The sequence below is a fragment of the Rana temporaria genome, chromosome 3 (assembly GCF_905171775.1).
Source record: "Rana temporaria chromosome 3, aRanTem1.1, whole genome shotgun sequence".
Classification (NCBI taxonomy): Eukaryota; Metazoa; Chordata; class Amphibia; order Anura; family Ranidae; genus Rana; species Rana temporaria.
In genome coordinates this window covers 447,407,948-447,476,507 of record NC_053491.1, presented here as the reverse complement: position 1 = coordinate 447,476,507, position 68,560 = coordinate 447,407,948, and the positions used below count along the sequence as shown (strand labels likewise).

Here is a 68,560-nt window from a genome sequence, read left to right as displayed (position 1 = left end):
TTAAAAAAACTCTGTGTGCAGCAGCCACCCAAATACTTACCTGACCCCTATCTCGATCTAGCAATGTGCACAAGAGCAGCAGCCCTCCTGGGTCTCTTCCTTCTCATTGGCTGAGACAGAAGTGGGAGCCATTGGCTACTGTCAATCACAGCCAGTGAGCCAATGAGGAGAGAGCGGGGTGAGGCCAAACCATGCTCTGTTTGTGAATGGACACTCTGAGCAGGGGCTCAGAAGCAAGCTGCTTGGTATGGGGGCACTTGGCAGGAGGGAGGGGCCAGGAGCACCAGCGGGGGACCTGAGAAAAGGAGGATCGGGGCTGCTTTGTGCAAAACCACTACACAGAGCAGGGAAGTATGACATGTTTTTTTTTTTTTTTAAAGAAAATATCTGCCTTTTAAAGCGGAGCTCCATCCGCTTGTTTGCTTCCTCCTCCCCTCCGCTGCCATATTTGGCACTTTTTGGGGGGGGGTGCAGGTACCCACATCCAGGATACCTTGACGTGGCAAAGTTTCCCAGAAGTTTAGCCCCTCTTCTCTTTCCCCGCCGCCAGGCCATTCACAAAGCGCAGTGGGCTTCCCGTATGCGCAGTAGGGAAACGGCTGTGAAGCCGCAAGGCTTCACTGCCGGTTTCCCTTACAAGGAATGGCAGTGGCGGCACCCGAGAGCCGATTGAAAAACTGTCTGGGGTGGAGGAGGAGTCATATTCAACTTGACTTGTTCTGTAATGTTAAAAATGTTTTGTGGCTTCTCTGAACTACTTCTTCATATAAATGCAGGATGTGATCCTGACACTCATTGGCAGGGCTGCTGATAAGCCAGTACAACCAGCCCTGTTGTACCGGGCCCGGTCAGTAGGTGGGGCCCATGCAGCTTCAGAGGAAATTCAGTGGAGAAAAAAAACAGCTAACTAATTTACACACCCCGCTCACAGGGCCGCTGATAAGGGGTAGGTCACCATGGCGACTTACGCAACATCCGGTGCCTACTCCCCCCCCCCGCCTTCTGGGAGACACACAGGTCCCAGAAGACAGCAGGGACCAGTTGGATTGCGCAGTGCAAATCGCGCATGTGCAGTAGGGAACCAGGAAGTGAAGCCGCAAAGCTTCACTTCCGGATTCCCTTACCGAAGATGGCGGCGGCAGTACCCGAGAGCCGAGGGACAGATCGGCTTCCGACATCGCGGGCGCCCTAGACGGGTAAGTGTCCTTATTTTAAAAGTCAGCAGCTGCAGTATTTGTAGCTGCTGACTTTTGATTTAAAAGAAATTAGCGGGACTCCGCTTTAATACAATTTTAGATTTTAGATTCATCAGGAAGCTTGTAAGCTATATTGTATTTGCTAATAATGGGCCAGATTCAAGAAGCAATTGCGCCCGTGTAACCATAGGTTACACGGCGCAATTGCTTACTTGCTCGGGCGTAGCAAATGCTCCTGATTCAGGAACATCGCTACGCCGACTGCAGCCTAAAATCTGCGCGGCATAAGGCTCTTATGCCACGCAGATTTTAGGCTGCATTCTAGCGAAACCCACTAGGGGGCGCTCCGATTGTGATCTGTGTATAGTATGCAAATTGCATACTAACACCGATTCACAAACTTGCGCGGGCCCTGCGTACGTAATTTGCGTATGTCGGGTTTCGCGTAACGTTACACATCCTAATAGCAGGCGCAGCCAATGCTATAGGATGGCCACGTTCCCGCGTCGCGACGTTCAAATTTTACGTCGTTTGCGTAAGTGGATCGTGAATGGCGTCCAGCGCCATTCACGATCCACTTACGCAAACGACGTCCTTGCGACGTCATTTGCCACAATGCACGTCGGGAAAGTTTCCCGACGGAGCATGTGCTCTACGCTCGGCGCGGGAGCGCGCCTAATTTAAATGATTCCCGCCCCCGGCGGGATCATTTACATTAGGCGCCCTTACGCCGGGCAAGTTAACACAGCGCCCCTGCAATTTACGGAGCTTCTGCTCCGTGAATCGCGGGCAGCGCAGAAAATTTGCGCGGGCGCAGGGCAAAAACTCTGCCCTGTGCCTGCGTAAGAAAGGCGCAGATTCTTACTGAATCTGGGCCATTGATTTTATTGTATTTTTAGCGGAAAAAATATTTTAATATTTTCTGGGGGGGGGGGGGGGCCCTGTCATAGAGGCTGTATGGGGGCCCCCGTAATTTCTAACAGCAGCCCTGCTCATTGGACATAAAGAGGTGGCTTGGAGAAACAAAACATCAACATTACAGGACAAGTCAAATTAAATGTGACTACTACTAGATATACCATGACCTGGATCAAGGAGAACCTTCACAGACACCGCAAGGACAATCTCGGGCTCGGGAGTGACTGAACGTTTTCTGCGATCTTTCACTTTTCTTTTTTTTTTTCAGAGAAACATTTTAAGTACATCAATGCTATCTGTTCCCTTTGTGTATATGTATTGAAATAGTCACAGTAATTCAGGAGATCAAAGGCACCCTCATTTATAATGTATAGGGGGAACTGGAAAGGGGGATTTTTATGGTGCCACAAATATAACAGTTTTATAAAAAAAAAATGGTATACTTTATTGATAGGATAATATAAAAAAAGGGTGAAAATGAGTTGACTTTCATAAAGACAAATGTATAAAATTATCCCACCTCGATAAAAACAATATACTGTATATAAAGCTATATAAATGTCTGTTGGCTCAACATGTTTCGATAAAATCTTCTTCAGGAGCTGTAGGGCATATATTGGCTACAAGGAAATGCAAAAAAACAAAATATAAGATATCAACACCAACAACGATTTATTACATATCATAACAATTTTAGGAAGAAATTGGATATTTACACAATGAATCATAAATAAGGGATACAACATCCTAATCGATAAGCTATGGCAATAAAGGAACTTGAATAAGGTAATGTGCAATAATGATGGAACTCACCTATCATGTATATCGGGGTTCGACAAAATCCGGGCGCCAGGTCGCAATTGCGACTAAAATTAGCGCCCTGGGGAAGGAAGCATAGGCCTGCAGAAGGCCGCAAAGCTCCGGCCTCAATTACCGGCCGGCCCGACACGATCACGTGGTGGGGGCGCACAGAAACACAGGGTACCCCATCCTGTGTCTCTGTGCGCCGCATGATCGCGTCGGCCCGTGCCGGCAATTGAGGCCGCCGCTTTGCGGCCTTTGGCAGGCCTATGCTTCCTTCTGTGATCTGGCGCTATCTTGTAGTGACCATTGGTATTAGGGTTGTCCCGATACCACTTTTTTAGGACCGAGTACAAGTACCGATGCTTTTTTTTTATGTACTCGCCGATACCGAATACCGATACTTTTTTAAAATGTGTCCCCAAATGCAGCCATGTCTCCCCACAAATGCAGCCATGTCTCCCCACAAATGCAGCCATGTCCCCCCACAAATGCAGCCATGTCCCCCCACAAATGCAGCCATGTCCCCCACATATGCAGCCATGTCCCCCCCATATGCAGCCATGTCCCCCCACAAATGCAGCCATGTCCCCAAACATATGCAGCCATGTCCCCCACATATATGCAGCCATGTCCCCCCACATAAATGCAGCCATGTCCCCCCACATATATGCAGCCATGTCCCCCCCCATATATGCAGCCATGTCCCCCCATATATCCAGCCATGTCCCCCCATATATGCAGCCATGTCCCCCCATATATGCAGCCATGTCCCCCCATATATGCAGCCATGTCCCCCATATATCCAGCCATGTCCCTCATATATGCAGCCATGTCCCCCACATATATCCAGCCATGTCCCCCCACATATGCAGCCATGTCCCCCCATATGCAGCCATGTCCCCCCACAAATGCAGCCATGTCCCCCCCATATGCAGCCATGTCCCCAAACATATGCAGCCATGTCCCCCACATATATGCAGCCATGTCCCCCCACATATATGCAGCCATGTCCCCCCACATATATGCAGCCATGTCCCCCCACATATATGCAGCCATGTCCCCCCCCATATATGCAGCCATGTCCCCCCCCATATATGCAGCCATGTCCCCCCATATATCCAGCCATGTCCCCCCATATATGCAGCCATGTCCCCCCATATATGCAGCCATGTCCCCCATATATCCAGCCATGTCCCCCCACATATATCCAGCCATGTCCCCCCACATATGCAGCCATGTCCCCCATACTGTCAGCACATGATAGGGGAATCATGAAGATTTTGCACTGCCTATGGTTTGTTAGTGGGGACCTTACATTTGGACACAATTTTGTTCTGAAAGTAAGAGAATACAACTTAGAAACATAACAAACAGCCATCCATGAAAAGTAAGACTCTTGTAAAAGGTGAGCTTAGGATTGCCACAAATGTATATTTGCAACTGCTCTGGTCTAAAGAAAACTGACATACCTGATCATGATGCCGATGCCGCCGCGTTAATCATTGTGCGGCTTTCGTTTCAATAGCTGTTTTCCCTGCCACGCCGTGTAAAGGACACTCCCCCTTGCTCGGGATTGGACAGATCCGTCCAAGGGGCAGTGTCTATACACGGCGCGGCGGGCAAAACAGCTATTCAAACTAAAGGTGCCTGTAATGTTCGCCGCACGGTGCTTAACGATATACGGCGGCGGAGACGGCAAGTATTCTATTTAGGTATCGGGGGTATTTGCGGGAGTACGAGTACTCCCGCAAATACTCGGTATCGGTCCCGATACCGATACTGGTATCGGTATCGGGACAACCCTAATTGGTATGACAGACAAGACAACCAGCAATGCTAATGGAGCTTCCCCTGTGTTTTCACTGCCATCTCCTTCCCTCTAATTAGAACCCCCAAACATTATATATATTTTTTATTCTAACACCCTAGAGAATAAAATGGCGGCCGTTGCAATACTTTCTGTCACGCTGTATTTGCGCAGCGGTCTTACAAGCGCACTTTTTTGGGAAAAAAATACATTTTTTTTAATTAAAAAATAAGACAACAGTGAAGTTAGGCCAATTTTTTTTTTATATTGTGAAAGATATAGTTATGCCGAGTAAATTGATACCCAACATGTCATGCTTCAAAATTGCGTCCACTCGTGGAATGGCGACAATCTTTTACCCCTTAAAATCTCCATAGGCGACATTTAAAAAATTCTACAGGTTGCACCTTTAGAGTTACAGAGGAGGTCTAGAATTATTGCTCTCGCTCTACCAATCGCGGCGATACCTCACATGTGTAGTTTGAACACCGTTTACATATGCGGGCGCTACTCGCGTATGCGTTCACTTCTGCACGCGAGCTTGGCGGGACGGGGCGCGTTTCTGGCTCCTAACTTTTTTAGCTGGCTCCTAGATTCCAAGCAAATTTCTCAAACCCTGATGTATATGATAAACAGATTGATCAATCTGTTTATCATATACATGATAGGCGTTGTCTCCTCCCATAGGACAGGCGCTCCTATTGGAGAGCCGATGCATGAATGCCCGGTCCACGCCTCTGCACCTCTGATGCCAGCCACTCCTCGGACGTTTAGATAGAGTAAGGGCCTGTGGACCGACTGGCAGACAGCAGCGGGGGGAAATGGGGGGTTTCGTTGTTTTCCGCCCCCCCAAACAAAAATCCATCAGCCACCACTGGATACATTCCCTTTATATCAGACAGGGATGGAATAGAGTTGCTTAGTTTAAAGCAGAGCTCCTCATCACTGTTTTAAAAATAGTGAATAGTGTAGGAAATTTCAAGACAAATGGGTAGATTCAGAAAGAGTTAGGCCGGCTTATCAGTAGATAAGCCGACCTAACTCAGAATCTACACCGACTTATGTTTAAGTGTATTCTCAAACAGAGATACGCTTAAACATATCTAAGATACGACGGCTTGCGCCGTCCTATCTTAGGTTGCAATATTGAGGCTGGCCGCTAGGTGGCGCTTCCATTGCGGTCGGTGTAGAATATGTAAATGAGGAGATACGCCGATTCACGGACGTACGCCCGGCCGCCGCAGTACATTTATACCGTTTCCGTAAGGCATTATCAGGCCTAAAGTTATTCCATCTAATAGATGGAATAGTAATGTTAAAGTATGGCCGCCGTTCCCGCTTCGAAATTCAAAATTTTTACGTCGTTTGCGTAAGTCGTCCGTGAATAGGGATTTACGACGTTTGCGTCCACGTCAAAATCAATAGGCCCATGCGGCGTACTTAGCCGCAATGCACACTGGGAAATGTAGGCGCCCGGCGCATGCGCAGCTTAAAGAAAACGTAAGGTCAAGCACCATTAACATAAAACACGCCCCCTTAGACACATTTGAATTAGGCGCCCTTACGCCTGCCCGCCGTAACTTAGCTAGGCTACGCCGCCGTAACTTAGCAGGCAAGTACTTTGAGAATCAAGTACTTGCCTAGCTAACTTACGGCGGCGTAGCCTAAACATGCTAAGCTACGCCGCCGCAAGTATACACCACTCTACCTGAATCTACCTAAAAATATAGTTTTCTGCACTACTTGCTTCAATGTAATGCTCTCTCCAACCTGCAGTACTTCTTTCCCACCACTGGATGTCCTCAGTCTTCTGGGTTGAACGATGGCATTTGTCTTTCAGCCTGGGTTCACACTGCTGCGGTCAGTGTTAAAGCGAGGTTCCACCCGCAATTTATTTTTTATTTTTTTAAAGTCAGCAGCTACAAACACTGTAGCTGCTGACTTTTAATAAGGACACTAACCTGTCCTAGGCGCTTGCGAATTTGCCCCCCCGAGGCCGATGGCTTGATCCCGGCAGCTCCCCGTGCCACCATCCTTACTGAGGGAAACAGGCAGTGAAGCCGTTCGGCTTCACTGCCCAATTCCAGCCGCGCTGCCATTTGTGAATGGGCGGCTGCTCTCTGGGATACACACAGTTCCCAGAAGGCAGCGCGCCCCATTCACCAGAAGACACCACAGGAGGACGGAGGAAGAAGGAAGAAGATCCACCGCGGATAAGGAAGAGAAAGATTTCGGGTGAGTATAAAAAAATAAAAATAATGGTCCGGGTCTTAAGTGGTTAATGCCCTGTAGACACGATTGGTTTTTCCGAACGGGATAAACTCAGACAGAATTTTCCGTTGGAATTCCGTTCAAGCTGTCTTGCATAGGGGGCTGCTGGGCAGTAGGCTAAGGGCTCTCAGGGGGCCAGCGGGAGCTGTACGAGGTTGAGGGGTAGTGTGGGCCACTATGGGAGGTTAGGGAATCTGCAGCTGGTTGGAGGCCCAGAAGGAGAGAGGCCCCAGAAGGAGAGAGGCCCATGGCCTAGTTGTTGAGAAGCACTGCTGTAGCTGATGTTTGCATGTACAACCTCACACACTGTACCAGATAATGTATCCGTATGGTCATGTATATGCATTGTACCCTGTTCTGTTTAGAAAACCAAGAAGGCCTCTTGCACACTAGGGCCCGGATTCAAGTAGATTTGCGCATTTTTTACGGAGGCGCAGGGCCAAGTTTTTGCCCTGCGCCCCCGCAAATTTACTGCGCTGCCCTTGATTCACGGAGCAGTAGCTCCGTAAATTGCGTGGGCGCGCCGGCAAAATGCCCGGCGTAAGCGCGCGCAATTTAAATGATCCCGTAGGGGGCGGGAATCATTTAAATTAGGCGCGTTCCCGCGCCGAGCGTAGAGCGCATGCTCCGTCGGGAAACTTTCCCGACGTGCATTGCGGCAAATGACGTCGCAAGGACGTCATTTGCTTCAAAGTGAACGTGAATGGCGTCCAGCGCCATTCACGATTCACTTACGCAAACTACGTAAATTTCTAATTTCGCGACGCGGGAACGACGGGTATACGTAACATTGGCTGCCCCTGCTAAACGCCGTACGGAAACAACGTAAATTGCGTACGCAGGGCTCGCGCAACGTTGTGAATCGGCGTTAGTATGCAATTTGCATACTATACGCTGAGCACAACGGGAACGCCACCTAGCGGCCATCGCAAGAATGCAGCCTAAGATATGCGGAGCATTCGTTACGCCGGGGCAAGTAAGCAATTGCGCTGTGTAACTTATGGTTACACAGGCGCAATTGCTTCTTGAATCCAGGCCTAGATGTTTAGCCTGTGTGCATCCAATCCCTGTGTTTTAGTGCATCTGGGAGGCGCAGGTACAGCGTCCAGCCCGGAATGAAACTGACACAGCCACCCCCCAAGCCAAACTAATGCCCCCAAAAAAGGTTGCCCCACCACCGCTTTACTCACTGACAGTACTTGTCTTGGCCGGGAATGCCCGGAGAAGCACAGTCCCCGCCCCCTGCTTGTGATTGGAGAAATCATAAATCCTGCCTCTTGTGTCCAATCACTGTGCTGTGATTCGTTACACCACAAGCTGTTTTTTGGGAAGGGGGGTGTCCCTGAATGGTAGTTTGGAAATGTGGTCACCCTATCAGGGACATATGCCCGGAACACATGTATTCTTTGGCTCCTGAGCATTATAGGCTAGATATTGTAAGCTTGAACTCCAGTCTAAGGTAAAAAGTATTTTTTAAGGGTCTTCTGGTCCATCTGATGGAATCATGGTTCACTCTCCAATCCCGTGGCATTGAGTGGCAAAGTTGCGACCCGCCTGTAAATTTACAGTTTGTAATAATCGGTCAATTTACAAACTGTCCATAAATGTCTATTACGGGCAGCGGCTGCCCATAAAAAAAAAAAAAAAAAAAAAATGTGGCTGTGGGCCGGCTCCAGAACTGTGCATGAGCGGGCCAGGTTCAGGCTGGCTTATAGTGATGTCATGGAACCGCTGGGCACCCTTTATGAATTACAGGACTGGAGGGGGAGCAGGGACTTGGGAGTGCCACCGGGCCTGTCACTGGAGGAGAAGAGCTGGTGATGAGGATCAAAGCAGAAGAACCTCCCGGAAGACCGTGTCTGACTGCCCTGTACCCGAGTGAGTTATAGAAGAGGTCAGTGACAGCTCCAGCCAGGACACACAAAGTGTGGGGGGGGGGGGGGGTAACTGATGTAAAAATCTGGCTCAGTCAGTAAATTGTCATGTCAGTAAATTTTACTTCACAAGGTTGCTGGTGGGCGATCCGAAATGGTGCCCACAGAATGACATGGGAGCATTGCATACACTACAGTGGTTCCACTCAGGACAGCCTGGATTCAGAGCAAGTTAAAGGGGTTGTAAAGGTACAATTTTTTCCCTAAATAGCTTCCTTTACCTTAGTGCAGTCCTCCTTCACTTACCTCATCCTTCCATTTTGCTTTTAAATGTCCTCATTTCTTCTGAGAAATCCTCACTTCCTGTTCTTCTGTCTGTAACTCCACACCGTAATGTGAGGCTTTCTCCCTGGTGTGGAGTGTCGTACTCGCCCTCCTCTCTTGGACTACAGGAGAGTCAGGACGCCCACTAACACACAGCTCCTTTCTCTATCTGCAACGTAGAGAGCGTGCTGACTCTCCTGTAGTCCAAGGGAGGGGCCGAGCATTACTCCACACCAGGGAGAAAGTGTGGAGCTCTGTAATAATGGGGGATAGCTTGTGGTTGTGGGGGGCTCTGCAATAATGGGGGATGGCTTGTGGGGGGCTCTGTAATAATGGGGGATGGCTTGTGGGGGGCCCTTTACTAATTGGGGGGCTCTCTAATAATAGGGGGTGCTTTATTGGGGGGGGGGGGCGGTCTGTACTAATGGAGGCGGGAAGTTTGCTCACCACACAGGCCGGACACACGCCCGCAAAGCTGCCACCACGACATACAAGGCTTCAGAAATAGGTAAGGGGGACCTGTTTTAAAGTTTCCTGTTTAACCACTTGCTTACTGGGCACATAAACCCCCTTCGTGCCCAGGTGAAATTTCGGTTTCTGGCACTGCGTCGCTTTAACTGACAATTGCGCGGTCGTGCGACCTGGCTCCCAAACAAAATTGACATCCTTTTTTTCCCCACAAATAGAGCTTTCTTTTGGTGGTATTTGATCACCTCTGCGGTTTTTATTTTTTGCGCTATAAACAAAAAAAGAGCGACAATTTTGAAAAAAAATATATATATTTTTTACTTGTTGCTATAATAAATATCCCATTTTTTAAAAAAAAAAAAAAACTATTTTTTTTCTCAGTTAAGGCTGATACGTATTTTTCTACGTATTTTTGTAAAAAATAAAAAAAATCGCAATAAGCGACTGGTTTGCGCAAAAGTTATAGCGCCTACAAAATAGGGGACAAGAAGGGAGGGGGGGAGTCATAAGAGGGCCAATGAGAGCTGCAGAGCTGGAGGTGTGCCTCTATTTGTCTGTGTAAATCCAGGAAGTGAACAGGCAGCAGCTTCAGCTGCCCACAGTTAAAATGGCTGCAGCCAGACTCGGTGGAGGGAGATTTCTGCAGCATATTTGGCAAGTACAGAATCACAGTATATATAAAATAATATGCAAAGTGGTTGGAGGGATGCTTCAGGATGACAAAGATGTTTTTATTACAAACTATGTGAGCAGACTGCAGTTATTTTTTAAGATTTTCTTTTACTTTCAGCGATATCGGCAAAAGGGACAAACGGCATACCTCCCAACTTTTTGAGATAGGAATGAGGGACACCTATCAGCAAAAGTATGCAGGCATATGACACACCCCTTTCCACGCCCCTTAAAGGAGAAGTGTACAAAATAAAGATTAGTTAAACCCACAAGTGTGTTTTTTTTTTTATTATTACTAATATTCCTTTATATTGGCTTTTGACATTTATAAATGTAGCAATTTAGAAATCAGATGAAAGGTTTAGCACTGGTAAACGCTTTTTGAAAGATAAAAAGTACATTTTATATACATCTATATGGATCAGACCAAAATGGGGGACAAATGAGGAGGAACGAGGGACAGCTGGGAGCCATGCAAATAGAGAGGGTGACTCTGCCTAAGGCTGGGTTCACACTACGGTTTTCCCGTCCGTCAGCCGCATACGATTTATATGAAAAACCGTATGCGGCTGAAACGGACGGGAACGTATGGAACCGCACATATGTGCGTTTTCCATTGACATTAATGTTAAAGGAAAACGTATGCGGTTGCCATACTGTTTTAAAAACGACCGCAAAACCGTGGTTGAACACGGTTTTGCGTACGTTTAAAAAACGTTTTGCCAGCAAATCGTACGCACCCGGATGCATCTGAGTGCATACGATTTGCAATGCATTGTCTATCTATACGTTTTCCCGTCCGTGCCCGTACGTTTTCAATACTGAAATCGTATGCGGCTGACGGACGGGAAAACCGTAGTGTGAACCCAGCCTAACAGGGACACAGACAGCAATAAAAACTGACAGGTGTTCTAATCCCTCTCCACTCTATCCAAAAATATTAAAAAGTTTTGCCCCTAGTGGGCGGCTCGATGCAGCTCAGTGGCGGTGTGTCCATAGAGGGTGCAGGAGCGCCGCCACCTCTCTCCTGCACCTGACAATCAACAATAGATAGATTCATGCATTGCCCCCTATTCAGGTGTCCGGCCCCTTGTCTGGTGCCGGGCATCTGAATTACAGCGGCGGGGGTGTATTTGGAAGTGCCTGATTAGAGCCATGGGCTCTAATAGGCTTCCAAATTGTTAAACAGCAGGCACACTGCTGTGCGCTCGCTGTTTATACAGTGCTGTGTTAGGAAATCAAATAAATTGCTTCCCTAACAATGACCCGCCTCTCAGCCAATCAGGTGCACTGGGCCTGGTTACCTGTCATCTGATTGGCTGAAGCATCAGGTTCTGTGATCGAACGCCTATAAGGCGTCCAATCATAGCAGAAGAGGATGGGAGAAGACATCAAGGACTCGGAGGGAGTATGGAGGACAGCACTGACCCGAGACAGGTAAGTGTCAGGCAGGGGGGGCACACTGGCAGCATCATGCGTTTGTAGGCACAGTGGTGGCAATTTAAAGGGTACAGTGGCTGCGTTTGATGGCACAGTGGCTCTGTTTGATGGGCGCAGTGGCTGCGTTTAAAGGGCACATTGGTGGCAATTTATAGGTACAGTGGCTATATTTGATGGGCACCGTGGCTGCATTTGATGGGCACCGTGGCTCCATTTGATGGGCACCGTGGCTCCATTTCTTCTGAGCAGGGCCCTCTTAATCCTCTTGTATTTTATTGTAACTGTATCGTCTCCCTTTTATATTGTAAATCGCTGCGTAAACTGTTGGCGCTATAATAATCCTGGCACCCCAATCCTTTCTTGCAGAAGAGACATAGGGGGTTGTTTACTAAAACTGGAGAACGCAAAATCTGGTGCAGCTCTGCATAGAAACCAATCAGCTTTTTGCCAGTTTTTTTTTTTTGGTAAAGTTTAATTGAACGAGCTGAAATTAGAAGCCGATTGGCTACCATGCACAACTTCACCACATTCTGAGTGCACCAGTATTGGTAAATCTCCCCGCGTGTAGAAGTCTAGATATTAAGGAGCAGATGCAAAGCATTCATGGAATCCTGGAAGTTGTCGAAAGAGACGGCCAGAACTCAGTACAGGCAGTGCCGAGCCCAACCTCCCTGGGGCCCTAAGTGAGAAGGGGGGGGGGGCTGCGAGAAGCAGGGGGGGGGCTGCGAGAAGCAGGGGGGGGGCTGCCAAAAATGATGTGTCATATTAAAGTTGGAGAAGCAGGGGGGGGGGGGGTGGCCTGCTGACAGTGACATGTCACATTAAAGATTAGGGGGGGGGGGGTGGTGTTCTGCTGTCTGAGCGAGAGCAATAATTCTAGCCCTCTATCTCAAACCATGCAACCTGTAGAATATTTTTAAATGTTGCCTATGGAGATTTTAAAGGGTAAAAGTCCACGAGCGGACAGTTTTGAAGCGTGACATGTTGGGTATCAATTCAGAAAGTATTGCAACGACTGCCATTTTATTCTCTAGGGTGTTAGAATAAAAAATATATATATAACGTTTGGGTTTCTAACTCCACCACAAGAGGGCACCAAATTACAGAAGGAGCCATAGGACAGCAGAAGGCCTCAATTACCGGCCAGTGCGGCCCGACGCGATCGCAAGGGGGGGGGGGGGGGGATGTGCGCACGGAGACAGGGTTCCCCCAGCTGTGCTGCCCCAGGTCTCCAATTCTTTTTGCAATTGCGACCTGGTGCCTGGGGGTTTGTCGAGCTCTGCAATAAACGACCGCAGCACTGTGGAGCGCAGTGGTAGTTCATTGATTCTTCTTGTCAGATTGTATTTGCTTACATGTACGGGCACACAGATACACTGGCAGATCTGCTGGAGACCTGCATGGTATCAGTGATCTGCTGATCGCTGCTGCAATGCTTTACAGGTTCTAAAAAAATAAAATAAAAAAATAAATAAAAAACACACATTAATAAATGCACATTTTTTTACCTGCAAAAAAATGCATTTATAACTTAAAATGTATATTTTAAGTCTCAGGGTTAGTTTTTAGCAACATAAGACTAGGAGCCCTCTAGTACATGCAGTCAGGTCAGTATACTTTCACTGCAATACTTACCCTCTTCTCTGGCATCTTGCAGCACCACTTCACTTCCAAGTTGAATAAAAGGGCATCACCAGTGATCCATTGGCACTGCTGAACTCCCCCTTACTTTATAGTCAAATATTCCCAATACACTACTGTATATAGTTTGCATAAAACACATTGCTGCTTCTGTGTTCTATGCATGCAGGTCAGTAGGTTGCTTGGCAGGATTTAAAATTGATGGCTCATCTCTGAACAGAGCACAACATTTCCACTAACCTCTGCTGACTGGATCATCTATATGCAGAAAAGACTTACTGTCACCAAACAGCCGATTCTCCATTTACTCAAATATGTTGTAGTAAAATGCAAGAAATAAAAAAAAAAAAAAAAAAAAAAAAAAAAGAAGAAGGAGCGCCAAGCTGGCTATAGTGTAGTTATCAAGTTTATTGTAGAGCTGTTTAAAAAAAGAAAAAAGAAAAAAAGAAGGTTGTGCTCACTCACCACTGCCAGGTCCTGGCAATGTGAGCACATCTGGTGGTGTATTTTGTATAGCAGATACATTGGGAGCTGCGCACTGGTCTTCCATTTTGATTTAAGAAACACGCTTTTGTCCATTTCAGGCTGTCACGGACACACCCCCCCCCAGGACTAATGTCATCACACAGCCTGATCTCACAGTCAGGGCCGCCATCAGGGGGGTACAGGCAGTACAGCTGTAAGGGGCCTGGAGGTCCCCGGATGGCAACCCCCCCTTTTTTTTTTTTTTTTTATTAAAAAAAAAAAAAAAAAAAGTTTAATATATTTTTATTTTTTATTAAAGGGCCAATTTTTTTTTTTTTTTTAGGGGTTTGGTATATATATATATATTATAAAAAAAGAACTAAAAAGTTTAGAATATATATATATATATATATAATATCTTTAGTTCTTTTTTATAATATATATATTTTTTTAAAGGGCTCAAAGGTCCCCTGGGGCCCCCTTTTTTTTTATAAATGTTTATTTTTGTTTAGGGTCGGAAACTTTTTTTTTTTTATAAATGTTTATTTTTTTATTAAAGGGCCCAGAGGTTTTTTTTTTTTTTTTTTATTAAAGGGGCCAGAGGTCCCCAAGGCCCCGGATGGCTACCCCCCTTTTTTTATATTTCTCTTTACTTCTTCTTTTTTTGTAAAGGCCCCCCCGCTTCTCAATTTCCCGAACCCCCCCCCCCCCCCGCTTGTCAATTTCAGGCGGTAAGGGGCCCCATAATTCCTGATGGCGGCCCTGCTCACAGTGTTAACACTTCTAAAAAATGGTTCTCACACATCACATTAAAAGTGCAGATTGAGAGCTGATCAGCAGACCTTTTTCGATCATGTCTCTTCGACAGAAGCCGGTCCGGCTGCCATACACAAACCCGAACGTGTGTGTACTAGGCTTTAGTACGGTCCTATGTGTCATTGAAGAATGGATATACAGTTGTGTTCAAAATTATTCAACCCCCCAATGCTTTAAAGGGTTTTAGGGAATTTAGTGTACATTTGTAATTGTATTCAGAATGAAATCCTACAAGGACTTCTTAAAGAACCATATGCAACTAAAATGACATCAATCGGTTTTGTAATACAGTAGTAAATGTTTCTTTTGTGAATTCTTCATTTACACAATTATTCAACCCCTTAAAGACTACCACTCTGAAGAACAGAGGTTCATTGAAGTGTATTCAATCAGGTATTGAAAACACCTGTGGATGTCAGGGAGCAGCAATAAAGCCTAATAAGCACCAATTAGGCAGCTTTAAAATGACTGATACTCAGCTCCTTCTAGACATTTACTGGTGTGGTTACAAACATGGTGAGGTCAAGAGAATGGTCCAGGAAGACAAGAGAAGAGGTGATTACTCTTCACAGGAAGGGCAATGGCTATAAGAAGATTGCAAAGATGTTAAACATACCAAAAGACACCATAGGAATCATCATTCGCAAATTCAAGGCAAAGGGCACTGTTTGAAACGCTACCTGGTCGTGGCAGAAAGAAGATGCTGACTTCGACTGCTGTGCGCTACCTGAAGTGTAGAGTGGAGAAAAGTCCCCGTGTGACTGCTGAGGAACTAAGAAAAGATTTGTCAGATGTGGGTACTGAAGTTTCTGCTCAGACAATACGGCGCACACTGCGTAATGAAGGCCTCCATGCCAGAACTCCCAGGCGCACCCCCTTGCTGTCTCCAAAGAATAAGAAGAGTCGACTGCAGTATGCCAAAAGTCATGTGGACAAACCACAGAAGTTTTGGGATTGTGTTCTGTGGACTGATGAAACTGTTTGGGCCCATGGATCAACGCTATGTTTGGAGGAGGAAGAACAAGGCCTATGATGAAAGGAACACCTTGCCCACTGTGAAGCATGGCGGGGGGTCAATCATGCTTTGGGGCTGTTTTGCTTCTGCAGGTACAGGGAAGCTTCAGCGTGTGCAAGGTACCATGAATTCTCTTCAGTACCAGGAGATATTGGATGACAATGTGATGCAGTCCGTCACAAACCTGAGGCTTGGGAGACGTTGGACCTTTCAACAGGACAATGATCCCAAGCATACCTCCAAGTCCACTAGAGCATGGTTGCAGATTAAAGGCTGGAACATTTTGGAGTGGCCATCGCAGTCACCAGACTTAAATCCGATTGAGAACCTCTGGTGGGACTTAAAGAAAGCAGTTGCAGTGCGCAAGCCTAAGAATGTGACTGAACTGGAGGCTTTTGCCCATGACGAATGGGTGAAGATACCCGTAGATCGCTGCAAGACACTTGTGTCAAGCTATGCTTCACGTTTAAAAGCTGTTATAACTGTAAAAGGATGTTGTACTAAGTACTAAGATTGAATGTCACTTGGGGGTTGAATAAAACTGATAATGATGTGAGCACAGAAAAGACATTTGTGGTTATTTCATTATAAATGTTATGTTATATTTGTCTGACCTACACGTGCCTCTTTGATTTAATTGTAAGCAGGATGACTGAATGATCAAAATCAATGTCAAACTGGCCAAAACAATCAATTTCAGTGGGGGTTGAATAATTTTGAATACAACTGTAGGAAAGGAGGACACCACTTATGGGATTGGCCTCAATGCTCCTAAAATTAAGGTATGTTGCCAATTGTTTAAAGACTGAGTGGGGTACAGGTGTGGATAGGTTGCTTTCTGCCCAGCCTCAGTATTCAAAATGTTGCAAATATAAAACACTAGAAAATGTACCTCCAGTTCCATTCGGAATGATTGGAGTCCTTTCTGCACTAATAGAATTTCGTCCACAGCTCCTAGACCCATGCAGATATCCGCTACATGCCTCATCTAAAGCTCTGCGATGTAAACTGACCACGGTATCATGGATCAGCAGCCATGATTACCGTGGTCAGCACACAGAGGGACACAGGAATAGACAGGAACAACCAGGTTTTTTACAGTTTAGAAAGGGGCAGATTAGACAGCACTGTGCAGTTTAATCTGCTATAAGGGAACATGGGGCCAAATCTTCAAAGGAGATACGCAGGCGGAACTGCTGTTCAGCCTGCGTATCCCTGTGGCTATCTTTGGAAACGATCCTCAGAAGGATTTTTCCAAAGATAGTCAGAAGATCCGACATCTGTAATAGACTTACACTGTCGGATCTTAGGATGCAGTACCGCATCCGCCGCTGGGGGCATTTCGAGTCGAAATGCCGCTTTGCGTATGCAAATGAGGACTTAAGCAGATCCACAAAGCTTTTAAAGCTTTGTGTTTTCTGCGTAAGTTACGATTTGCACGCGTAAAATTAGGGCTGGTTTTACAATGTGTAAAGTTAGTACACCATGTAAAACCAGACCTTTTTTTCGATCGCCGCGTTTTTTTTTTATTTTAAATTTTTTTTTCCGGCGCGTATTTTTTTTTTTCCCCCCCGACGCAACTTTATTGTCCTGTCGCGATCCACAAAGCCCGGCGTAAAGTACGTTCGCGCGATGCACATCAAGAAAAATGACGTCACACGCATGCGCCGAACGTCCGGCGCGGTAGCGCGCCTCATTTGAATAGGAATCGCCCCCTCGAGCAGACGACCGCCTTGCGACGGAGGCACTTAGGTTACACGGCGTGTAATTTCTAGGTAAGTGCTTTGTGGATCAGGCACTTAGGTAGAAATTTAACGCCTGTGTAACTTAACTGCTGAAAGTTAAGTTAGGCAGCTTTTTTGAGAATTTGGCCCCTGATCTTTATTTACATTTTTTTTTAAGGGTTATAATAAAAGCAAATAAAGCCACTGTTTAAAATGGAAGTGCCCATCACAACCAAATGTATCTTTGCTTTCTACAGCCTACACTAAGCAGATAGTAAATTATCTCCCCAGCCAAAAGGCACTTGATTTAGAGGTTCTTCATACTTTTTTTTTATTTTTTTAGATCAGGCGCCCCCAAGTCCTTTTCATAGACACAAGGCCATACAGCAGTAGTTGTCAACTTAAGGGGTTGTAAAGGTTCGTGTTTTTCAACTTAATGCATCCTATACCCCCCCCCCCCCCCCCCCCGAGTCATACACTCAGCAGCTATGGACGCCAAGTGTATGACTCGGGAGCGCGCCCACAAGGAAACCCCCCCGGCAGAGCTCTTCTCCAAGGGGGTTATCTAATGCGGAGAGGAGCCACATGATCTGCCTAGGGACCCCATAGAGGATGTTCGGGGCCACTCTGTGTAAAAGAATAAATAAAAAAGGAACCTTTAGTATCACTTTAAGATGTATAGGGGACCAGGTTGGGTTTCGGGGTCATATAGTAATAGAGCTGGCCACACATTACGACAAAAGACTGCGTTGTGGATTTTGTTGATCTGAAAAATAGTAAATTTATTTAAAAAATGTTTTTACAAATATCCATTTAACCATAAAAATGTTTCTTCTTCTCATAATGGTTCCAGCACTTCACACTAAGCCCGACTCATACTCCTGGTGACCACGTTGAAGCATCTTTTCCAGGGACACTGAGGAACTTGAAACAAGTTGGCGTGAAATGACTGGTTGTGACTATTCATGCAGGTAGTGTTTATAGGTGGAGGTAGGGGGCGTCATTCCAGTAGTGAAAGATAATAATGCTCCGCTACAAAGTATTAATGGAATGGCAGGATACGGGAGGAGGGGAAAGACATCCATCTCGATGACAATATGCACACATCTGTCCATCAGAGGCGTAACTGTACATTGCTGAAAAAGACAAGCTGGGTTGGTGCTACCTTCCCTCTATGCCGCCATCCTAACAGTAATGTAAAATCCATTTAAATGGAACATTTCAAGGTCAGAGCTACTTCAGGAAAGCTTCCCCCCCCCACAAAATGGAACATTCCAGTCAGGTGTTCTTATACCTGCCAGGTGCGCATTGCGCAGACTGGAGAAAAGCGACTGACTGTAGCGTAATGGGCTGTTAGGTAAGGCGTGGCACTGCCTGGCAAGGGGAGGTCACCACTTCTTCTTGTGCTCATCCATGGACACTCCGCCAGGCCCCAGCGCCACGACCAGCAGCAGCCCACCCGTTACGGAGAGGGTTTGGAAGAAGTCGTACTTCAGGAAGTCGTGGAGTGGACGGTAAGATGGCACCGTCCAGAAAGCATTCTGGAGGACGTTGATGACCATGAGCCAAAGGACCAGTGTCAAGGCTGCCAGCTTGGTCTTATAGCCAATCGCAACCAAGATGATAAGGGTCAAGCCGAAGATATTTTGGAAAATCTGGAAGGAACAAATAAAAATAAGGAGATTAGTAAAACCTTAACCTACAATCTGTAGATTATCACTAGTGTGCACAATTCCCCATACTTTGGATTGGTTCCTCTACTGCATACATTTGACAGCTACCAGCGACATTGGGCATGGCTTCTAGCTGGCAAATGGGGCTGGCACTGACCGTTCCGGGTCCAGCTCAGGTTGGGAACCAGTCAGTGACTGCTGATCATGTGATCACGATGTCAGCAATGCCAGGTGCCGGTAGCATTATATATAGTTTTATTTATTATTACATTTGATTTTAATATACACTTTATAATAATGACTACTTTACAAATAAACCAATTGTGGACATCCTATTGTAAAATAGTGCTTTTTTTCCCCCCTTTTCTTCATATCCCCCCCAAAGAAATACAATTTGTAAAGTATATGTAAAACCTTGCCTTGTACATTAACCCATTCAGTTTAAAATAGCAATAGAAGGCAACAAATGTATGCATAGATTACAAATACCCTTTTCTCCCTTTTTTTTCCTCTATACGTAATCAAATTCCCTCAGCTGCATTAGAGCTGGAAGGAGGAGAAACAGCAGTAAACCGATCTTCCCAGTGAGAGGCTGTGCAGGGGGGGGGTGGCACTGGTAGGCAACACTGATAAGCGGCACAGATGAGGCGGCAGCTGTTCTCCTTGATCAGGACCGATGTCCCTCCTGACAGCTGCCGGTGATCAACTTTTGCTGGCTCTGTTTACATCACATGATCAGATGTCATGGGCTGACAGCTTGACAGCTGATCACGTGGTACTTGACTGAGCTCCTTACGAACCCTAGGGTGCAAGCCATCTGGTCCCGGAGACTTATTAATGTTATTTTTTTCCAGTCGGTTTCTGATTTTATCCTCTGTTAACCATGGGGGGGGTGCTCCCTGTGACATGTCATGACTATAAAAACATGGCAGTTTGTTACCGAAACCCCCCCCTCATTTAAAGTGCGACAGTGCTGAAGCTAAAAATTGGTCTGGGCAGGAGGGGGGTTTAAGTGCCCAATAAGCATCCATAACTGAAAAGAGTGGAATTTTGATGCAATTGTAAATTTCATATCATGGAGTACAGTACAGGACATAGGAATCAATTCATAGACCATGGGTTGTATGTCATTACCTTCAAGTTATTGGACAAAAGTCTTTGCTGGGTCTTCCTCCTAGTATACCCATATAATGCCACCTGCTTCAGTTTGGTTAGCAAGAAGCAGAGATCACAGAGAAAAGATGGGAGGGACCGGTGTCCTGTACGCAAAGATGAGTGGGATTTTGGCATACCAGTACATTCCATATCATGGAGCACAGTGGAGGATATAGAAAAATCGATTCATGGGCTGTGGGAGGTCCCCAAGTAATAACCGAGGGGTGGGCAACAAATGGCGAAGCAGCAACAGGCCTACAGGAAAAAAAAAGAAGGACCAACTAATTCTACAAACGGTCAACAGTAGAAGCACCTCACAGCTGAAGCAGAGGACAGTGGAGGCGGAACAACCACCTAACAATGGGCGTTGGTTAAACCTGAACTGAATACAGATGGTGACTCTGCATAAAAGAAGGCAATGCTAGGTGCTGCATAGGCCCAAGAACCCCATCACAACAGAGAAACTTGTTTATGCAGGGAAAAAAAGATTCAATCCCTGAGAGCAGAAGCCCCATAAGAGGCAAAATAACCACCCAGCCGGGTGGAAGCAGAGACAGGATTTTTTTTGGGGAACCCCCCTGTGACAGAACCCACTGTCACTGTGTTTTGGAAGGGACTGTGGGCGGGCCTGTTACCCACAGATTATGGGCCAGGAGATACTGGAGACCCGGGACAAGCTGGCATTGAGATAATGTAATGTAATGCTACATGCCTTCTCCCACACCCCCCCCCCCCCATCTTGTTGCTGTGTCTAATTGTCTTGGTTCATTGCACATAGAACATGGTCTGGACTGGAGACATCTCTCCGCAGGGGATGTGTATTGAGAGGCTGCCTGCTTACCATAATCCCTTTATGTTTATCTGTAGCCTGTTTCAATGTACAACTGTTCAGTTCTCATTGGTTGTTCCTTGTCCCCCCTCCCCTCTTTGACAAGGCTAAGGGGAGTGTCCCTAACTGTGTGTAAAACTGTATGTCTTGGATTTAATAAACTGTTTTAGGCTCTGCATGTGTAACCCTCAACACTTGTGTGGATTGTCTCGTGATTGAGGGGTTAAGGGCTAGTTATGGCGAATCTGCAGGCTGCGGGTGCGTTTGGAGGACAGGAGACACAGGTCTGGCGGATGTGCCGACCTGGGGTATCTGAGATCCGTCACACCCCCTAAGAGGGATGACAAGAATAGAGGGGGTAGGCCTGGGGAGGGTGTGTAAAGTGGCCACAGATAAGATGGCTGAACCCAATCTCCTAAGGCAGAGATTTCCAAACTACGGCCCCCCCAGCTGTTGCGAAACTACACATCCCATGAGGCATTGCAAAAATCTGACATTCACAGACGTGACTAAGCATGATGGGAATTGTAGTTCCTGAACAACTAGAGGGCCATAGTTTGGAGACTCCTGCCCCAAGGATAGCAAAAATGGAGTTGTGCGGCCCAGCAGAACTTGGTAGGGAATTGAAGTCCCAGGAAATGATGACACCAACCTCATAAAAATTCCTCAGCTTTCATGGGGGGCATCCCACTGAAAAGGTTGGGGTATGCTCATCTGCAAGTGTCTGGGAACAAGGAAAATCTAAGAATGCCTCAGAATGGCTGTGAGCAAGATTGGCAAGTGCCAAAGCTTACAACGAACACATGTGGGGAGGAAGTCAACCACCTAAGGAGGCCTATGGAACATGGCGATACAGAGGTGCTCCCCCCCCAAAAAAAATAAGTCAGCGGCTACAAATACTGTAGCTGTTGATTTATATTACACTTACCTGTCCAGGGATCCAGCTATGGCTTCACCCAAGCAAATTCTTCCAATGGCTTTGGATGCAGACGCCAGCATCTCAAGTTAGGAAAATGGAAGGGAAGCCACGCTGCGTCTTGTGAATGGTCCGTAGTCTTCTGGGACCTGTAATGTGTCCAACTTCCGGCTCAGATTGAAATGGAAGCGGGTACCTGTCAAAACCAAGTACCTGCTCACCCTTCCCCACCAAAAAGTGCCAAATGTGGCAATGGAAGGGGAGGGGGAGGGGAATGCAAACAAGCATAGCGTCCACATTTGGGTGACGTTACGCTTTGACCTTTCCTAATAAGAGTAATAAATCTGTCCCCTGTAGTAAGGTCAAGGCTTTAGAAATGGGGTAAGGCAGGATAATCAGATGTTGGCGGTAGATGGCGCTGGAAGTTCTGAGCGAGGAAGAGGGCAGGCATCCGTTCAGTGAAGATTTCTCCAGGTCTGTACAATGTAGGATACACTTCCTTAAATGTAAGTAATTTAACTAAAGCTGACGAATGCAAGCTAAACTTCAGCTTGAGGCTGGGTTCACACTACTACACTACTTTCATCCTACTTTGCTCTGCTACATTGGTCCTACATTTATCCTACATTGGTCCTACATCCATCCTACTTTCATGAACAGGATACTACTTTGGTCCGACTTCAATGACATTCAATGGGTTGAAGTAGGATCAATGTAGGACCAAAAGTAGTACAGGGAGTTTTTTCAAAGTCAGACCGACTTGTGTAGGACCAGTTAAGACAGCTCTCATAGGGAAACATTGATTTTCACACGTCATGCTACATGAGGCTCCCAATGTAGGACCGTTTGTCGGACAAGTGTGAACCCAGCCTTAAAGTGGAAGTAAACCCCCCTATTGTTTTCAGCCAAGGAAGCTGCCATCTTGGCCTCTGTTTAATCTGCAACTGCCATGATGCTGCACATGTGATCAGTTAGGAAACCAGCCATTGGATGGTTTGACAGTTTGGTTGAGAGCACATCCAATGGGAGCGTTACATTTCCGGCATGTGCCGGAAATGAAATTTGTTTTATGGATGGGTTTACTTCCGCTTTAAGTCACAAGGTTACATGCATATGCAGAGAAACTAAAGACCATTCTATGGATTTAACAGATAACAATCTCCCAGTGTCTACACAGATTTGTAATCTTGTAGAATGTTCAGGATTATCTACGGCAGCAGAAGGCTCACTATTAACCACTTAAAGTGGAGGTTCACCCGAAAAGTTAATTTTTAACATTAGACTGAGGCTCATTTTGTCTAGGGGAATCGGGTGTTCTTTTTAAAATCGAAGCAATACTTACCGTTTTAGAGAGCGATCTTCTCCGCCGCTTCCGGGTATGGGCTGCGGGACTGGGCGTTCCTATTTGATTGACAGGCTTCCGACGGTCGCATCCATCGCGTCACGATTTTCCGAAAGTAGCCGAACGTCGGTGCGCAGGCGCCGTATAGAGCCGCACCGACGTTCGGCTTCTTTTGGCTACTCGTGACGCGATGTATGCGACCGTCGGAAGCCTGTCAATCAAATAGGAACGCCCAGTCCCGAAGACCCATACCCGGAAGCAGCGGAGAAGATTGCTCTCTAAAACGGTAAGTACAGCTTCGATTTTAAAAAAACTAGCCGATTCCCCTAGACAAAAGAAAAGCTCTGTGATAATGTAAATCCTCCAGTCCTTTAAATCGGTGTCCCCTTTTTCACGATTACTCACTTCAAATGCGCTGGCATTGTATCGGAGCAAGGTCATGAACATTAAGATGAGCAGCACGCGTCCTCCTAGCTGCATGTACTGACGTGGCGACCTCTCCCCTGCGCTGGGTACCCCGGCAAACATGGACTTTCCTTCAGAACGGGACTCAGCCAGTAACAAAAGGAGACCGCCACCCAATGCCATGTTTCTAGAAAAGAAGAGAAAAAATGTGTTCAAGTGATAACGTTTTTTTTTTATAAAACAGACATGTCATACTTACACCTGCTCTGTGCAGTGGTTTTGCACAGAGCAGTCCAGGACCTCCTCTTCTTGGGTACCCGCCAGCACTCCTGGCCGAGTACCCACCATAGCAAGCTGCTTACTATGGGGGCACTGGTGCAGGCTCACTCCCGAGCCGCCTGTGTGTCGATAAGACAATATCCCCCACTGCTGTCTAAGCCAAGGAGAAGCAAGGGAGAGCCTCTGCGCTCGTGCACATCACTGGATCAAGATTGGGCTCAGGTAAGTATAAGGATGGGCCTGGGGGGAGCTGCAGCCTCTACAACCACTTTGCTGAGCCAGCTAAAATGAGGAGGTGGATGAGAAGCGGAAAGTTGGAAAAGCCAGGATGAAACAAGGGGGGTGATTTATGGCAAATCCACTTTGCACTACAAGTGCAAAGTGCACTTGAAATTGCACTTGGAAGTGCAGTCACTGTAAATCTGAGGGGGAAGATCTGAAATGAGGGGAAGTTCTGATGATTTTATCATCCAATCATGTGCAAGCTAAAATGCTGTTTTTTAATTTTCCTTGCATGTCCCCCTCGGATTTACAGCGACTGCACTCCACAGTGCACTTTGCACTTGTAGTGCAAAGTAGATTTGCCTTTCGGAAATAACCCCCCCAAGGTATTTATATCACACCATACTGAGTAAACTTACAGGCAGTCTTTTTCCTCTATAGTGACCAATTGAAGTCTTCCATTTATATTTTCATACTAAGAACCAGAAAGGAAAAATCTGATTGGCTGCCAATAATGTCCCTCCCCCACATATTTTAATGAATGGGGCCCTTTGTGTTGGAATGGATTAGTTTCATCCAAGTCAAGTCTTCAAGTGGTTCGGCTTTAAAAAAAAACAAAAATAAACATCTTGGGCCAGATTCTGAAAGGACTTACGACGGCGCAGCACCATGTACCCCGTCGTAAGTCCTAATCCGACCCGTCGTATCTATGCGCCCGATTCTTAGAATCAGTTATGCATAGATATCCATTAGATCCGACAGGCGTAAGTCTCTTACGCCGTCGGATCTTAAATGCATTTTTTTGTTGACCGATAGGTGGCGCTTCCGTCAAATTCCGCGTTGAGTATGCAAATTATCTAGAAACGCGAATTCCCGAATGTACGCGCGGCCGACGCAGTAAAGTTACGACCTTTACGTTAGGCTTTTCCCGGCGTATAGTTGCCCCTGCTATATGAGGCATAAGTGCGGCGTACCAATGTTAAGTATGGCCGTCGTTACCACGTCGAAATTTGAAAGTTACGTCGTTTGCGTAAGTCGTCCGTGAATGGGGCTGGAGGTCATTTACGTTCACGTCGAAACCAATGACGTCCTTGCGGCGTACTTTGGAGCAATGCACACTGGGAAATTCCACGGACGGCGCATGCGCCGTTCCGTAAAAACGTCAATCACATCGGGTCACAGTCGTTTTACATAAAACACGCCCCCCTGATCCAAATTTGAATTAGGCAGGCTTACGCCGGCCGATTTACGCTACGCCGCCGCAACTTACAGGGCAAGTGCTTTGAGAATACAGCACTCGCCCGTCTAAGTTGCGGAGGCGTAACGTAAATCAGATACGTTACGCCCGGGCAAAGATACGCCACTGACTGAGAATCTGGCCCGTTATACTTACATGTTTTTTTTTTTTTGTTCAACCTCTTCTTCTCGGGTCCCCCACCAGCGCTCTTGGATTCCTCCCACTTGACCAGTGCCCCCAATAGTAAGCCACGTGCTATGGGGGCACTTGTGTGTGCTCACTCCCGAGCCCTGCTGCATGCATCCATAAGACACAGAGCTGCAGCTTGGCACCTCCTGAGGCCCCCCCTCACTGGCTGTGAATGACAGCCGCAGGAGACAATGGTTCCTGCAGTTTGCATTTCAGGCTCGTCAATAGTGTTTGAAAAGGTCTGTAAGAATGTCTGGAGAAATAGTAATCAGCTGAAGATTGTTCAAGGAAAACTTTGAACTCAGAAACCAAAGAACAAATTGATAAGAGTCAGCAGATCTGATGTAACAAGTGACTCATGGGGCATCATTCATGTTTTCTTGCAAAATGTGAATATTCCATCTTAACTAGTTGCCGACCAGCCGCCGTCGTTTTACGGCGGCAGGTCGGCTCCCCTGCGCGAGAGCCCGTACTAGAACGTCGGCTCTCGCGCAGGCCACTAGGGCTCCCGTGCCCGGCAGGCGCGATCGCCGCCGGGCACACGCGATCGCTCGTTACAGAGCGGGGACTGGGAGCTGTGTGTGTAAACTATCCCCTAATAATTTCCTGATAACAAAGAGTCTATGGAGTCACTCTGCACATGCTCAGTTTGGTGTGTATTGCTAGAGAGTTTTCTTTTTCTTGGGAGAGTGCATGTGATCAGCACAGGTCCAATCACCACTGTCCAGACAGAGGGTCAGGGGTTCTGCAGCCTCATAGTGCTGTCAGAGTAGAATGAAAACCCCTCCTACAAGCTTCAACCAGACACTGATAGAAGTCACAAGACTGCTATATACTGCTGATGAGAAAAGGTATTTAGCCGTTTATATTTACAGTGGAACCTTGGATTACGAGAATAATCCGTTCCAGGAGAAGGCTCGTAATCCAAATACACTCATACCCCATAGAAGTCCATGGAAACTTAAGATAATTTGTCCTGCATAGACTTCTATGGCATGCAATACCGCATGTGGCCAGAGGTGGGGGGGTGCTGGAGAGCCTCGGTAATACTCGGCGGGGACAGCTCGGCTTATCTTGGAAAGGTTTCGGAAACACAATTAGGTAGATTCACGTAGGGGGCGCGTATCTTTAGGGCGGCCTAGCCTAGTCTTTTTAGGCTACACCGCCGTAAATTAGTTAGGCTAGTAGTGATTCTTAAACCACTTACCTGCTAATTTTCGGCGGCGTAGCCTAAAACGAGCGGGCGTAAGCACGACTAATTCAAATGACTTCAAATGAGGGGGGCGTGTTCTACGGAAATGAGGCTTGACCTCACGTTTGACGTTTGACACTGCGCATGCGCCGGGCGACTACATTTCCCAGTGCGCATTGCGGCTAAATGCCGATTCGCGGACGACTTGCGCAAACGACGTAAAAAATTCGAACCTCGCGGCGGGAACGGCAGCCATACTTAACATTGTTATTCCACCTCATAGGTGGAATAACTTTAGGCGGCCTATCGCTTACGGAAACGACGTTAATCGACTGCGGCGGGCTCGCGTTCGTTCGGGAATCGTCGTAAATGCTCATTTACATAATCTACGCCGGCCGCAATGGAAGCGCCACCTAGCGGTAAGCCAAAACATTGCAATCTAACATAGGACGGCCTAACTCTTTGTGAATCTACCTAAATATTTCCAAGTGATTCACTGATGCACACCCCATTAGCTTGAATTCTGCTCCATTTGCGAGACAACACTCGCAAACCGAGTCAGAATAAAAAAAAAAGTTGCTCGTTATTCAAAGCGCTCGTAAAAGGGGTGTTCCACTAATTTTTAATGTTTATTAAAAGTCAGCAGCTACAAAAAGTGTAGCTGCTGGCTTTTAATAAACATACCCTCACCTGCTCCACGTTCCAGCGACGCGCCGGCCGGGCTCCGCTCCTCGCCCCCCTTTCTGACCGGCGTCTTCATTCTAAGTGTGGGCACCCGGCCGTGACAGCTTTCGGCTTCACGGCTGTGGACCCACTGCGCAAGCGCCTACAGGGAGGGGCTGCCAAAAGGCGATTAGACTATTCGCCTTTGCAGCCCCTCGGGGGGAGGAGGAAGTGGGACAGGAAGTCCCACTCCTCCTGAAGCCCCCACTCCCCCCCCAAAAAAAATTACATGCCAAATGTGACATATAAAGGGGGGGGAGGAGTGGATTAAGCGGAAGTTCCACTTTTGGGTGGAACTCCGCTTTAACTGCGTTACTGGTAAACCAAGGTTCCACTGTACTAAAATAATTGCATTTCCATGTTCTGCGGTAGACCAGACATAGCGAGTGTCAGCTCCTGGGTTTAGTAACACCAAGTCAAACACTGATAAACTGTACCGGAATAGTAATCGGCCCAATGATCTTATTTTGTAACCTCCCCCAGTTAAATGACAGCTGGAATTTGATTGGCTTTAATGAACAGGACAGGCGTGTTTCCCTTCTGAACCTCAACAAAGCAGTTAGTGGAAGACAGAAGCGGTAAGAAAGATGGGAAATAATCAGGAGCGATTAAACAAACGAAAAAAAAAAAAAACTAACCTCATGAGAAACTTCACATCCCACAGGATATTGTACACGATTGTCTGAAAGCAGCAAAACAAAATTTCATTTCAGCAATGAATGTAAAATTGCATCATAAACAATCACACAGCCTCGAGCCTCGCTTTTATTTCATTTGCAGAAAATCTTGCCATGGCCATAAAAAGGATAAAACTTCATTATCTTATTTAGATACAAGCAGCACTTAATAAAAGAACTTGAAAGTGTCAGCGCTCCCTGACATGAAATCTGAAGGTAGATGGCGACAGGCGTTTACCAAAAAACTGGCACATCAATTTTGGGTGCGCAGGCACTTTACCCATTTCCAGCCTGGGCCAAATCGAACTTCGTGCATACATACAAAAAAAACTGGAGGCCTGCACTGTACCCGTCTTTTGGCTATAGTGCGGGAAGCGGTTAAGTTAACGAAACACCCCAAACGCAGTTTGCAAGCACAGTGGGTTAGATTCAGATTTAGATCCGCGTAACCTATCTGATTTACGATCCGCCGGCGCAAGTTTTTGAGGCAAGTGCTGTATTCAGAAAGCACTTGCCTCTAAAGTTGCGGCGGCGTATCGTAAATCCCCCGGCGGAATTCAAATTCCGCGGCTAGGGGGCGTGTAGAATTTAAATCAGGCGCGTCCCCGCATGCGCCGTCCGCTAAATTTCCCAGCGTGCATTGCTCCAAATGATGTCGCTAGGACGTCATTGGTTTCGACGTGAACGTAAATTACGTCCATCCGTATTCGCGACCGACTTACGCAAACGACGTAAAAAATTCAAAATTCGACCCGGGAACGACGGCCATACTTAACATAGGATACGCCGCATATAGCAGGGGTAACTATACGCCGTAAAAAGGCGAACACAAAACGACGTAAAAAAAAAAAAGCGCCGGGCGGTCGTTCGTTTCTGAATCGGCGTAACTCCTCATTTGCATATTCGTCGCTTATACAAATGGAAGCGCCACCTAGCGGCAAGCGGCAGATTGCAGCCTAAGATCCGACGGTGTAAGTCACTTACACCTGTTGGAACCTAGGGAGATCTATGCGGAACCCGATTCTATGAATCAGGCGCATAGATCCGACCGACGGAACTCAGAGATACGATTGCGTATCAGGAGATACGCCGTCGTATCTCTATCTGAATCCGGGCCAGTACGTTTGCCTGCATGGTAAAAGCTGCCGTGATTGACCTTTACCCTGTTCTAGCAGAATCAACTAGTAATAAAATTATGTTGGGGCGCCTTAGATGCCGAGTGCATTTCTGGCAGAACAATGGGCATTTTTCTGTAGAAGGATAAAATATGAGGCAATGACATGCAAGAAAACTAAAATTAGACCTTAACCACTTGCATATACGGCGGCAAGGTGGCTCTGCTGCACTTCCAGATCTGGGGCACGCATGCATGCCACTGGCTACCCGCTCCCGTCAGAAGCTGCTCTGCAGGCACTGCGGACTCGATGCCTGCTGGCATTCGCCCATCATTGGGCAGAGAGCCAGAACACCGCAACTCCCCCACAGTACACAAACACTGGCTAAGCAGACCGTTAACCCTTTGATCACCCTAGATGTTAACCCCTTCTCAGGCAGTGTCATTAGTACAGTGCCGGCGCATATTTTTTAGCACTGTATCAGTGTCACCGGTACCCAAAAAGTGTCAGTAAGTGTCCGATTTGTCCGCCGCAATAATTGCAGTCCCACTATATATATATATATATATATATATATAAAAAAAAAAAAAAAGGATGCTGTTCGCCACAATTACTAGTATAAAATATATAAAAAAAAATAATAAATATATCCTATAGTTTGTAGACGCTATAACTTTTGCGCAATCCAATCAATATACGCTTTTTGGGATTTTTTTTTACCAAAAATATGTAGAAGAATACATATTGGCCTAAATTGATGAAGAAATTTGATATTTTTTTTTACATTTTATTAGAAAAAAAGTTTTGCTCGAAATTGCTAAAAACTACCTGGTTGTGAAGGGGGGGGGGGGGGATCCTGGGGTCAAGTGGTTAAACAGTTTTAGTATCAATACTTGTTACGTCTCATCTAGTGTGTGTGTGTGTGTGTGTGTGTGTGTGTGTGTGTGTGTGTGTGTGTGTGTGTGTGCGCGCGTGCGTATGTGTCTTCCTTGTAAATGAATGCATTCTAACCTATACATTTTGGCATGTGTAGCTTGCAAAAAAAAATTTAATAAAATAAAATGATATCATATTTATTTTTTAATATATATATATATATGAAAAAAAAAGAAGATAGACCTATGTAATCTACAAAACAGCAAGAAAATACTGTGTACTGGAGATGCAACGCATCTGGAACTTGCGTACCTTATTACTACTAATACTACTACCTGGGAGCAAACATGAGTGACAAATTATTGTAGTGGTCAGACTGGCCAGGGGAGATCTTGTGCTTGAAGGCAGATCTTAGAAATTTCAGGAGAGTGTGTGTGTGTGTGTGTGAGTGATAGAGAGATATATATATATATATATATATATATATATATATATATATATATATATATATTTTTTTTTTTTTCTTTGGCAATTTAGTTTTTTTTCAAACTGTACCCGTGTCTATTTTTAACACATTTTGGGAACAATTACACCACTTGAACCTACAGGTAAACCTATAATAAAGCTTACCCGTAGGTACTGTGAATATCTTCTAAACTTAAATGTAGTCGGAGGCCCGCAAACCCGGAAAGGAAGACCAGGGGAAAAATTTCAGCCTTCTCAGCGGTGACATTGCGGCACTGGATGGCTTTATTCTAAAAAGGTCAGTCTCTCATAATGTGCTAGTATGCAATGAGACATTGCTCTGCAAGCCTTTTTTTTTCCATAATGTGGTTGTGGGTATTTAAAAAAAAAAAAAAAACACCCACAAGAAAAAAAACACATTAAAGAAAAAAAAAAAAAAAAAACTGGTGGAGCATTTACAAAACCTTGCTCTTCATTTTAAACTAGGCATTTTTTTTTGGAGCATTGATATTTTTTGCATGTTGTGTGTTTGTTTTTGTGTTTATTTATTAAAAAAAAAATTTAAAACCCACACATATGCGGTGTACTACCACATTAAGGGGAAAAAAAACAAAAAAAACAAAACAAACACACAACATGCAAAAAAAATAGCAATGCACAAAAAAACAAAAAAATAAAATAAAAACAAAGCCTAAAATGAAGAACAAGTTTTTGTAAATGCTCCATTTTCATTTGCCCCTTACAAAACTTGCTATAGCTCAAAGTAAACACTAGGTAGCATTATTGCTGCTTAAAAAATAGCTTTTGTTGCACATACTGCATACTAGAAGGGAACACAATACCAGATTCTTCTTAAAGAAGAACGTTCGATTCAGCCAAAATCGCAGTGTACATGGACACATCATGCTGTAACTACATGCAGACAGGGCCGATCCGCCCTATAGGGCCCCCCCCCAAATCACTAGAGGCCCCGTCTGGTGAGAAGTCATTTTCAGCCCCTCACCCCGCTTCTCAACTCGCTGGCTGCATGGGAAAAGAGGTAAGAAGTCAGCACCCCCCCACTTTTCACTTTAATGTAAGACGTGTCACTGTCGGCAGTGCAGCCCCCCCCCCCCCCCCCCGCGCTTCTCAACTTTAATGTGACATGTCATCTTCGGCAGCAGCCCCCCCCGATTCTCAACTTTAATGTGACATGTAATTTTGCTTAGGGCCCCAGGGAGGTCAGGATCGGCTCTGCGTGCAGATGTATCGTTCAAAATACATTCCTGAAATTTCTAAGATCTGCCCTCAAGCACAAGATCTCCCCTGACCAGTCTAACCACTACAATAATTTGTCATTTGTATACAACTCATGGCTGCCCCCAGGTAGTAATAGTAGTGGTAATAGTAGTGGTAGTAGTTAGGGTTGTCCCGATACCGATACCAGTATCGGTATCGGTACCGATACCGAGTATTTGTGGGAGTACTTGTACTCCCGCAATTGCCCCCGATGCCTGAATAGAATACTTGCCCCCCCCCGCGCCCGCATACCGCAAAGCCGCCGCTCCCGCGTTAATCAGCGTGCGGGGAACATTACAGGCAGCTTTCGTTTGAATAGCTGTATTCCCCGCCGCGCCGTGTGTAGACACTCCCCCTTGCTCGGGATTGGACAGATCCGTCCAATCCCGAGCAAGGGGGAGTGTCTATACACGGTGCGGCAAGGAATGAACAGCTATTCAAACGAAAGTTGCCTGTAATGTTCCCCGCACGCTGATTAATGCGGTAGGGGGGACATGGCTGCATATATGTGGGGGGACATGGCTGCATATATGTGGGGGGACATGGCTGCATATATGTGGGGGGACATGGCTGCATATATGTGGGGGGACATGGCTGCATATATGTGGGGGGACATTTAAAAAAAAAAAAAAAAAAAGAAGTATCGGTATTGGCGAGTACATGAAAAAAAAGTATTGGTACTTGTACTCGGTCCTAAAAAAGTGGTATCGGGACAACCCTAGTAGTAGTAGTAGTAGTAGTAGTAGTAGTAGTAGCAGGGCCGGATTAACAATGGGGCTGATGGAGCTGCAGCTCCAGGCCCCTTTCTCAAGATAGGCCCATTTGCCCAAAAGATTTTTTTTTTCTAAGATCGAATTTGGGGGATTGTAGCTCGATGACTAGAGGTCACAGAAACCCCACATTTGGGGGTAGGAATGGGAAGAGCTACCCCACAACTGGTTAAAATATGGGACGACTATCATTTATGGTTCCGGAGATAGGGGCCTGCTTGCACAGCCTGTCAGAAGCTACATTCAGAGCGGCCAATATAAATACAAGCTGACACACTGCGGCAGACTGATAGGATCACAGTACTTATAATTATTATTTGTATATTACTCATGGTAATTAACCCCTTGCCACCCAGGCCAATTCTGACACTTCTCTACTACATGTAAAAATCATCATTTGTTTTTTGCTAGAAAATTACTCTATGGTGGTCTTTGCACTTTTTATGTTGCAGGGTACAGAGCTGCACGATTCTGGCTAAAATGAGAATTGCAATTTTTTTGCTTAGAAGATAGATCACGATTCTCTCACGATTGTTGCGGCGTAACATCATCTTTCACATAAAAAAAAAAAAAAAAAAAATGGGCTAACTTCACTGTTTTGTTTTTATGGTTTTTATTATTCATTGAAGTGGGAAAATGCAGTGTGACATAACATATTGCAGCAATAGCCATTGTATTCCCTAGAGTCTCTGCTAAAATATATATAATGTTTGGCAGTTCCAAGTAATTTTCTAGCAAATAATATTGCTTTCTAACTTAAGAAACAAGTGTTGGACTTTAAGTGGTTAAATTTAGTTACAATGTTAGTTAGTTACAATGTTTCATTTTGTTTACAAACTTGGCAGACTGCCCAGATTTGTTCTTTACACACAGAAGTGTATCCCTTTGATCTAAGAAGGAAGTGTCAGTTACAATGTTTCCTGTTAAAAACTTGGCAGACTGCCCAGATATTTTCTTTTGACAGCTGAAAGTCTCTCCACTTGTTATATGAAAGAATCAGCAAACTCTGCATTGGAGATCGTCAGGGGGGTTGAATCGAGATCACGATTTTTTTAACGATTAATTGTGCAGCTCTAGCACAGTATTTGCGCAGCAATTTTTCAAACATGTTTTTTTGGAAAAAAATGTTTCATTCATTCATCAAAACAGTTAGTTAGTTAAGTTAGCACAATTTTTTTTGGTATCCTCAGCGATGCTTTACATTTTTTTAGGTTACATGTTTAGAGTTACAGAGGAGGTCTAGTACTAGAATTATTGTTCTCGCTCTAACGATCGTGGCGTATGTAACCTGTGTGTATCTGGCTCTGATACTAGCCAGTGCCTACCCAGCCACTGACTAGTATCTCTCCCCAGCCTGTCCCCACACACCCTCTCACCTGCTGACCTGTGGATGGGGGAATCACTCCTGCAGTGTTATTGTGTTCTGCCAGTGCGTACAATGATCAGTGTTGCTAACTTTAGCTGGCAGCACTGATTGTTTTAAGAAAAAAAAACAGGCTGGTTGTACTCAAGTTGATTAATAGATTGACTTGTGTAAAACCAGCTAGCCCATACATAGATTGACTATGGCTGGTCTCTGCATAATTGGCGTAATTTCAATCCATGTATGACCCGCTTAACCACTACTCAGTCCCTAAATATCCTTCCACTCCTGTACATAGTGCTCACTGTCATACTCTCCACACTCCTCTCCTGTACATAGTGCCCACTGTCATACTCTCCACACTTCTCTCCTATACATAGTACCCACTGTCATACCCTACACACTCCTCTCCTGTACATAGTGCCCACTGTCATACCCTCCACACTCCTCTCCTATACATAGCGCCCACTGTCATACCCTTCACACTCCTCTCCTGTACATGGCCCCTGCTGTCATACACTTCTCTCCTGTACTTAGTGCCCACTGTCGCACCCTCCACACTCCTCTCCTGTACATACTGCTCACTGTCATACCCTCCACACTCCTCTCCTATACATAGTGTTCACTGTCATACCCTCCACACTCCTCTCCTATACATAGAGCCCACTATCATACCGTCTACATTCCTCTCCTGTACATACTGCCCACTGTCATACCCTCCACACTCCTCTCCTGTACATACTGCCCCATCATACCCTCCACAGTTCTCTCTGGTACGTACTACCCTCTGTCATACCCCCTCACTCTTCCTGTACATACTGCCCATTGTCATACCCTTCACACTCCTCTCCTGTACATAGTGCTTTTTTCCGTACCCTTTGAACTCCTCTCCTGTACATAATGCCCACTGTTAGACCCTCCACATTCCTCTCCCTCACCTGCACATACTTCCCACTTATATACCATCCATTCTCCTCCCCTATGTCGCTTACCCACAAAAACAGTTCTTTAAAATTATACTGAATATGCTCAATGTTACCAGCTCTAGAATGGACACACTTTTGTTAGTTCAACTAAAGGAAATATCAGTTCTCATATTTGTTCAGCCCCATTATTAGTACTCATTTAATTTTGTGATTACTACTATGATGTATAGAGGAACATCGGGGATCTCAGCTACTCTAAATATAGCACTTATATAAAAAAGTGGCCCTGAAAATATTTTTTAAATGTTGGCAACTGTGCACTGCCCAAGGGCCACCGTCCACCGGGTCAGTAGGGGGCCCCATGAGAGGCTCCTGTGATAATAAAGCGGTAGTAAACTTTCCTGACATTACTACTTTTTAGAGGCCCTGGGGTAGGTTATGCCACAACGTACAAGTATGCACAGCATATTAGCACATTAGTGTACACTTCAATTTTCAGACTGAGCCCTCCAGTGCTGCGCTGCGATGAATCAGGCAGGGCCCGGGGGCACTTACATCTTCACCTGGTCTTCCTTCTGGGTTCTGTGCCATTGGTCACTTGCCTTGGCTGGGCTGCGTTCATGTCATTCCCACGCATTTATTTATTATTTATTACACCCCATTCACACCTCCGCGACAAAACGCACGACGCCAGCCGCTCGTGCCGCTGGAGGGGAGAATTACCATTGCTGTCTATGAGATGGTTCACATCTCATAGACGCCGTACACCTGCGGCATGAAAAAAAGTCCCGGACCCTTTTTTTCAGGCGGCATTGGCGTTCGGCCATACAAAGCAATAGGAAGGATTTGTAAAAAAAAAGTTACAATATTCGCGGCAAAATACGCCGCGTACGCGGCGTTACTTGTCGCGGAGGTGTGAATGCAGCCTAAAAGGCCCCACCAAAATCCTCAGCACCAGGCCCATGATGTTCTTAATCTGGCCCTGAGTAGTAGTAGTAGTAGAAAGGAAGGCAAGTTCCAGATTAGTTGCATTTCCAGTACACAGCATTTTCTTACTGGTTTGTAGATTACATACTTCGGTCTATCTTAGAATAGAGATTCTGCAATTCGCCAGCAACAGGATTGCCAAGGAGAACACAGAATCTTGCTCATAAACTGCGCAAAAGCAATAGTGTGACATCATACTGCTCGGTCAGCAAGGGAGAAGCACCGTTAAAGTAGGTGAAAGGACTTCCTCTTACAGCCAGCAACACATCACTAGTGTGACACGGGCCTGACTGCACCCACAGTGACATGTAGGGACTGAAGTTCATGTTGATATGGAACCAAGGGATGCCAAATTTCATCCATTTCTGTACAACTCAGACCTGCCCACAGTGACCTACAGAGGAGAAGACGTCAAATGTTTGAACTCTTCTATGTCCCGCCTGTGAGCGGCTTTAGGCTGGGTTCACACTATTGCAAATTCTTTGAAATCGCAGAAGATTTTGACCGGCTCTCTATGGAGACAGTTCACATATCTCCGCTGCAAATTCGCGGGAGGAGTCCTGCGCGTCTTTTGGCCCGTTTCATGTCCGAATTCAGCTGAAAATATACAGAGCTGAAATGGTGAAAGGGGACGCACCGGTCACAAAGACTCACGACAGCGTATCAGTAGATACGCCGTCGTAAGTCCGAATGTGGCGCCATCGTATCTATAAGCGTATTCTCAATCTGAGATACGCTTATCTGTTGCTAAGATACGACCGGCGTAAGTCTCCTACGCCGTCGTATCTTAGCTGCATATTTACGCTGGCCGCTAGGGGCGTGTACGTGGATTTACGCCGAGAATATGTAAATGATCAAGATACGCCTATTCACGAACGTACGCACGCCCGTCGCATGTAAGATACGCCGTTTACGTAAGGCATTTTCAAGCGTAAAGATAAACCACCAAAAAGATGGCGCAGCCAATGTTAAGTATGGACGTCGGATTAGCGTTGAATATTCCACGTTTTACGTCGTTTGCGTAAGTCGTCCGTGAATGGGGCTGGGCGTAAGTTACGTTCACGTCGAAAGCATTGAGTATTTGCGACGTGATACTGAACATGCGCTGTAAGATCGGCGCTTCATTTACATGTATGGTAATGAATCGTGAATTCATTACCATACAACACGCCCCCTACCTGCCTATTTTGAATTAGGCGGGGTTACGCCAGGCCATTTGTGCTACGCCGACGTAACTTATGAGGCAACTGCTTTGTGAATACAGTACTTGCCTCACTATCTTACGTCGCTGTAGTGCAAAGGGGATGCGCTATGCCGACCTAAAGAAGCGCCGCTGTACCCGAATCTAGCTGAATATCTATACTCAAACTGAATGGGCTATTCAACAAGGTGAGGGTTTACATATTCTTTATGCCCCGGTTCACACTGATGCCACGGCGGGTCCTAGCAGAGGGTCCGGTGCGTCCCTGTACACTGATTCAGGTCTGATTTTTTGCAACCGAAAACGTAGCCAAAGACGCACAGGACCCTTTTCCAAATGCGGACCACGGCCGCGCCGAGGCTCTGAGAACCGGCTCCATTGAGATCCAGTCACAGTTTCCTGTCATGCCAATAGGAGGCAGGTTTCCCTGCCTCCAATTCGCATCGGTGTGAACCCAGCCTTAAAAAGTGATTGTAAAGCTTTGATTTTTATTAAATTTTTTAAATAACAAACATGTCATACTTGCCTCCACTGTGCAGTTTGTTTTGCAGAGTGGCCCCGATCCTCCTCTTCTGGGGTCCCCCGGCGGCTATCGCGGCTCCTCCCTGCATCAGGTAATCACCCCCTAGGAAAAGCGCTCTCCCGGGGGGGGTTACCTTGCGAGCAAGCTCCCAAGTGTTGATCATCCGAATGTAGGGCTCGGCCCCGACCCACGGGTCATTGGATTTGATTGACAGCAGCGGGAGCCGATGGCTGCGTTGCTATCAATCTATACAATCAAGAGCCGAGAACCCCCCGGGCAGAGGGACAGCGCGTCTCCGCCGTGGGAAATTCCAGGGGTCAGGTAAGTAAAACGGGGGGGTGGGTCGGTCACTGACAGATGTTTTTTCACCTTAATGCATAGGATGCATTAAGGTGAAAAAACACGAGAGTTTACAACCCCTTTAAGGTCAGATTAATGCAGCCTGTTAATTCTGAGTTCATCTTCTCTTCTACGCGTTTTTGCAAAATATATATATATTTTTTTACAGCATTTTACAACATCAAATTAGTCGGCAAGAATGAACGAAGATGTTCTATTAAAACTGTAAAATTTGGAACTGGACTACGTCCACTTACCTGGAGGACGATGATCACAAAGAGGGCAAGGCAAGCATATGGTACAAATTTCCTAGTAAGGACCAGGATACATCCAGCTGTGCAGAGACAAACCATAATATTAACAAAAGTATCTAACAGAAAAAAGAAGGATGTCCAACAATCATGTACAGTAAAACCTTAGTTTGCGAGCATAATTCGTTCCAGAAACATGCTTGTAATCCAAAGCACTTGTATATCAAAGCATTTCATAGAGTATACAACTGAGTATAAAAAAAAGAAGAGAGGCGCCTCCAAGTGTAGCAATAAGTTGCTAAATGTTGTACCTTCATTAAATGTAACCATATTGCTACACTTAGAGGCTCCTCTCTCCTTTTTTATACTCAGTTGTGACATGACGCTACTCTTATATCAAGACTTCGCTTGTATATCAAGGCAACATTTATTTAAAAAAATTAGCTCGTCTTGCAAAACGCTCTCAAACCAAGGTTTCACTGTAATTGCTCATATAGCAGAGACGGAATGGGGACCTAAGCAAGTCAACATCATTGCCCCCCCAATCCCTTTGATTAATATGGAGAAAAACTGGCACAGAAGTCACTCCATTTGCAATGTCTGTACTGACCTGGCCTCATGCTGCCTACAAGCCCAGAATATTATATTAATTTTTTATATATATATATATTAATAATATTATTATATATTTGTATAATAATAAAAAAATACTAATTATATATATATATATATTTTACTATTTATATAAATACACACACATATACATACATATATATATATATATATATATATATATATATATATATATATATATATATATCACACACACATACACCTCTCTCTATCATATATGAATGATATATCTCTATCTTTATTTATTTTTTCCCACATTTTTGCTGCTGTACCGCTTTAAAAAAAACAACATTACATACCAGAAGTGTTATTTCCACTGTCTGATCCTAGACAGCATAAAAAGGAAAACCAATCTTACTTCCCCTTTTCCTTAGAGCCCCCCTGAGATTACACATATACACAATCAATAATGCCCGGGAATAAAAGGATAAAGATAGCCGGCATCACCGGACTGGTCATTATAGACCTTTCTGCAGACCGCAGTATGCAATGGATGAGGTTCTTCCCTTTAGAACATAACTAGGGTCATATTTTCATGGTTTAGTAGGTGATTTAGGCTCCACTATTAGAATGTTCTTTTTATAAGCAGGGCTTGTTTTCAAAGAAATCAAGCAAAATGACCTGCCTCAAAAGCCTCTGATGGAAGCTGTTCTTTCCAACTCACAGAGTAATATGCAGAGATAGAAGCCTCTAAAAACAGGCACTTTGCACAGATTCCCTATAAAGGTTAATTGGACTTTAAGACAACTAAGATTTTCACTTATCAATATTTGCCCCCCTAACTTAAAATCCCCCCTCCACAGTTCTTACCTCAATACAGCGGTTAGGTTTTACAGCGATTTCTTACATCAACTACTGCAAGCCGTGCTGTCCTTGCTGTACTCAGGGCCGCTGATAAAAAGGGGTAGCACCTCCTCTCCGGTCCGGGACCTGCAAGTTTAAACAGGGGGGGCCCCAGAGAAGCAGGAGTGGCTACCATTATTGGAACCAATCCCCACCCGTGGCCCTCCTTGCATTTACAATACTTTATGAATGAACAGGGATCCTCTGTATAGAGCGCCTCCTGTTCATTTACTCTGCAGCTAGTGCTGCAGAAAAAGGATTGAGGAATCTGCATCTTCAATCTCTCTCAGTCTTGAAAAAGTGAGGATGTTGGGTATCTGTTTAGTCCCGCATAGGCGTGCGCCTGGGCACACCCTAATCACGCTATGCAGTGCAGATTCACCCTGCTGATATTTCACCCAAATAAAATTGTAAAAAAAAAAAAAAAAAAAACACACACAAATAAAAACTACTAGACATGTGCAGAACGAAAAAATGTGTTTCATTTCGATTCGTTATTTACATTTACAAATTATTTTAGATAAATTTGTTTCATTCGTTTATTCATATTCAAATCAATTCCGAATAGTTTTCGAAATTAAAAAAATTCCCATTTCTTTATTTTCTATTCTATTTTTTTTCTCTTTGGAAATTGGAAAAATATTCAAATTTGAAAACCATTCGAAAACAATTTGAATTTCGTCCGAATTCAAATTTGTTTACATTTATTACTATTCGAATTTGGAAATTCAGATACATCCAAATTTCTAAAAAACAAAAATTTGTTAGAATTTTATTTCGGGAACGAAACAAGCCGCACGTCTGAAAACTACCACTACTCTACTGACACCGCCCAACAACATTTTTACATTTATGTAGAGTGTGTGTGCGCGTATGTATAGAGGTGTGTTTGAGCTTTGGGGTGCACACCCTAATGCAATAGGCTGCGCACACCTATGTTAGTCCGGATAGATATCTCACCAACCCCCACAGGGCCGTTGGGGGAAATTTTTATATATATATATATATATATACACACACATACACACACTTTTTTTTTTTATTTGATAATTTTTTTTCCATTATTTATTATATATATATCCCCCCCAACAGTCCTGTGGGGGTTGGTGAGATATCCATCTGGTCTAGACACCCACCCAACATCTCACTTTTTCAAGACAGAGAAAGAGATTGAAGACACAGATTCCTCAATCTTTTCTCTGCAGCACTAGCTGCAGAGTGAATGAACAGGAGGCACTCTATACCTGGATACCTGTTCATTCATAATATATTAGGGAGGGATTAGTTCCAGTAATGGTAGCCGCTCTTGCTTCTCTCCTGCCCCCCCCCATTAAACTTGCAGGTCCCGGGCCGGAGAGGAGGTGCTACCCTCCTTATCCATCGGAGGAGGAGAAAGGAAGGAAGAAAAGAAAGAAAAGAAAGAAAGAAAAGAAAGAAAGAAAAGAAAGAAAGAAAAGAAAGAAAGAAAAGAAAGAAAGAAAAGAAAGAAAAGAAAGAAAGAAAAGAAAGAAAAGGAAGAAAGGGAAGAAAGGGAAGAAAGGGAAGAAAGGGAAGAAAGGGAAGAAAGGGAAGAAAAGGGAAGAAAGGGAAGAAAAGGGAAGAAAAGGGAAGAAAAGGGAGGAAAGGAAAAAAGAAAGATAACTAAGATCTCATTCTCCCAGGTATTCTGGTTGCATGAACGAGCGGTCCGTTTATGCGGCTGGAGCCGCATGGTAGGCTTGGCTCAGTGTTCCCATCGGCTAGGCTGTACAGGGCCCCATGATGTCTAACAGCAGCCCTGGCTGTGCCAGTGCATTAAAGCCCCACTAACTTCTTTGGGACGGTGTCACTAGGCCATGGACAAAGAATGACAGTCCCATAGAGGTCATGGGGCTGGATCTCATTGTGTACATCCTGTACCACGGTCCTGGTTGCACCAATCACTGGAGGCTGCAGCTGCCGGTCACGGCAAATATGCATCTGCGGGTTTGGCTCGGTCAGAGTAAAAAGGCAGAAAAGTAATATATGCATTTAGTCTTAAATTGGACTTATGTTTTAAGAGGACCTGTAATACACAAGGGGGATTATTAAATAGCGAGAAGCTGAACATCTAAGAACATGGCATTCGGCACTCACTCAGCTGTCCGAACATATTGATGAGGACGAAGATGGTAGCCAGGAACATCCCGCAGCCCCACGACATGCTGATGTAATCTCGCTGCTCGTTCCATTGTAGCCACATCCGGAGACCATCTTCCAGGAAGGTGCTGATCAGGCACAGGTGGGCTAGATGAGGCAAATACCGCTTGGTAACTCGGAGGAACTGCAAAACAGATTACATAGGCGGTGTAAACTTCTCAGTACTGGAAAACACAGCTTGCCCATAGATACCCAGATGGTTTCTCTCTTCAAAAACACCATACGTTCCTTTTAATGCCAAGTTTTAATTAGAATATAGACAAGCACCACTGGGGTAAACTCTCACTATCAAGAAAACATGGAACTGCAGGCTGAGCACACAGCGTTGTGGTTAACACGTTTCTCTTGCAGCACTGGAGACAGGAGATCAATTTCCTCTGCATGAGGTTTCATGCAAAGAGCCAAAATGGAATGATGCGAGTGACAGCATGTGAAACACTGCAGAATGTTAGTGCTATATTTGAGAAGAGAATAATAATAAAAAAAATACACACACACACACACACACACACACACACACACACACACACAACCTTGCTGTAAAATCCCTTTCTCCAAGTTCATTGTCAGACACAGCTTCTGTTCATTCTTGACCACAGGGTTTATAGCACCACCTACAGGAGGAGTAGGACACTAGGACAAAAAAAAAAAAAAAAAAACACTGCCTATGGGCAGTCCTATAAACCCCCTCTCTGCTATAGGCAAGCCAGTTAGTCATGAAGCAGTACAAGGTAAAAAAAAAAAAGGGGTGGGTGCTGTGTTCGTCAATGAACTCAGACTGGCAGTTAAGAGTAAAAAAAAAAAAAAAAAAAAAAAAAAATCCAGTCCCTTCTTAGGTTCATTGACTGACACAGTTTCTGTTCATTCTTGACCATAGGGATGTCCCAAAACAGTACGTCATTGAGGGGTTGGGGGGGGGGGGGGGAAACCAACAGGAACCATCGCTGGACCCAGGGACTGCTGTGGCTTTATCCAGCCCAGTGAACTGCAGGCTGCATTATTACCCTGATGCTCCATTTGGGACAAGGTTTGGTCCCTCCTAACAACATAGACACTCACTCACGTGGTACAGCTGTACCCCAATATGTGCCACTGCTGGGCTCCTGCTCTCGGGACCCATTCACCATTACCCTTTTTTATCACTTAGACAACAGGTCCCTCCATATATATGTCCTCTTTTGGCCACCGTGGGGGATTTTGCCTGGTCCCGCCTGCGGTACCCCATCGGCGGACCTTTTCTAGATCTTCTCCTGATGAAGCGGTATAATCCGCGAAACTAGTTGAGACACTGTCACAACCCTCAACTCATCGCAATGTTTTCCCCTACCGGGGACCTCTGTTCTGGTGTCGTTGTTTGGTTGTTTTTAATTTTGTAACTGTCCGTCTGTATTTTGAAATAAAAACTTATCCTCCTTTTATACATTTTTACCTTATTTTGTAACTCTACATCGGTACCGCGATAGTCCGCATTGGCCCGTTGCTCCTTCTTGGCTCTCTGGTTCAGGGACCCTAGACCCAAGTACCCTATATATCTCGATATTAAGGATGATGGGACCTCCCACTACATTATTAATTTATTTTACCCCTGAGGCTCTCTTTCTCAGGACCCAACGGGCAAAACTGGTGCGACCATTAAAGAAAAAAACCCACAGGGAAAACAAGAAAACTCAAACTGTCTGTAAAAAATAAAATAAATAAAATTAAAAAAAAGGGAAGGGGGAAGAACACACCCCCACAACCACTGACCTCTTAAAAAGTTAGTAAAGGTATGCACAGATAACCAGGTAGCCGCCTTACAAAACTTGAGACAGACACCTGATGTCGAAATGCCCAGGCACTAATCACCCTGGTTGAGTGTCCAGTGACCGGGAAGAGAGGAGCCCAACCTTTAACAGTATAAGTCTGAACCACTGTCTGCCAGATCCATTGAGAAATGGTGGCAGAGGAGGCTGCTAGGCCTTTTCATGGCCAGCGCGCAATTACAAAAAAAAAAAAAGAATCTGACCTCTGGATGGAAGCCGTGGCAGACAGGTATACACAACCCCCCGAGCCAGGACGCAGATCAGCAGTAGAGCCTCCTCCAGAACCCGGCGGCCATAAGTCAACCTCGGCCCCAGGTGTCTCCCCAGGCAGGCTGGCATCCGTAGTGATCATGGGCAGGTGCCATGGAAGAGACGACTTCTCAGCTAGAGGCTACAGAGACCAGAAAAGGTGTTGACCTCCTGGACCAGTCTAATCTGACTGTCCAAGGGCAGGGGAGACTTGTCTCACTTGGGACACTTGTCCCACCCTTCGTGTGAGACTGTGCATACAGGACAGCCACAAAGATGGCGATCATGAGACCCATGTAAACTCATTTGTGGGACAGCAGCAGCTGAATCGTGGACTGGAGCTTTTGGAGCTTATTCAGCAGAAGGAACACTTTGATTCAGACCCAGGGCCAAACATCAGACCCAAATACTCCAATTGTCTCATTAATGGCAGGACCTTGCTAAATACCCGAGTAAAGGCCAGACCAAAAAGGGAGCTTTACAAACTGGTAATGCGCATACTCGACCGCAAAACGTAAGAAGCGTTGGTGCCCGGCGCATACACATCGTTGATATCTATGGAGGCCAAGAAATCCCTTGAGGAACAGAGGTCACTTTTGAACTGATAAATTATAATTTTGTTCTGCCCTCAACGTAAAAAAATTCAGGGCCTTGAGGTCCGACAGTTTCTCATAAGACAGGGGAAAACAGTGTCTTTGGTGTAGGAGCCCAGCTCAGCCAGTCATCATCCGTTATACCAGAGTTACGCCAACACCAGACGGAGTGAGAAGTTTGTTACCATAAGCCTAGAGTGGGCCACCAACTCTGCCTCTTGTCCGCAGGATCATTAAAAAGGTCTACCACACGGAGCTGCGGTGGCTCAATGCGATTGGCACTGCGCTGACAAGCCATTCACCTCTGCAGCTAGGGGTTCGGATCCCGGTCTCAGCTACATGTGAATTGAGTTTGGTGGTCTCAGCCCGGCTCCCGGTGGGTGTGCTATGCGAGGTAAGCCTGCGCTTAGTACGCCCACCCCCCTCCCACAAAAACCACCACACTTACACACACTCGAAATTGGGTTAACATGCACGCACTTTGACCACGCGGTCTCTAAAAAGAGAGGCGAAGGACTAACAGTGCTGGTTGAGCGGGCTAGATCCTCTCACTCCCTTATAGGGAGTCCCTCTTCCCCCGTTGGGCTTCAAAGCGGAGCAGGTAGGGTGGGACCCCCTCACACACCCACCATTGCCACCAGGGGCATGGAGAAAGGTGGCAGATTGCCTCTGGGGGAAGCCTGCCTACTCCCAACTCCTGCAGTCCGGCTCCTCTCTCGAGTACACGCACAAAATACACTTAAAAAAAAAAAAAAAAAAAGAAGGTCTACCACACAGGAGTAATGTATGCAGTCACCAGCACCTTATGCGCAGCAGCGGAATCCACAGGGACACAGAGGGCCGAAATTGCTTCAATCACCAGGTGCAAAACAGCTGAGCAGGATCAGCTGGGTGTAACACCCCAGTGTCCACCCACTCTACAGCAACCCATGAATCAACGTAAGTATGTAGGGTATGTAGTTACCAGGTGAGGCGCGGGCCCCATCAGCACTTGAATGGATTCCTCCAGTCTCAGGGACCATAGTCCACTTCCTGTGCTATCCCCATTAGCTGCAGACTTGGCCACACACCAGGTACTACCCCCACAACAGGCATATGCAGGGTCACCAACATCACCTGCAGCTCCACAGCCATGGATCCCTATCCATGTGTTTTATACCTGTACACTCCAGGTACAGAGCGCAGCATCGGAGACCAGAGAGAAAAAAAAAAAAAAAGGGGGTAGAAAGTCAAAATTATGACCTCAAGGGCACACCCCAGGGTTCACCCCCAAAGCACCACCCATCACAAGGCATAGCACCAGGCACAGCAGCAGAATGACATCATGCAAGGGCAACTGCCCAAAAGTAAGATGGTGTACGCCATGGCCCAACTTTCCAAACAGCCCATCCACGTGGTGTGCAAAGGGTCAATACCAGCGCCCTCAGCCAGGAGTAGTGCCCCCAGCCCACCACAACAGGTAAAAAAAAAAAAAAAAAACACTAGTTCTGTGCAAATTAACTTTTAATTAATCGATTAATCTTTAATTTTTTTGATCGATCAAAATCTTTTTGATCGATTAAAATTCTTTTGATTGGTACTCACCTATCCGCCGGCTTATGGGCTATCACGGAGTTCCGTCGGAGATCCAATAACGTCACCGACACCGGCGCGGCTTGCTGTGTCCATCTGAAGGGCTCCTTTGCTGTGCCTTCATATCTGCATGCCGGCAGGACCTTACTATCTGCCACACGCAAGGGCTGTTACACTTCCCTCTATCAACCTGGGATTCTACAACCATCCACTGGGAGTTGTGATAGTTCCCTTCATGGGACATCTACATGCCGACGGACTGATGTTAACCTCTCCTCATCTGGATTCAGCAGTGGTATCGTTGTACACATTTTTATACCAGTATCATACTTGGCTACATGTTTTTATGACTGCTTTTGGTACCGTTTGGTATTACTCGCACCATTTTTACAGTTTATGTAGCTACATCGATTTTATCTCCAAGGAGATCAGCTAAAAGTAGTTGGATCTGTATGTGCGTTATAATTAATCGAAATTTGTCGATTAAATCGATAAAAAAAAAACAACAGGGAAAAACAGGGGTGGGGGCAGTAGTGCTACCCCTGACTATCTGGGTATACAGGACACACAGCTACACTCCACAACACAGCCGAAGCATTGGGGGGGACAAGGTACCTCAGGACTGACCACCCCAGGAAGTACCCGTGCCAAGAGGGGAGGAGGGGCATCTACTTACCAGTCCAGCAGAGGGTGTGGGTAAAGGCTTTCAGGACAGATGCTCCTCTACACTGAAGCGAGGGGGGGGATTTGGCCAGGGTAACACTGTCACTGACATCAGGCCATGTATCCCTTCGAGGCATTTAACTCATTGGCCCCCCCAATCCAGAATGGAGGTGGTCACAGCTGACCCAGCGTGTAGCTAAAAGTCTACGTGCACGTGTTGGTCAGACCGGTGTGACCACTAGCTCTAGATTATCCAGTTTGTCGCCCAGCCTGGCTCTCGATTGCCAGCAGAGAACTAGATCCTCACTCCTGAAACATTAGGCAGAAATAACTGGCTTGGCTATAGCAGAGAGGGGGTTTATACCCGTTAGGAGTGCCCATAGGCCGTGCTCTTTTTTGACCAGTGTCCTACTCCTGTAGGTGGCATTATAAACCCTATGATCAAGAATGAAAAGAAGCTCTGTCCGTCAAATGTAGGAGAAAATAAAGTTAATCAATCTGCAAATGTGTACAATAGAAAAAAAAAGTCAAAGGTTATCACAAAGTATGTAAACAGTAGATGATGCCAGCAGTACCCGTGCCAGCTTGGGGATTTTCTATTTGCAGGTCACAGCAGCTCTGTAAACAGACCTGGAGTTAACTCCAGAATAACTTTTTCCCAGTCATTACAATGGCCAGCTGCAGAATCTTGCTCCTTCTCAGCTACCTTAACCTGCAGAGTGAGACTCCATTCAGGGCCATCTTAATGCAAGGGCACTGCCCAGGGGCCCCAGGTACATGGGGGCCCCACAATAGTCTTGCATTACATCATACTTGCCAACTGTCCTGGATTTGCTGGGACAGTCATGCTTTTTACTAAACTGTCCCGATATGGTCTTGTCCTGTAACATATACTGTGCCCTCCTGCCCACCCCTCCCCTGTACTGTGCCCTTCGGCATTCCCCCTGTACTGTGCCCTTTGTGTTGACTAGTCTGATCTATGGAATGTTTTCCTTTTGTAAAATCGATTTTATTGGAAGTACTAATGAATATATGTTTAATTCTATTAACTATTTATACATTATTTCTTGAAAGTAGGTGTGTAAATTGGGGCAAACTGGTAGGGGTCCCAGTGCATTACTTTGCCCAGGGGCCCATGATCGGCGGCCCCGACTTCATTTTCTGGGTCTGCATTTTTTTTCCTTGCTTGCCCGCCTCCTGACATGCAAATCTCTGAGTGCTGCTTTAACAGCAACCCACAACCTTCACCAGCCCCCTGAAACATGAAACTGTCAGAGCTTAAAGCGGGAGTTCACCCTAACATTAGATTCATGCTCATTTTGTCAAGGGGAATCGGGTAGTTTTTTTAAAAACGAAGCAGTACTTACCGTTTTAGAGAGCGATCTTCTCCGCCGCTTCCGGGTATGGTCTTCAGGACTGGGCGTTCCTTCTTGATTGACAGTCTTCTGACAGTCTTCCGACAGGCTTCCGACGGTCGCATCTATCGCGTCACGAGAAGCCGAAAAAGCCGAACGTCGGTGCAGCACCGACGTTCGCCTACTTTCGGAAAATTGTGACTCGAAAGATGCGACCGTCGGAAGCCTGTCAATCAAGAAGGAACGCCCAGTCCCGCAGCCCATACCCGGAAGCGGCGGAGAAGATGTATCTCTAAAACGGTAAGTACGGCTTCGATTTAAAAAAAACTACCCGATTCCCCTTGACAAAATGAGCATCAATCTAATGTTAAAAATTGTCATTTCCGGGTGAACCTCCACTTTAAAGACATGAAATATACACTGGAAGGAGATGGGCAGAGACTGAAGGAGCGCTTTACTACTGCTCTATACTTTCTAATAAAATAACAACAACAACACACACATAACACACATAACACACTGATGGGAATTTACTAAGACTGTGCATGGCAACCAATTAAATTGTAGGTTTTAGCCCACGTTCACATTGATTGATCACTGGACTGGTCAAAAACGCATGCCAAATCTGAGCCAATTGCTGGCAATGGCACTGTCCGAATCGGTGCGACGTCGACTTAGCAGCACCGCACTGATTCCCGAAATATTTTTTTTTCTGCACTATTTTTGGCGACTTTGGAGGCGATTTCAATAGACATCTGTCAAATCGTCCCCCGAAGTCGGACTGAAATGCTGGTTTTCAGCTGAATTTGCACGATTCCGAACCCGCTCTCAGTGTGAACGTGGGCTTAGGCTCCATTCTCACTTTTACAACTCTAAATTGTCCCTGATTTTGGAGTGTGATTTTGGTGTAACTTTGGATAGGTGCAACTTGGATAAGACTTTGGGTTTGACCGACGACAATGGACAACTGTTGCATTGTAGGACATTCAGGTAGGACTGTCATAAAACTTTTGAGGATTGACATTGAAGTCTATGGCCCTCAAGTTGCATGAAAGTCCGAACAAAGTAGCGCATGAACTAATTTGAAGTTGCTGCAACTTTAAGTTGCACATATATGAATGGTCATCATTGGAAAACAACTTATTTAAAAGTTGTTAGATCCGCGCTTAGGAAATATTTCTGCGCTGCTGCTGCCTCCCTTGGAGGTCCCTAAAGAAGATGTTGGGGTGTGTGGCACCCAATGGATGTGTGGTTAATGTTCAATCAGTTCTCCCTTTAATAACTTTTTAGAACAGGTTTTTTTCATCAAAGTTGCAAACTTATGGTAAATATCCTAAAAAGTATGCATCACTTTTAGGATATTTACCATAAGATTGCAACTTTAACTGAAACAACCTGTTCTAAAAAAAAAAAAAAAAAAAAAAAAAGGATTAAAGGGAGTACTGATTGAACATTAACCACTTGTTGTACACACATTCATTGCTGACTGGCCCCCAGGAAGAGCGACTCGAACACCAACTCGCTCTTCATAGGTGGCACGCAGCAACAGACTTCACCCGACACCACTATTTTGTAAAAAGTTTTCTTTGAAGATTCACTACCAGATTGGATACAATCACCCAAGTGCAGATGGTTGTTATTAATAACACTATTACAAATGAACTAAAAGGTAGCACTTAACCACTTCTACTACCCATACCACGATTTGAGTGGAGAGCAGCGCCACACACCCGAACATCATATACATCTTACACAAGACCCGCTACAAATCTAAAGGAGAACGAAGATTTGCAGTCCAAGGACCACGGCTATGGAACGCTCTACCTACGAACATCCACATGGAAGAAAACCATCGGGCCTTCAGGAAAAAAAAAAAAAAACGTAAGACTGAAGGATCAGGACGACACTGGATGCAAAGCGCCTTGAGGCGATTTAGTTTGCATTTGTAGCGCTATACAAGTTACTCACTCGTCATGCAACTTTGATGTCCAAAGTTGCATGACCAGTTGCACAAGTGTGAATGGAGCCCAAGGCTCCGTTCACACTTGTGAGACGACAAAGTTGTGCGACTTGCATTGCGATTTTGATGCAACTTTTGGTGCGCCTCTGATCTGACTTTACATTCTCTGGACTAAAGCCGCATCAAATCAGGATTTTTATAGCGCCAACAGTTTACGCAGCACTTTACAATATAAATGTCTATTGAAAATCATCCCCCGAAGTCGCCAAAAGTAGTGTGGGAACTACTTTTGAAAAAAAAAAATCGGTGCAAAGTCGGCATTGCACCGATTTTAGACAGTACCATTGCCGGCAATAGGCTGCGATTTGGAATGCGCCGATGTGAACGGGGGCCAATTATTATTATTATTATTAATTACTAGAATTATTATTATTATTATAATAATTGTCAAAGCTTAACTGAACAAGCAAATTGGTTACTATTAGGGTTGTCTCGAAACCGATACTAGTATCGGTATCGGTACTGATACCGAGCATTTGCCAGAGATGCTTCACCCGATACCTGGATAGTCAGGGTGATCAGTGCGGTGGGGGAGTTACAAGCACTGATCACCGCTGACTGTCCTTGTATCCTCCTCCATTCTGCTGCTGTCCCCCTCCGTGCTGCCAACTTTTTCCATGCTGCTGCTGTGTCCCCCCCTCCTTGCTGCCGCTGTCATGCCCCCCTCCTTGCTGCCGCCGTGTCCCCCCTCCTTGCTGCCACCGTCATGCCCCCCTCCTTGCTGCCATCGTCATGCCCCCCTCCTTGCTGCCGCCGTGTCCCCCCTCGATCTGTCAGGATGGAGAGTGGCGGTAGGTAAACCCGGCTCCTACCTTTTCCGAATGTACAGAGTCAGTGATCACTGACTCTGTACATTCACATAACTGAAACATTGTAACCTCCTGTGATTACGATGTTTCAGTTTATGAATGAAGAGAAGCCGCTGGCTTCTTTCATTTTCAGCGCAGCTGAGGCTGTAGAGAAAGGGACTGAGGAATTTGTGTCCCTAGTCCCTTTCCCTGTCTCAGAGGGGAGATGTCAGAGGTCTGTTAAGACCCCTGATATCTCACCAAAAACGCCCCCCCCCCCCCAACAGGGCTAATAAAAAAAAAAAGGAATTGCAATAAAAAAAAAAAAAAAAAAAAATTTAAATACAAAAAAACACACTGACAATGTACATTTCTCCCCACCCCCCTTAAAAAAAGAAAGCATTGTAAAAAATAAATAAACAAATTGTAAAAAAAAATAAAGTTGTAAAAAAAAAAAAAAAAAACTACTGACACACGAGATTTAAAAAAAGTATCGGTATCGGCGAGTACTTGATAAAAAGTATCGGTACTTGGTGTATCAAAAGTGGTATCAGGACAACCCTAGTTACTATGCACGGCTGTACCGGATTTTGTCCGCAACGGTTTTAGTAAATCCCCCCCCACTGTGTGTGATCGATAGAAAGATAGACAGAGACAGAGAGATATTATATTATACACACACACCTGTATATACGCCGATCCGAGTATAAGCTGAGGCCCTAATGTTACCACAAAAAAACTGGGAAAATGTATTGACTCGAGTATAAGCCTAGGGTGAGAATTGAGTAGATACTGTAAGCGGAAAAGAGAGTCAACAATGCCCATTTGCATGCCTCACTGTGCCCATTTGAAACCTCACTGTGCCTGTATTTTGACAGGCTGCGGGCATCCATTTTTCAAAAGTCGCGGCTAACTCCTGGTCCGTGATAGGCGTTTGACACTGTGGTCCGCTACCGCCTATTACGCAGGTCATCTCAATCTTTGAACTCAGTTTCCCAGCAGACACTGTGTTCAGTGTTCCGCCAATCACACACACACACACACACACCTTCTTTCATCCTCAGAAAAGAGGATGTCCATGATAGGTGGAACACTGAACACAGTGTCTGCTGGGAAAGTCCGAGGATGAGAGGACCTCCGTGATAGGCGGTATTGGAACGGACGCCCGTGACCAGACAGGTACACTGACTTGAGTATAAGCTGAGGGGGCCATTTTCATCCCTAAAAAAAGGGCTGAGAAACTTGGCTTATACTCGAGTATATACGGTATATATATATATATATATAAAAAAATATTATATTATATTATGTATCACACACACAAAAACAAAGAGCCGACCAATGCCAAGTCACGTGACCAATTTGGAGGCAATGATCACATGGGGTCTACGGACATCTTATGGGTGAATACTTCTTTGAATGGGAAAGCACTTTGGCTTTATGGCCCACTTTCACATGCAGTGTGCCAGGGCTCGCTGATAGCGGTCTGTACAAATTAATCACTAAACAGTGACGTGCCCCCACAATAAAACAATGCCGCACGTGGGTTTATTTGTGTACAGATTTACACGGCTCATCTGGCAATGCAAACATTTATTGTGCTTTCGTTTAGTTTTATTTCTTTATGACTTTTTTTTTCACAGCTGTCAGCACAAAAGGACGTAATGCAGGCAGCGCTGTGAACTCATCCCATTAATTACACACATTACACAGGTTCTATGGCTGGCTGGATCTATAATTAACCATGGAAGCTGCATGACTTGATACACCACTAATGAAAGAGGACCAGGGTGTGTTCCACAGGACCGCCGGAGCGTCCCGTTACATGAAGAGGTGCAAAGCTGAAAATTATATACCTGACAACCTGTGTTCACTTCACTAAACACCCCGTCATTTACACTACAGATGATGTGATTGATAAGCCTGTAGCGCTCCTAAGGCCGAGTCGCGGGAGCAATTTGGATCAGCTGTTTAAAAGTGGAACTTTACACATAACTTGAAAAAAAAAAAGTTAATTAACCACTTCCATACCGGGCTTTTATACACACATCCATACCAGGCCTATTCTGGCACTTCTCTCCTACATGTACAAATCATAATTTTTTTGCTAGAAAATTACGCAGAACCCCCAAACATTATATATGTTTTTTTAGCAGACACCCTATGGAATAAAACGACAGGCATTGAAACCTTTTATCTTGCACGGTATTTGCGCAATAATTTTTCAAACGCCCTTTTTTTTGGAAAAAAATGGTTTCATGAATTAAAAAAATAACAAAACAGTAAAGTTAGCCAAATTTTTTTGTAAAATATGAAAGATTATGTTACACCGAGTAAATAGATACCCAACATATCACGCTTTAAAATTGCGCACACTCATGGAATGGCGCCAAACTTCGGTACTTAAAAATCTCCATAGGCAACGCTTTGAAATTTTTTACAGGTCACCAGTTTAGATTTACAGAGGAGATCTAGTGCTAGAATTGTTGCTGGTACTCTAACGCACGTGGCAATACCTCACATATGTGGTTTAAACGGCGTTTACATATGTCGGCGGGACTTGCGTGTGCGTTTGCTTCTGTGCGCGAGCTACTGTGGACAGGGGCGTTAAAAAAAATGTTTTTATTTCATTTCTTTTTTTTTTTTTTACATATTTATTTATTTTTTAATAAGACCCCACATCTCTCCTCCAGGCTGGAAAGCATGAAATCGGTGAAAAAAAATTCACCAATCTCACGTTTACTGTTGCTTAGCAGCCGCAATTGCGGCTTTGTTTACATACGGGGACCCGGGCGTGATGTCATCACATCGCGCCCGGGTCCTCCGACGGTCATAGAGATGACTGGTGACCATCTGGTCACCAGTCATCTCTATGCTTCCTGCCAGCGCCGGACGATTCGTTCTCCGGGCCCCCGATGGCACGGGAGAGCCCGGAGAAGCACCGGATGGTGGCGGGAGGGGATGTCCCCTCCCGCCGCCTGTAAGAACGATCTAGCGGTGGAACCGCTGCTATGATCATTCTTACGTTGTGCAGAATCGCCGGCAGAAGAGAAGGATATCTGAATGATGCCTCTAGCTGCAGGCATCATTCAGATATCCCCCCACAAAGCCAAGGACGTCATATGACGTCCACCCGGATCGTTAGAGGTCCTTTGTGGACGTCATATGACAATGGGCCGGTACTGAAGTAGTTTATAATTATGCTACCGATATTAGTGTGTGCTGCAAATTGCCTCCATCATTGATCCGGTTTCTTCTTGCTGGAGGCTGCCATTTTGCTGAAGCCCAGAGCCAGGGAGCAGCAGTAAATCTTTAGGCCGTCAGAAGATCAGCCTCTACATTTTTAGCACAGTGGCAAAAAAAAGATTTTAAACAGTATAGACACTTATTTTTAAGGTTTTTTCAAATATATATTTTTTTATTGTACAACTCAGTAAAAAAACAGTTTGGGTATATCGATGACATATAAAAGGGGAAATATAGTCACGGTCCACTTTACATACAGTAATGTACAGAAAATAGGGGGGGGGGGGCATTGGCAGTGAATTAGTACCTGCGATTGTGTTTTAGATATCTCTCTATGATCCGTGGAGACAATTTTAAGGTTTTATATAACTATACTTGCGAAAGAGGCCTTTTCAAAGTGCACAGTCTATTTTCCTTTAGTAAATCAACCCCATTGAAGAGAACTGTGCACTTGGCAAGTGCAGTTCCTCCAGAACATGTTAGTAAATGAGGGGGAAGCTCTGCTGACATTCATCATCCAATCATAGGCAAGCAAAAAACAAAAACATTTTTTTTCCTTGCATGCGATTGGGTATTCTATGTAAAGTGAAACTTCAACTGATTTACCAAACTCTGGAGCAGCTGCACTTGCAAAGTGCACAGTTTATGTTCCTTTAGTAAATCAACCCCATTGTTTAGCATTGCTGGTAAGTGCAATCGCTGCAGACATACTCCTTGGTGAACCAATTTTTTTAAGTGGTAGTAAAGTCTTATTTTTGACTACAGTGGAACCTCGGATTGCGAGTAACACGGTTAACGAGCGTTTCGCAATACAAGCTTTTCTTTTTCCTTTTATAAAATCCTGACTCGGTTTGTGAGTGTTGTTTTGCAAAACATGCAGGATCAAGCCTCTGTGGTGTGCAGTTCGGCATGAGATGCGGGGGCGCCGGTGACACTCGGAGCCCCTCAGAAATACTCCATTCCAGAGTGTTTCTGAGTCTCTCCAGCGCCCCCCACCTCTGGCCACATGCGGTATTGCATGAAATAGAAGTCAATGTGGAACAAATTATTTTCCATGGGGAAACTCGCTTTGATATGCAAGTGCTTTGGATTACAAGCATTCTCCTGGAACGGATTATGCTCGTAATCCAAGGTTCCACTTAACAGCTAAGCCTATAATAAGGCTTAACTATAGGTACAGTGATTATCTCCTAATCTTGCACGATTTAAGAGATATTCACACTTCATGCAGCTGGTGATGTCAGGGGACGGCATACCCAAGGTGTCCCTTCAGAGCTCCAGGTATTTGCTCCAACTTCCAGCAAAAGATCGCCACAGAATCTGCAGTGAACTACGCCATGTCCGCCCCCCCCCCGCTGTCTTCCGGGAGACACGCATGTCGCAGAAGACAGCAGGGGCCAGTGAGGACGCGCAGCGCGACTTGCACATGTGCAGTAGGGAACCAGGCTGTGAAGCCGCAAGGCTTCACTTCCGGATTCCCTTACTGAATGTGCTGGCGCCTTCACCCGGGAGCTGAGGGACGGGTCGGCTTCGGGTGAGGACATCGCGGGTGCCCAGCACAGGTAAGTGTCCCAATATTAAAAGTCAGCAGCTGCAGTAAAAAAAAAAAAAATTGCAGGCGGAACTCTGCTTTAAAGGCCCGGTTCATACTTGGGCGATGCGAGAACACCGCGAATCTACGGCGGGTTCCTGCATCGCACAGCAGTTTACAGTGCCATATGCGAACTGCTGGGGAGTGTCATTATATCTTAAGGACACCCCCATTTCAGTTCACATATCGCAGTGCGAACTGACAGTTCGGACATGAATCGGATCGCATATGTGTGAACACACATGCGATCCGATGCTGGTCCGAACAGAAAAAAAATGATTCACAATGTACTTGCCTGCTATGTTACGGCGGCGTAGCCTAAAGCGGGCGGGCGTAAGGGCACCAAATTCAAATGTGTGTAAGGGGGGCGTGTTTTATGCTAATAAGGCTTGACCTTACGTTTTTTTATTACTGTGCATGCGCCGGGCGCCTACATTTCCCAGTGTGCATTGCGGCTAAGTACGCCGCATGGGCCTATTGATTTTGACGTGGACGTAAACGACGTAAATCCTGATTCACGGACGACTTACGCAAACAACGTAAAAATTGTGAATTTCGACGCGGGAACGGCGGCCATACTTAACATTACTATTCCATGTAGGGCTAAGCTCTAACTTAAGGCGGCCTAACTCTAACGTAAACGGCGTAAAAGTACTGCATCGGCCGGGCGTACGTTCGTGAATTGGCGTATCTACTCATTTACATATTCTACGCCGACCGTAATGGAAGCGCCACCTAGCGGCCATCCGAAATATTGCAATCTAAGATAGGACGGCGCAAGCCGTCGTATCTTAGATATGTTTAAGCGTATCTCTGTTTGAGCATACAGCATACACGGCGTAGATTCTGAGTTAGGTCGGCTTATCTACTGATAAGCCGGCCTAACTCTACTGAATCTACCTATATTTGTCTTGTTTACTGTTATTATCAAAAGTAAAAGAAAAGCCCACATTTTGGGTTGTCCCACAGAAAAGTAATAGAAGGGAAATCTTCCAATGGGGACACTAGTTGGTACTGGTGATCTGGGGGTTCACAAGTGATCCCCTTAATTTGCAGGGATTTCCCTTCCCCACACAACTTTTTCTTTTACAGGGGTTATAAGCGTTATCCAAAATAAAAAAAAAAAAAAAAAAAAAGTTTTGCCTAGTTCTACATTAACTTGGAAATGTTCTATTGCTCCGACTCCTTTTGTGTGGCTGTGATCTGACCTCCTGTTAGAGCAGGGGTAGGCAACCTCGGCCCTCCAGCTGCGGTGAAACTACAAGTCCCATCATGCCTCTGCCTCTAGGAGTCATGGCTGTGATTGTCAGGGTCTTGCAATGTCTCATGGGACTTGTAGTTTAATCCCAGCTGGAGGGCCGAGGTTGTCTACCCCTGTGTTAGAGGGTGGCTACGTTCGTTCTCTTGGTCCCACTGTATGTAGGAGTCATCCTCTCTTGATTGCTGCCGACATGGACTATGGTAGTGATGGTGAACCTTGGCACCCCAGATGTTTAGGAACTACATTTCCCATGATGCTCAACTACACTGCAGAGTGCATGAGCATCATGGGAAATGTAGTTCCAAAACATCCGGGGTGCCAAGGTTCACCATCACTGGACTATGGGATGTGTAGTATGCATGGAACAATGTGCATGACCACAACTAGCATGCCCTGCTCATTCCAAACAATCAGTAATGAGGGGGGGGGAGAGTTTAGGAGCTCATGGAGGAAGTTACAAGGAGGCAAAAAAAACACAAGGAGGGCTTGTTTACACTGGCAGCAAGAGCTGCCGTTCCTCTGAAAAGCGATACGTTCCTCTATGTCAGGGGTAGGCAACCTGGGGGCCCTCCAGCTGTTGCAGAACTACAAGTCCCATCACGCCTCTGGGAGTAATTGGAACTGCCAGCCTTGCAATGCCTGATGGGAAATGTAGTTCCACAACAGCTCTATGTGCTACTCAATGCAGAATTTGTTTGTATGAAAATAGGACGATCCCACCAGCAATCCCAAAACCTTTACCGACACATTAAATTATGCATTTCATGTAATAATTTGAGATAGATATCTCAGCGATGGCGAACCTTGGCACCCCAGATGTTTTGGAACTACATTTCCCATGATGCTCATGCACTCTGCAGTGTAGGTGAGCATCGTGGGAAATGTAGTTCCAAAACATCTGGGGTGCCAAGGTTCACCATCACTAATATATAGAGAGATAGAGATAGTGTGTGAGTGTGAATATATATATATATATATATATATATATATATATATATATATATATATATATATATATATATATATATATATATATATATATATATATATATATATATATATATATATATATATATATATATATATATATATATATACATATACATATATATACACATACACACACACACACACACACACACACACACATATATTAGATCTCTCTCACACATACACACATACATACATACATACATACATACATACATACATACATACATACATACATACATACATATATATATATATATATATATATAAAAAAAAAATTAAAGATTTAATTATGGATTTAAAGCCATTGTTTAATTAAAAGACGAGATTAACTAAAGGATTATATTTCTTCCCTGAGCCGAGGGATCACTTCCAACGGCCAAATACATGCTGTGATCATTAAGCCGGGGATCACTTCTCAGCGTTATCACCAATGTGACCAAGCTTTATATTACGCCCGAAATCTGGACGCCACGTGAATTATTTATTACGGGTACTTTTATAGTGCTGACAATTTACATACATACATCATTCACATCCGTCCCTGCCCTTAAGAGCTTACAATCTAAGGTCCCTAACTCACATTTATACATACACATAGTAGGGCCAATTTAGACAGGAGCCTACCAGCATGTCTTTGGAATGTAGGAGAAAACCAGAGTACATGGAGGAAACCAATGCAGGCACAGGGAGAACATGCAAACTCCAGGCAGGTAGTGCCATGGTTGGGACTTGAACCAACAACCTTAGTGCTGCCAGGTGAAGTTCTAAGCACAGTGCTGCTCTATTGGTTCAAAAGGTAGACTGTGCCTTTAACAATCCTTATATTGCGTTTGTTTTCTTTCCCCCCATCCCTTTATTTTCATCTGGTGATCCTGCCAGTAACATATATATATATTTTAGTAAGGCAGTGTTGTCACCCTAGACAGGGAATTGTGTTTGGAATACAGAAACCTGCTTCTCTTCTCCATTACAATATGGGGGGGGGGGAGGGGTTCCCTATTCCAAACACAATTCCCGGTCTAGGGTGACAACCCTCACCATGCCATATCTATAGAAAGGCAGCGTTGTCACCCTAGACAGGGAATTGTGTTTGGAATACGGAACCCCCCCATTGTAATGGAGAAGAAGAGTAGGTTCTGTATTCCAAACACAATTCCCAGTCTAGGGTGACAACCCTCACCATGCCATATCTATAGAAAGGCAGCGTTGTCACCCTAGACAGGGAATTGTGTTTGGAATACAGAACCTGCTCTTCTTCTCCATTACAATGGGGGGGTTCCGTATTCCAAACACAATTTCCAGTCTAGGGTGACAACGCTGCCTTTCTATAGATATTGCACAGTGAGCGTTGTCACCTTAGACCGGGGATTGGGTTTGGAATACGGAATCCCCCCCCCCCCCATTGTAATGGAGAAGAGGAGCAAGTTCTGTATTCCAAACACAATTCCCGGTCTAGGGTGACAACGCTCAACATGCCATATCTATAGAAAGGCAGCATTGTCACCCTAGACTAGAGGTCGACCGATATATCGGCCGATATTTGACGTTTTTTAATTAATCGGCATCGGCCGATTTGTGCTTTAAAAAAGCCGATTTAAAGTGGAGTTCCACCCATAAATATAACATTACATCAGTAGTTTTAAAAAAATGTCATTAGTCCTTTACGAAATATTTTTTTTTTTTTTTAGATGCCTTCGAAGTGTTGTTGCTAGGCAGAATAGTTAATCTTCCCACTTCCTGCACCTAGGTGCTTAAGCTTCCTAACCTACACCGCACAGACTCCTGGGAATGAAGTGGGTGTAACTTTCCAGGAGTCTGTGCACTCCCCAGTCTCAAAGAATCATGTGACTTGGACAGCACAGGTGCTGAAACCTGATCTGACACTGCTTGTGCAGCACTGAGCATGTGCGAGATTTGCAAGGCTGAAATCCAGGAAGTCATACAGTCTGGCTTCATGATGCCCACACTTAAGATGGCCCCAGTCAATTTCTATTTTATAAAGTGTCTAAATGCTGTAACAACCTAACAAAACGGACCTTAGTTTACAGACTAACTTTACTAGAATACATTAAGCTTGTGTATTACAGGGGTATTTATATTTAAAAAGTGAAATTGTGGCCGGAACTCCGCTTTAAACTTCAGCACCGTGACTTGCAAAAAGCTTCTGTAATAGAAGTCAATGCAAGTTGCCTAGAAGACTTCTCTCTCTCTCCTGGGCAGCCTGCCAAGTTTTGAGAAAAGATATACAATGTTGCTACTTGTCAATGAACTGAACTCCGTGTAGGAGAGTTCTCAGTTTAAAGGCCAATTCTTTTTTGACACTTGTTGCTTACAAGTAAAAATCCTGTATTTTCTGCTAGAAAATTACTTGGAACCCCCAAACACACACACACACACACACACACACACACACACACACACACATATTTTTTTTTTAGCAGAGACCCTAGGAAATAAAATAGCGATTGCTGCAATATTTAATGTTACACGGTATTTGGGCAGCGGTCTTTCAAACACATTTTTTGGGGAAAAAATTATACTTTAACAAATAAAAAAAAAAATAACTAAACAGTAAAGTTAGCCCATATTTATTTTTTTTCGTCCAAAAGTTTTCATTACCTGTTTTTGTGTATTACATTATATATAATAGTGTGTGTGTGTGTGTGTGTGTGTGTGTGTGTGTGTGTGTGTGTGTGTGTGTGTGTGTGTGTGTGTGTGTGTGTGTATATATGTACAGGGTTCGACAAATCCCGGGCGCCAGGTCGCCATGGCGACTAGAAATAGGGTCCTGGCGACTTGGCTTTTTTTGTGAGCTGGCGCCATCTGGTGGTGAGCCGTTGGTATTACAAGTTATTACCACCAGATGTGTGAGCTGGCGCCATCTGGTGGTGGCCGTTGGTATTTCAAGTTAAGCATTACAAGTTAAACAGCAATTCTAATGTCATTTTTAACTATTTTTCAATGCCATCTTCTTCCCTCTAATTAGAACCCCCAAACATTATATATATATTTTTTATCCCAACACCCTAGAGAATAAAATGACGATCGTTGCAATACTTTCTGTCACGCTGTATTTGCGCAGCGGTCTTACAACGCACTTTTTTGGGAAAAAATTACACTTTTTTTAATTAAAAAATAAGACAACAGTAAAGTTATCCCCATTTTTTTTTTTAATATTATGAAAGATAATGTTACGCCGAGTAAATTCATACCCAACATGTCACGCTTCAAAATTGCGTCCGCTCGTGGAATGCCGACAAACTTTTACCCTTTAAAATCTTCATAGGCGACGTTTAAAAAAAATCTACAGGTTGCATGTTTTGAGCTACAGAGGAGGTCTAGGGCTAGAATTATTGCTCTCGCTCTACCAATCGCGGTGATACCTCACATGTGTGGTTTGAACACCGTTTACATATGCGGGCGCTGCTCACGTATGTGTTTGCTTCTGCGCGCAAGCTCATCGGGACGGGGTGCGTTTTCTGGCTCCTAACTTTTTTAGCTGGCTCCTAGATTCCAAGCAAATTTGTCAACGTATGTATGTATGTATGTATGTATGTATGTATGTATGTATGTATGTATATATATATACACACATACATACATACATACATATATACACACACATACACACACACTATATTATATATATATATATATATAATACACAAAAACAGGTAATGAAAACTTTTGTACGAAAAAAAAAAAAAAAATATGGGTTAACTTTACTGTTTAGCTCAAAAGCGCCTGAAAAATCGGCTTAACATATCGGCCCAAAAAAAATAAAAATAAAAATCGGCATCATAAATCAGCTATCGGCCGCCGCGATTTCTAAATATCGGCATCGGCCAGAGAAAAACCCATATCGGTCGACCTCTACCCCCAGACAGGGAATTGTGTTTGGAATACAGAACCTGCTCCTCTTCTCCATTACAATGGGGGGGGGGGGGTTCCATATTCCAACACAATTCCCAGTCTAGGGTGACAACCCTCACCATGCCATATCTATAGAAAGGCAGCGTTGTCACCCTAGACAGGGAATTGTGTTTGGAATACAGAACCTGTTCCTCTTCTCCATGACATGGGGAGGTGATCTGTAGTTGAAAAACAAAAATCTCGGTTTAGGGTGACAACTTTGCCTGTCTATAGATACAGCATGGTGGGAGCGTTGTCACCCTAGAATGGAGGTGTGTTACTTGCAGGATCACCAGGTGAAGATAAACAGAAAAAAAAAAAATGCAGCCACCACATCTAAAAAGGAATAACTGATAGGAGTCCAGCACAGCTCACTGAATTTCTGGCAGGATCAACAGGTCTTTATTTATTTATTTGCACTTATCAAACAGATAAAATAAAAATGTATTAAATGGTAGATCTAGCAGACTAAAAAACAAAAACAAAAAAACAAATGCAAACAGGAGGAATTGATTTTTGGAGTGTACTTGCACTTTAAGGGTTATACCATCCTCTGGCCAGCTGTTTACTCCCCAGCAGCTGCTGCCTGTCCTGGAGGAATGATGGGACTTGCAGTTTCTCAGCAGCTGGAAAGCCACAGGTTGCCTAATACTGCACAGCCAGGAAGCATGCATTGTTGCAGTATTAGAGAACACACGCTGGTTATAATAACACTCATATTGGGCAATGCAAATACCAAGAGTAAGCACAAATCAACAGCTGACATTGTAAGACGTGCCCAGATATCACTCCACCCCCCCTCTTATCAAATGGTTTCTCCCATTCTCCACTACCAAACATCCATGATGGAACATACCAACAGCTGCTGGGAGAAGGAATAGGGGAGCCACGGACTGTACCATTATGGTAAAAAGAGTGACACAGTGACCGGGCTGTATTAGAAGCAGAATACTGGAAGGGTGACCGGGCAGTGGCTTTATAGAGCTGTTACCTGGTCTGCCAGTTCCTCAGCAGCTTTCATCGCATCCCCAGGCGCCATCTCCTCCTGTGCTGCTCTTCAGTGAGCCCGTCCGCCTAGCAATCAGACTAAAGCAATGAGTGCCGGGGGGCGTGGCTTCCCGTCCCCACGTCAAGCTCCTAGGCACGCTGCCATTGGACGAAATCGCGAGGCTGGGGAAACCAACGTATTCCGTTTCGCCAATGGCTGCGCCCCAGCTCACGCTTCAATGGAGTGATTACTATGAGAGGGGACCGCGGCAGGCGCCGAGCGGCCATCTTGGGTAAGGGCGATTTGCCCACACTGTCAACGTGGACTGGACTCGGGAGGAATGCATGTCATGATGAATGAGTCAGTGAGCGGAATAGAGAGAGAGAGAGAGCATACCAGACACCCCCCCACCCTCATATATGACTGTTTTCTACATACAGGGACATCCTTTACTATTCATTCTACTTCCTATACTCAGCATCATGCAGATCCCTGGGAAGAAGAGAAGGTGGATAGAAAACACATTGCAATTAAAGTGAACCTGTCACAGCCCAAGAATTGCAACCCTTCACTATGACTCAGTGTCACCCCCATAACTCCCAACTGTCCCAGATTCCGAGGGATTGTCAGTGATTCTGAGGGACTTACTCTGATTCCAAAGAGCTGTCCCTGATTCCAAGGGACTGTCACTGATTTCCAAGAGCTGTCTCTGATCTCCAGGAGCTGTCCCTGATTCCAAGGGACTGTCCCTGATCTCCAGGAGCTGTCCCTGATTCCCAGGAGATGTCCCTGATTTCCAGGAGCTGTCCCTGATCTCCAGGAGCTGTCCCTGATTCCCAGGAGATGTCCCTGATTTCCAGGAGATGTCCCTGATTTCCAGGAGCTGTCCCTGATCTCCAGGAGCTGTCCCTGATTTCCAGGAGCTGTCCCTGATCTCCAGGAGCTGTCCCTGATTCCCAGGAGCTGTCCCTGATTTCAAGAGTTGTCCCTGATTCCCAGGAGCTGTCCCTGATTTCCAGGAGATGTCTCTGATCTCCAGGAGCTGTCCCTGATTCCCAGGAGCTGTCCCTGATCTCCAGGAACTGTCCCTGATCTCCAGAACTGTCCCTAAACTCCAGGAGTTGTCCCTGATCTCCAGGAGCTGTCCCTGATTTTCAGGAGCTGTCCCTGATTTCAGGAGTTGTCTCTGATATCCAGGAGCTGTCACTGATTTCCAGGAGCTGTCCCTGATTTCAGGAGTTGTCCCTGATCTCCAGGAACTGTCCCTGATTTCAGGAGCTGTCCCTGATTTCCAGGAGCTGTCTCTGATCTCCAGGAGTTGTCCCTGATCTCCAGGAGCTGTCCCTGATCTCCAGAACTGTCCCTGATCTTTAGGAGTTGTCCCTGATCTCCAGGAGCTGTCCCTGATTTCCAGGAGCTGTCCCCGATTTCCAGGAGCTGTCTCTGATCTCCAGAAGCTGTCCCTGATCTCCAAGAACTGTCCCTGATCTCAAGGAGCTGTCCCTGATCTCCAGAACTGTCCCTGATCTCCAGGAACTGTCCCTGATCTCAATGAGCTGTCCCTGATCTCCAGAACTGTCCCTGATCTCCAGGAGTTGTCCCTGATCTCCAGGAGCTGTCCCTGATTTTCAGGAGCTGTCCCTGATTTCAGGAGTTGTCTCTGATCTCCAGGAACTGTCCCTGATCTCAAGGAGCTGTCCATGATCTCCAGGAGTTGTCTCTGATTTCCAGGAGCTGTCCCTGATTTCAAGAGTTGTCCCTGATCTCCACGAGCTATCCCTGCTTTCCAGGAGCTGTCCCTGATTTCAAAAGTTGTCCCTGATCTCCAGAAGCTGTCTCTGATCTCCAGGAGCTGTCCCTGATTTCCAGGAGTTGTCCCTGATCTCCAGGAGCTGTCCCTAATGCCAAGGGACTGTCCCTGATTCTGAGGGACTGTTCCTGATTTGGAAAAATGTCCCTCTGTCCTTCTTTCCTCCTCATTTGTCCCAAATTTGGTCTGTTCTATATACAGTAGTTGTATAACCACTTCACCTCCGCATTATTAAATTATCCCCTTAATGACCAGACCATTTTGTGCGATTCGTTTAACTGATTTAACTGACAATTGCGCAGTCGTGCGACGCTGTACCCAAATAAAATGTATGCCCTTTTTTCCCCCAAAAATAGAGCTTTCATTTGGTGGTACTTGATCATCTCTTCGTTTTTTCAACTTTTTTGCGCTATAACCAAAAAACGACTGACAATTTTGAAAAAAACTAAAACAATATTTTTTACTTTCTGCTATAAAATATATCCAATACAAAATCTAATTTAGGCCAATATGTATTCTGCTACATATTTTTGGTAATTGTTTTTTTCCAGTAAGTGTATATTGATTGGTTTGCGCAAAAGTTATAGCGTCTACAAACTATGGGGTATATATATATGTAGCACTGACCCCCGAAGGAGCTGCTGGTTTAATTTGGGCCTGCACTCTACCAATAAACCCCACTAACTTGGCTCAATCCCCTTGGCACAGCTGTGATGCAATGCAATACAATACAATGTAAGACAATACAAAATACCTGTATTCTAACCCCAGGATCCACTGACTGCACTTGGAGTGAGAAAAACAGTACGCCACAACAACTGGATACTTAAAGTGGAGTTCCACCCATTTTTTTATGTTTGTCTGTGCTGCATGCTCTAATCTCATAGTGTTCAGAATGGACAATTTTTATTTAATTTGTTGCTTGTAAATACCTTTATTTTGTAGTCCTTCATTACTACCTCCTCCTTATTTGCCTAGGCTATTTGCAAGGGTTTCTGGGATAGGCATCATGTTTCCCAGTAGTCCTTGCAAACCTGACTGAAAACTATTACATTGCTTGTGCACTGAGCATGTGCGAGATATGCAAAGCTGAAATCCAGGAAGTCATACAGTCTGGCTTCATGATGCCCACACTTAAGATGGCCACGGTCTATTTCTAGATTATAAACTATCTAAATGCTGTAACAACCTAACAAAACGGACCTTAGTTTACAGACTAACTTTACTAGAATACATTAAGCTTGTGTATTACCGGGGTATTTATATTTAAAAAGTGAAATTGTGGGTGGAACTCCCCTTTAACCAGAGATATATTTTACTGTGAAATATGCAAAGAAGTGATTACAGTAATTGTGCTGTCATCCCAACGTAAGACGACAGCACAATTGATTTAAACATAAGGGGCCAGATTCACAAAGAGATACGACGGTGTATCTACAGATACGCCCTCGTATCTCTGACTTACACTGGTCCTATCTATGCGCCTGATTCATAGAATCAGATACGCATAGATAGGGCTAGATCCGACAGTGTTACAATGTGTTACACTGTCGGATCTTTTTTTCAATTTAAAAATGGCGCCAGGGGCGTTCCCGCTGATTTACAATAAATAATATGTAAATCAGCGAGATACGCAAATTCACGAATGTACGCGGACCCGTCGCAGTGTTCTTACGTCGTTTCCATAGCGGTTTTCCGTCGTATACTTACCCCTTCTTTTATCAGGCGCAGCCAATGTTAAGTATAGCCGACGTTCCCGCGTCGAATTTAAATTTTTTAACGTCGTTTGCGTAAGTCGTTCTCGAATACGGATGGACGTCGTTTACGTAAGCGTCGCAACCACCGACGTCCTAGCGACGTCAGTGGGAGCAATGCACGCTGGGAAATTTCGCGGACGGCGCCTGCGCATTTAAATCGGCGCGGGAACGCGCCTGATTTAAATAGTACACTCCCCTAGCCGCGGAATTTGAATTCCGCCGGGGGATTTAGGATCCGCCGTCGCAAGTTTGGAGGTAAGTTGTTTGTAAATTAGCCACTTGCCTCCTAAACTTGCGGGAGCGGATCTTAATTCACGTAGAACGAGCGGATCTATAGATCCGCTGCGCTACGTGAATCTGGCCCATCTTATTTGAAAACAGTATACATAAACATTTTATACCTGGGAGCTCCCCCTACTTTATTAGCTATGCGTGAGATCTCACTTAAAGTACTTAGTCTTGGATCTTCTTTTCTTCGCTAGCTAAAGTAACTCCTTGTGATTTGATGAGTCCAATTGAAGTGAAAATGCTCCTGGTGTAACTGCAACAACTATTTTAACCACTTCCTTACTGGGCACTTAAACCCCTTCCTGACCAGAGGACTTTTTGCGATTCGGCACTGCGTCGCTTTAACTGACAATTGCGCGGTCGTGCGACATGGCTCCCAAACAAAATTAACGTCCTTTTTTCCCCACAAATAGAGCTTTCTTTTGGTGGTATTTGATCACCTCTGATATTTTTTGCGCTATAAACAAAAATAGAGCGACAATTTTGAAAAAAAAAAAATTTTTTTACTTGTTGCTATTATAAATAGCTCAATTTTTTTTTTTAAGTTTTTTTTTTTATCCTCAGTCTAGGCCGATACGTATTCTACATATTTTTAGTAAAAAAAAAAAAAAAAAAAAATCGCAATAAGCGACTGGTTTGCGCAAAAGTTATAGCGCCTACAAAATAAGGGACAGAATTATTATTATTTTTTTTTTTTACTAGAAATGGCGGCGATCTGCGATTTTTATTGGGACTGCGACGTTATGGCGGACACATCGGACACTTTTGACACATTTTTGGCGCCATTCACATTTATACTGCAATCAGTGCTATAAATATGCACTAATTACTGTATAAATGTGACTGGCAGGGAAGGGGTTAACACTAGGGGGTGAGGAAGGGGTTAAATGTGTACCCTAATATTAGTGTTCTAACTGTGGGGGAAGGGGGGTGACCGATCTGTGTCTCTATGTACAAGAGACACAGATCCGTCTCCTCTCTCCCCTGACAGCACCGCTGTCTGCGAGAGTCGGGAATGAGAGATGATCTCATATGTAAACATATGAGATCATCTCTCATTGGCCGCACAGATCGCCTAGGAAACGGCCGCTCCGATTGGCCGTTCACGGCGATCTGTGACTGGCTGTGTCCAAGGGACACGGCCAGCACAGCAGTTCCCCGCTGCGCGCTCGGGAGCGCGCGCGGGGAACGAGCAAAGGGGCGGCCGTAAAAAGACGGCCTGTTAGAGATTGGGAGCCGCGCTGCGGCCGTACAAAGTCGTACGGCCGTCAGCAAGTGGTTAAAATTGCTTGAAACGTCAAATTAGATAGGCCTCAAGCCTTCTCAGTGTCAGTTTCTCTGCTCCTCTGTGGAACTATAAATCCCAGTGAGGCCTGTATATGAGTCTAACTGCGTGTAAACTTAGCAAACTGTGGGTCGTGACCCGCTCACCCACTGGATCGGAGCTCCGGGTAGTAACTTTTGTTCAGGGTCCTGTGACTGCAACTTGCTTCTCCGTCAGCTCCGTTCAGCTCCGCTGGATGGATCCGGTTCTCCGATGCTCGGATGAGTGTCTCTCGGTCTCTGCAATCCGGCCACCGTCCCTCGGGCACCCTCAGATCACTTGCCCCAACAACCGGGATTGTTTTCCCCTGTCTGTCCTCGTCTCCA

General features: G+C 45.2%; 1 protein-coding gene across 1 annotated transcript; it reads right to left on the bottom strand.

The window, feature by feature from the left end:
• Positions 1–18,187: 18,187 nt before the first annotated feature.
• On the bottom strand, positions 18,188–63,175 carry LOC120933384 (surfeit locus protein 4-like). Its single transcript, XM_040346584.1, has 6 exons — positions 63,059–63,175; positions 41,960–42,146; positions 38,375–38,451; positions 28,236–28,279; positions 23,756–23,942; positions 18,188–19,090 (listed from the first exon to the last, which is right to left on the bottom strand). Exons 1-6 carry the CDS (start codon positions 63,104–63,106, stop codon positions 18,824–18,826), a joined length of 810 nt encoding a protein of 269 aa, XP_040202518.1. The 5' UTR covers positions 63,107–63,175; the 3' UTR covers positions 18,188–18,823.
• Between the last annotated feature and the right edge of the window lie 5,385 nt (positions 63,176–68,560).

What these genes read in the sequence shown, in the direction of transcription:
- LOC120933384 (XM_040346584.1), bottom strand. Translation starts at nt 63,106, where the DNA reads ATGGCGCCTGGGGATGCGATGAAAGCTGCTGAGGAACTGGCAGACCAG. An exon ending in CTGAGGAACTGGCAGACCAG is followed by an intron (nt 42,147 to 63,058) that starts GTAACAGCTCTA and finishes TCTGTTTTGCAG; the next exon opens with TTCCTCCGAGTTACCAAGCG. An exon ending in CAATATGTTCGGACAGCTGA is followed by an intron (nt 38,452 to 41,959) that starts GTGAGTGCCGAA and finishes GTCTCTGCACAG; the next exon opens with CTGGATGTATCCTGGTCCTT.